Raw genomic sequence first — 72,089 nt, forward strand, 5'->3', positions numbered from 1 at the left:
TTATGTAATGGAGCTAAACTCCAGGTTTCTTGGAATATGCAAATGTGGTGATTCTCAATCAGGTCGTTCCAATCGGGCAACAACATTTTGCTATGGAGACCTGAAATATTCCACGAAATAATTTTTAACTGGGATGTTAGGATTCCATTGCTCGAATGAGTTTGTTGTGTCAAGCACAGTGGGATGGGAAGTGGAGCACAGCTGTTAGTGGCTACTGTGACACCCTGGTCCCTCAAATTACAAGCTAGGTCACCGCTATGACTATTGAAATTTAGCAGGGGTGGAGATTCATTAGAATTCCTGCCGGGGCCGGTCGACCTGCTATAGTCAGTCCACAGCCTCAAGCGGGGACCCTCTTAATGGGGATAGTAACTTCGCACTGTCGCGAGCCCTAGCTACAGTATTTGTAGGGAAACGCCTAACTTGTATAGATGAGGAATCAGGAGAGTAGGCCCTAGATTCTAGTGCAAAGAGGTTTTCCGCCAGGTCAGGGTTAGTCAGAGAAAGTTCAATGCTGTCCATGAGTTGACTGGTGAATGTACATCTCCGTGCCCTGACTATGTCTTCCCTGATCAATGAGCAGCAACCCCTGACGTGGCGTAACCAATGTATGGACTTATTTATCAGGGAGTCTTCGTTTTCATATCTGCCTCTTGAACTAATCTTAGGTTCATTGACCATAAAAACAGTCTGTGGTTGCGCTGGGGTGCAGGGAAGTTGTTTACTCTGTTGTAAGGGAACATTTCTGCCCAGGAATGAAACAGGCAAAAAATAATTTGTCCTTCTACGATTCGCAGTAACTTTAGAATACAGTTGATTTTCCAGAATATTGGGGGGGAGGATTCCAGGAGAACCTGCCAGCTTGGCTGGCAAAAGCATAGAGGCTCGTCCAGATGGAACTAAGCTAATAACTGAGCGCTATCTATCTGGTTCCTGTCGTGAGGTTGATGGTACAGGAGGAACTTCTGTATGTGATGTATTGTTAGGAGCTAGCAGTTTTACAGTGGCCACAAGCTCCTCAATCATTACCTTCAAAGACTCAACCTTCTCCCTGAGCGAATTTACGGTCTGGACGGGGGTCTGCATTAAAGAAGAACTGTTGGCATCTAACTCAATTAAGTTCTTCTCTGTGGTTGTGATGGGACATAGAGATTGGGTATCCTCACAGGAATCAGGCTTCCCGGCCAAAACTGAAAATCGATGTATACAAATAATTGAGGGCTCAATATGAGATATAGAGTCCTGGACAGGAGAAATTGACAAATGGGGTGGAGTATCAGTCATTGGCTGCGAATAAGAGACCGATTGTGCGGTCTCCAAGTTAGCTGCTGTAGCCTTGCGATAAGTTTTCTAAACATTGGCTGGACAGTGGTTGGACGCAAGAGAGTTGTTTTTCTTGCAGGTAAGAGATTAGCAGAGTCAGGGTCAAGGGCAACTGGGAAATCAGCTCCCAAATAAACCTTTGCATTCTGTGATTAGGTTGTCAATTCTATTCATAACACATTTGCTGTCTTTGTTATTTTCCTCACCTTTTTCTCTTTACCTGCCCCACCAGGAAGACCACGTGTCCGCCCTGTGCCCTCCATAGTTTTCCTTTTACCCATTATACTCAAATGGATATTTTAGAAATACAAGAGGATCACAAGTTAGGGTACTTATAAGAAATGGAAGATGGTAAACTTTAAAACCTTTATGCACTTGCGCTATCTTTATACGGCTTCAAAACTACCAAAGGGATAGAACTAACGTCAAGACAGAAGTGGTTTGTGTCCCTTAAACAGCACAGTACCTTAAGAGTCTTCGGAGTATTGTCCCAAAGGTGAAACAAAAGGGGTCTGTCCCTGCCCCTTCATGGCTAGGAAGGGCGCAGACAGGCCCGCCCTTGGCCCGGCCCTGCGGGAGCCCACAACCCGAGTTTAAGCGTCCCTGGTGCTTTCTGGTTACATGGCAATCCGTCAAGGCAGGCTGGGCAGTGAAGTCCCCCTGGACCTCCGGAAATTCAGCAGCAGCAGCTAAGAAAAAACTGGGACCCGCGATGTGGGAGCCCGCGACCCGGTTTTAAGCACCTCCTGGCGCTTTCTGGCTACATGGCAATCCAGCAAGGCAGGCTGGGCAGAGAAGTCCCCCTGGAACTCCGGAAATTCAACAGCAGCAGTGGAGCAAAAGCAGGACCCCAGCAGTATATAACATTTGCTGGTATTCTCAGGATGTTTGATATTGATGTGGTTAGAGTTACAGGAATTAAGCAGTATTGAGTATACAAGTAATCCCTCTCTTGTTGAGTTAAGCGAATGTAGGCATGCCAGCTCAGCTTGTACCCTAGACAGACATGCTTGTGTTGTATTACTTTGCTACTGTCTGCAGGTGGTGAAGCTGTACTAGACAATTCTCTCTTTTCCTATCATGGCCATGCTCTGTTAAATACCTCAATTTCACCCTGACTACAACTAGGCAGATCAATAGTTACTATGAATGATATACATCACGTGAGGTACTACTCACTTTATTCCCACTTTACTTCCTGGCCTCACCCTGCGTCATCACATTTGACATTACTTGTTCCCAACAAAACAGATTTGCTTGGTAGTAAGGAAAATATTTATTAACTTAGTCAACTGCAGGTAAGTTAGAGGGAATAGGTTGGTCCAAATTTCAGGCTCCAATACTTCTTTTTTACCTTGGGTTTTGCTTTGTGATAGTTTTTACACACCCATTCAGGTATTCTCAGGTTTGCTGCATGGGTTTTCCCCACTACCACAGCCCATGCTGAGTACTCCAAAACATCTCCAGGTAGATACAAGGATAACAGGAGATACCACTACCCTTTTGAGGCCACCAATCCCTCCCCAATCTTAGATCACCAAGGCAACTGGATGTCAGGTGGGGTGCATTTCGGAGCTCCGACGGGGAGGATACTGTAAGATAATTTACTGGGGCGGTGGAGTGGCTATCTTGCCAGGCCACAACCCGGCAGGTTTTTTTTAAATTGAAGAGGAAGGCTGCAATGAATCTCTTGTGCGAAGGACCAGCTTGCCCGGGAAGATGTTGAGGTACAGAGGCTTAGACGAAAAAGCCCGGAACTCACGGAAAGTCGAGCAGATGGTATGGCTGCTAGGATGGCCTTCCTAGAGGCCATAACATCAGCCCAGGTGGTCAATGTCTGAGCATCCTTAGAGAGTAGCTGAGCTAAATTAATGTAGGCATGCCAGCTCAGGATGTGCCCTAGACAGACATGCTCTTGTTGCATTACTTTGCTACTGTCTGCCGGTGGGGCAGCTGTATTAGACAATGATCTCTTTTCCTATCATGGCCATGTTCTGTTAAATACCTCAATTTCACCCGGACCACAACAAAGCAAATGAATAGTTACTATGAATGATATATATCATGTGAGGTACTACTCACTTTATACCCACTTTACTCCCTGGACTCACCCTCCGTCACCACATTTGACATTACTTGTTCCCAACAAAATAGATTTGCTTGGCAGTAAGGAAAATATTTATTAACTTAGTCGACTGCAGGCAAGTTAGAGGGAATAGGTCGGATAGGTAGACGTTTCACTGATCATCATCATCAAGTGCCTAAGCTTTTGCTGGTAGTGAGTCATTTGTTCGGCAATTGTTGAAAAGGAAACATTTGAACTGATGTAATACATTATGGAAGAATTAATAAAATATATCACTTGGCCAGAGGGAAGTGGCACAAGCAAGGAATGATTTTTTCAAATTTTATGGGACTGGAAGTGAAGGGAAACACAACTATTTATTTTTTGCATTGCCATGACATTGGTAAAGGGGCCTACACATTAACTGAGGCAGACTGGCTTGCACAGCCAACGATGGAGTGCCACTGATGTAACCATGCAGCCTATAGGTCACCCATGGCTGTCACTGGTGAAATGCTAAGGGTAGGGACTTGTAGGGAGGAGATTGATGTTGATGAGTGGGTACTAGGAAGGATAATTAATATATATTGCGCTTAAAAACTACTGTGAGTCAAGGGAGTAGTCTGAAATACCATCTCAACCCTTTGAATCAAAAAGCTATATACAAAAAAATTCCTTGTTTACTCTTCTTCCCAACGATTTTTCCATTCATCGTTGCATTGTTCCTCTAGTATTTTTATTCTTTACCCTTGGCTTTGCTACTCAGTCACCATTTAAATTTTACATTCTCTCCATCTAGTCTTCACCTATGAATACCATCCATTTATCTTTCTATCCAAAACATGGCTATCATTCTCAACAAAACTTTCACCAACATACATTTGACATTTAACCACCTATGCATCCTTTGAACCATCAAACCCCCTGGAGGATTCCTTTCACCCAATTACACTTCCAGGTAGGCATCCTTTCACCGTTCATCCATACTTCACCCACCCATGCATCGTATCAGCCACCTGTAGTATGTGCATCCTTTCACCCATGCATCCTTCTCTTCCAGTCATACTTCATTTCACCTGTCCTTCCTCCTTTCATTCATCTTTCCCATTTTCATCAACCCATTACATCTTTCAGGGGCTGCAAAGAGTCCAGTCTGCAGCGGCAAAACTGGTGCTGAGTTTGCCACGCCATTCGTCCTCTACTTCCGCATTGAGACAGCCTCATTGGCTACCAATTAGGGAAAGGGTCACTCTGCCAGGTGTTCAGAGCCTCACATGAGATGGGCCCAATTCCATTACAGGAAAGATTTTAATGGTACCTTCCTCAGAGACAGCTCTGGTCCTCGGGTACCGGTTTGCTGGCAGTTACAAAATTTAAACGCTCTTGGATGGGGGGGGATGGCTTTCAGCGTGGTAGGAGCACAGTTATTGAACAAGCTGCCACAGAGGATCAGACACAGTGCTTCACTAACCGAATTCAGGAAAAGCCTGAAAACTTGGCTATTTCCGAAACTCTGATCCACATGCTCCATCCTTCTGTTCACCACCAAGCTGACCAAGTGTTTTGATATCTGAAGCGCCAGGATACCCGTAGGGTGGCAGTAGCGCTATACAAGCATAGATGCAATACAATACAATACAATACAATTAAGGTCTGGCTCTTCATGAAACTTTCTCTGCTGAGTTGACGATAGAAGAGCCCATTAGTTGCTCAACTCCTGCTGGACATACTAAGTAAAGAGGGGTGTGTTCGACTGTTCACAAGTCTCAACAATACAGGGTACACACTGGCAGTGAGTATATAATTAATTGCCAATAAGCAAGCAATATGACTTACCACCATCCACCACTGCAGCTGGCTCATCCTCTAAAGCTGCCGCATCTGCTGCCTAACTGGTGCAACCGTCCCCGCTGGCCCCGGCACTGGTTGTCAGTGCGGCTAGAGAAAACATCAAATATTTTTTAGATGCCAGGTATGCCTCGCCCTATTAGTTTTTTTGTTTAGCAACATTTTTAATTTTAAATACACATCACTACAATTCGATACAGACAGTATCTTCTATCAAAAATACCAGGTTGGACATTTTGTTGGTGGCAATTTTTGAAAAGCCTTTCAAGAAGACAACCTGTATAGGACATGTAGTAGCTAGAGCTATTGATGAATATGAGTTTTTTTAAAGAAATAAGAATGGACAATTGTACATAAGGTCTTGGTTGGCAAATGCAATGGGGCTGTCCTCTTCCTCATACTTCCTTCCAGCCATGGTGCAGGGTAATCAGTTCACAATCCACAGCTTGTAATAATACTAGGCCTAGATAATAGGAAGAAGACACAACTTTGGGGTGCCCAACATGACCATGGCCACTCTCTCGTTTTACTGATCGAGCAATGACATGAGAAAGTAAAAGAAAGCCTTGTCATCTCAACAAACATGCATAAAATACCTTACATGGGCATTCAATCTGCACGGCAGAGTAGTGGGTTCTCACAGTACTACCAGTAGGCAGTCCACAAATGATATAAGGGAGAGGGAAATCAGGCTAAAAAACAGAAGAAAGGAAGCTACAGACAGACTCATACCGACAGAGGTAGTTTGAGGTAAAATAAAGACACTAGAAATATAAAATAAGTAAATAGGATAATGCAGGGAAAACAAATATTTAGAAACAGGTTGAAAAGGATTTTGGGGGAAAATTAACTTAGGAAAAGGATAGAAGTAAATTGTTCAAAATAAGGGGAAGTAAAGGTTAGGGAAATATATATTAATATTAACAAGAGGAGGACTTACTGGGACCAGCAGAGCCATCCGTCAAGGAGCGCTCTTGGGAGGCACCTTAAGCTCCTACACCCGCCACGGATGACCTCTTGCCCCTGGATGCTGATGTAAGACATAATTAAAGAGACAAAAAATGATTGGTGGTAAATAAATAATCTCTCCAAAAAGATTTTTTGACAGGAAACGGCAATTGCAATAACACTGAACTTTCCTAAATCAGCTGGACTAGTAGTAGGCTAGTATCGCGGTCATGGACCGTCCTACCTATTTATTCCACAAAAACCTACCTAGCCCGCCTATTCAAAAGACTTTGGAATTACTATTAAATTGCAATGAATGATATTTGTTTTTAATTTTCAATCTCATTCACAATCATTCTCAACCCCCCTTTGACGAACCAATTGACTAAGAGGTCCATTAGGATGGCGGACGGACAAAGTCCGTCCGCCATCCTGTCGGGGGCTGGTACCGTCCGCCACAAGGGCGGAGGAACCGTGCCCCCAATTAGGATGCATCCGCCACAGTGGCGGGTGCATCCCGCATTTTTTACATTGCGGTGGACGGTGCTTGAAGCACCGGCCGCACCAATGCACAAAATGCACGTTGCACATTTCAATGCACAACATGACAGGCACCACACGGTGCCTTTCATGGTGTACATTGAAATGCTGGGGGGTACCATTCGTACCCCCCATGTGCACCCCCACCCCCACTTCACCCTGGGGGCCCGCAACAGGCCCCCAAAGCAAAGACCGTATGCCTTTCCGTGGTGGTATTGCCGCCACGGAAAGGCATTCCTCACCGGCCATCCTAATATGGCTGGCGGTGTCTGATAGACACCACCACCATATCAAGCCTTTTAAGCCGCGGTCGCAAGCCGACCGCGGTGGAAAAGCGGGGGACGATCTTCCCCTCCACCACGGTCCCCCCCTCCATCGTAATATGGCGGGGGGAAGAAAGGTGGCAGACGGGCAGGGATGGCGGACAGATTGCCACCGCCTGCATGGCGGTGGCGATCCGTCCGCCATCCTAATGGACCCCCAAGTCTGCATTTTGTCCTTAAATACATAGATGGAAGCATGCATACATCAAATTGGTTTGTTGCTTGTCATTGTACGAGCTACAAAAAAGGTTCTAAGAACTGAAGTGAGAGGACGTGCACCATAAATCACTAATACTAACCACCACTATCTTAGTGACAGTACAGATTCCCTGTGCCTCTCACTTATTGACCCCACTCGTCATGTTCTAGCTTCTCCTGGAATGCCACTAAATCTCCACCCTGGGCCATGATGCTCCTTAGGAGCGATAGTCGCGTTTAACAAAAAATATATACAATACAATACAGTAGGAGTCTCTCTCTAGTCTCAATTATTTAAGTTCTTACATAATCAACCCAAGAGAGCACAAAGTCGCAAGCAAGTACGATTAGGTAGCACCGAGCAGCTGTCTAGAATAGCAACCACATAATACAAGATTTGTAAACGTAACCTACCTGCATGTGAGACGCATGCTTACTATTTGAAAAACAAATATTAACAATAACATAGAACACACAAGTAATAATAATATTACTAATTAGCTACTTGCCAAGCACTGCAACCTCAGCAGGTTCAGCAGGCCCTGCTCTCGGTCCAGGAAGTTAGACCACCGGTGTGTCAGCTGATTGTGGGTGCGCAGGACTTCAGAGCAGTGATACACTGCCCAGCGCACCCTCGCCCAGTGTTGCTGGCACTCCTGGCACCTGGACCCAGGCCAACCCCCTCCAACTCCGAAAACAAGGCTAAGGGCTGCACCCCATACGGATGACACCTTCCACAAGGAAGGCGGCTCTTGGTTGCTTCCTTTTTTAGGGCACGCTACTCTGCCATGATGCTGGAAGAGAGAAAATGTAGAAAGCATTTAAAAAAGAAGAAAGAAAATGTAGAAAGTATTTAAAAAACAGGAAGAAAAAGGAAGGAAGTACAAAAAAACTTAGGAAGGAAGTAGAGAAAACATAAAGTACAAAACTCAATAAAACACACAAAAAAGTAGAAAAAAACACAAAATACACACTTAAGTAGACAGAGGATAAGATAATAAATAAACATGATCAGAAAACATGTTTTAGAAATCAAGGATTGAAAGGATTAAAGACATATCAAAAAGTAGGCCCTAGCACTATAACAGAGAAAGAAACAAGATGGTCGCACCAATACGTGACCACGCGGTGCAGCTTATGTGATATTTCCGCCCGAACACGAAATCCACGTTGCCGTATGGTGGAAACGTCACACGAACGAGCGGGACAAGCAACTCCACCCACTCACGGAACTCTGCGTTGTGCGGTGGAGTTTTTTTGGGGCTTCGTGGAGTTCTGCATAGCATTCCTCACATGCTGTTTAACAAGGAAATAACCTTTTTTTTATTATTTCATGCTTGAAGTCTTTTAAGCATCCGAATTTTCCACTGAACACTACTTCATACTCTTCAAGAATTGTGTCTAAACTTTTTTCTTGGATACTGAAAATGTAAGGTGGTTGACATGGACTAATGATCATTTTTAATTTTTACTGTTTAAGCCATCCCAGTATATTCATGTTGGAATTCATCTCATTCATTTTGGTAGCAGCACATCTGTCCTTGAACCACAGATTTGCCCGGAACACTCCTTCAAGTTTTATTCATAGCCTTGGTGATGTCCCGCCTGGACTTCTCAAATTCGATCTATCACGGTCTCCCCAACTCCCTGTTATCCAGGTTACAACTCATCCAGAACCAGGCTGCCAGACTCGCGTTCAATCTTTCTAGATGGCAGTCGGCTCGACCCCTATTGTATCAACTTCACTGGCTTCCTGTCAGTGACAGAATAGCTTTCAAGGTCCACTGTCTGGTCTTCAAAGCTCTAACCGGCCCTTCTCCTGTCTTCCTTAAGTCCCTGATCACTCCCTATTGTCCCTCTCGAGCCCTAAGGTCAACCCATCTTCATCTCTTAGTTGTTCCCCGTGTCAAACTCACCAGATCCTGTGGTCGCAGCTTCTCTTATCTGGCCCCTAAGCTGTGGAACTCCCTCCCTCTCCCCCTCAAGACCTCCTGTTCCCTCTTTGCCTTTAGGAAATCCTTAAAAACTTTGCTTTTCTCCCATTGTTATTAAATTCTTCCGTTTTAGCTTCAGGATCCTTGTAGCGCCAGGAAACTCAAGGTGACAGTGCGCTTAACAAATACCACATAACATAACATAACATAACATATTCTGTGATCTCCATAGACAATTGGAATGATTTTGCTTGTTTCCAGTTGTTCTTTTTTCTTTTCGAAAATTGTCATAGATATCTTTTGAAAGACTGGTAATTCTTGACCCAATGCCAACTAAATGTCAATGTTCATTCTTTTAACTTGAGCACAACACTTGGGTTGATTCTGTTCATTTTCATTGCTGATAATGACTATAAGTAAGACCAAAGTTTCCAGCAACTCCCTTTCGTCTGAGTATTCTTCTTCCACTGCGTACACCTTCCTGTTCATTCCAGTTCTATATATTTTGAAAAACTGCCCTTTCTTCTGCATTCCTTGCTACTTTGTTCAGTACTGGGCAGCATTGTTTTGTACACAAGATGTGCAATCGATTCACAAGGGTAATATGTTGGTTTTGAGTCATTAAGTGAGGAAACTTTTGTTTTACTGACCTTGTTTACAGCACTTTTAGTCATCTCCGCTTCCTATTAATGAGATTGCGCTTTTGCTTTACTCCTTTAGTTGACTTTAATAGTTTGGATGGGAGAGATCACCTCAAGGCTAGGATTCCAATGACACAGTATTTTTTCTTGTGCCTTCACACATGTGAGCGTATTACCACTTTCCCTTGAATCATCTCGCCGAAGCTGTTGAAGAATAAGTTTTGTGTATATTGTTGTATATTTTGTGAGGCAATGGTTTCCTCTTGTGGTTAAAATTCACTCACTGCCTGATGTACCGTCTCCCTACTGTTGGCCATAGCCATTTTCAACTCTTCTCATGGTTCACTGGCAGCAGATTTCAGGGTGAATACTAAAATATAGCTCGTGGTCATTTCCTTGCCACAGTGATGATGAGTGGGCGGTGCTTTTGCCACGTCAATGGTCAAGAATGCTGCCTGGAGTGGTACAGCTTTGAAGTAGTGGCATATTGCCAAGTGTTTTTCGGAAGTATTCAGGCTTTGTTGAATCCCCTCCCCCTTGCTAGTTTTAATTCAATTGTAGTAAAGAAGAGACAATGTGAGTAACAGACAACCTTTTATATGTCCTGACTAGAACGACTGGTTGCCGCCGATGCCAGTACATAAAACAACCCCCCATTGCTCAGCATTCTATCTTGAGCAGCACACACACCAGCAAAATAGAGAAAGGGCAAGTTGGGGAGAATGATGAGCAGGGGTAAACACTAATAACTCATTTTAAATGGCCAGCCTATTACACAGTCTAGCCATCAGCAGTGGCAGTGCTCAGGCATCCCACCCAGCAACTAAGGAGGCACTTTAAATTGTTCTATGGCTCTCACCAAGCACTCTCCACCTCGTCCTATAGAAAATTGAGGTGAGGCATAAGGGACACTGTTTTTACAGTGGCACAGGGAGGCCAAAAAAAGCAAACGTCAACCGCAGACCCAGGATTGCTGGGATACCAAATGCGCCACCTTAAGGGCAAAATTAGGGCTTGTGCTCCTACTGCTCCCTCTCCTTCTTATTTATTCCTGCAGATTACTTAACCGCAAATAAACTGAAGAAGAGTGAGAGCCCACGTGAGGAGGTAAGCCAGCTGATGGGAAAGGGGGTGCACATACAGAAGCACCTGGAAACAGAGCAGCACCTGCAATACCGCAGGAAGATGAGCCACGTAGAGGTAGTTCTCATATGAGAGGATGACAGTAGAAAACCTAACAGAAGCACTTGAATAACCTGACAAGATGCAGACTCCACGGTAGAACAGTCTAGACCAAGAGTTTTTTCTTTCCCAGCTGGGCATAGAGACCCCTATGGACGACCCACCATTACTTGAGAAAGTTTATGAATGACTGTAGACTGACAGGCTATGAGCTGAATTCACAGAGAGAGGGTAGACACTCCCACTCACTCTTGCGATGCAAATGATGAGGACCCCACTTGACCCATTCCTGACACCCCGCTTCTATTAAGAGTAAGGGATTACTCTAACACTGCTTCTAATGTGCCCGATCTCGCTGACCTACTCAAATGTAATCAGATCACGCAGAACCCTTATCCTGAATTTAGGGCAGCCCAAGAGGTGCCGACTGTTCCCTGAATGCATTGATTCCTGTACGCCTGAATGCTCCCTATGTCTATTGTATGATAAATGGTAAACTCACAACTTGCCTTATTCATTCATTCATTAATACTTTATTTCGGCCTCTGACGCCATTCAAGTGCATCAATAAAACATATGGTATACACGTCTGGTTAAAAACAGTAAGTGCTGACTAGGATCCTAAAAATTGTTAAAAGCAACCGTCCCTATAGAAATAGACAAATTATAAAATTTATACTAAAAAGGGACGGTGGGATAACGATGCAAGGCGTAAGGCCAGGCTAAAAGCATACTCGCCAATCGGCGGTTCATACAGCTCTTCAACCCCCTGAAAACGACTTTAAGTAAACCCGGCGAATGTGCCACATACAATTTAAGAAGCGTGTAAACTCACAACTTGCCTTACTGATCTGAGTGCCAGCTTCTCTCCCTTGAAAACCTTTGAATTCACTTCATTCCCTCGCTCTGGGTTGTTCATAGACACAGTCAGTATTTCCAACCAAACTTCCAACCGCGTTGCTATCCCCCTTGGTCTCATTAGTGTTAAGCATTTTCTTGTGCTAAGTACTTCTGCACTAGCTCCTCTCTTGGATCGAGACATATTGTGTGAACTCAATTGCACTGTGCTGTGTACACCCAGCGTCTACATCCCTATTCCTCAAAATTTCGAGAAAGATGTGCTGGCTTTACTGAGTGAAGTAAATGGGCAGTCTGTGACAAATAGTTTCCAAATGGCTAGATATGTAAGCATTTTACTTACTTAAGTCCCCGTCATGTTGTGTTCCACAGAGACCAATGATGGAGGAACATTGCTTTTAAAGACTCTGTGAAAATAAAGAAGAACCCAATGAAGCCCCCGCCTAAAATGTATCAGTGCCCTCTAAAGCCCGAAGTTGAGGCATGGATATGTCCGGTCATTGCTGAATTAATTGAGCAAAGGATTTTGGTACCACTTGTAAGCAGAATTAATATGCCCATTCATCCTACAAAGAAGACAGGAAAACCAATGCATACACAGCTTCATGTAGGATCTGCACCCAATGAATAATGCCTTCCCTGTAGCCCTCAACACTGCTGCTATCCTTTCTTGCATCTGCCCACCACTGCATCTCTCTGAACCTGCATTATGACCCAAGCTGGAGCCTCCTGCAGCTGCTGTTAAGCAGAGCTGCTCTCTGTGTACTCCTACTTGCTTTTGCTTGATAAATATTGCCAAACGATGAATCCTTCTTTACGCTGGATCTGCATGCATTTGCCTGTTGATATCTTGGGGAATTTGCATTTGATCAGAGTGCCCCTCCATAAAAACAAAACTTGCCTTGATCTGTTCTACCATGGACACCAACTGCCGGAATGTGCCAACATCTCCCTTGACTCTTGGCAGGTCCTTAAGGATCATCCCAATCTCACTGGTTAGTATAAACCTGACATTACTCACCTTGCTTTTTATCAATGGGATAGGCCTGTGAACACTGAGAAACTACTAGCTGGAGTGTTTTTGTGAGCAAAGTGGCTGTAAGACTGTACAACACAAAGCCCCTCCCCACCATGAATATTATCTTTCCACTGACATGTCTCACACACCTTGGTGACAAAAAAGACTATGCGCATTTCATTTGCAACAATTTAGCCTACCCCTGTCTGCCTTAAAGAATGGGTGGTGGTCTTTTATGTCATTTGTGTGGTCCCTACATTCACACACTCACTCACTCTCTTCTGCAGCAGTGGTCGTGCAGTAAGGTCTCCAAGTAAACACATTATTCTTGATTCTGTTCCCTAACGGTGGTGTAGGACAGGTAAACCTAGAAACAAGACACAGTATTGAAATACTGTAAGAAGTAACCAATGTCACAGCCATTGACATACGTTTGATCAGGTAGATACCCAGAAGTCCAGGCTTCTAACAGAATAGAATAGCCTTAGAATATGTCTTTGCGGCCAAGGAGGTGCTTGCGCTATCGTAGGGTCGTACTGTTGCATTCATCTTCTGAATGCTGCACTTACAATCCACGAGAAGGTAGAGCATACTAAGGATACTTAGAAGAAATTACATAAGATGTTATAGTGGCTTAGATTTCAACCTGAATGGTACCAGGTCTTAGTTTCTGGAGATATTTCGGAATGGAGGAATTAATATTTTTGAAGTAGTAAACACCATATGTTCTGATTATATTGAGCATTTACATCATCCAACGTGCTTGTGGTAATAAAAGCACTGACCTTGCTTATCTGATTGAATATATTGAAGATAATGATGAAGGATGTACCAATGAAAAATTCAAATTTTAGATTTTATGCTACCGAGGTGTTGTAAGGGTTTCACTTCTTGGTGAAAAAGGGGGGCACATTGTTTATATTAACACCTGAGATAACATTTTTATACCTGCCTAAAGTCCGTTAAGCTCAAATAAAGTGTAGCCATTTAACCAATCAAGTGAGAACTACAGAAAGGAGTAAAGTCAGCTATATACTTGAGAAACGTGCATCAAACCTACGAGGTCTTCTCGCATTCTTCCCACAAAAAGAGCTTGGCCCCTGCTCATTAACGCCTATCTACAGTATTGGTTCATCATTTGTTCTGCCCTCCATTTGTTTGCATTATTATAAAGTGTGTAAATGTCAGGTTGAAATGTATGGATTTTAACATTGCGTGTGTCAACTGACCAGGTAGCAAAACTCTGTTCCAATGTGTGCTTCAACTGACCAGGTAGCAAAACTCTGTTCCAATGTGTGCTTCAACTGACCAGGGAGCAAAACTCTGTTCCATTGATTTGCCATTGCTTATGTTGATGGCTGTATTTGTATTAACATTAATTAGATTTCTATCCGCTATCCTGAGTCTAAGAAATTGGGTTATTTGTTCGGGGATGTGTAAGCCCTACTCCGGCAACAACCACAATTCTTATCAGGATGAACCACAAAAAGTCACTAAATTAACCTGTGCTTAACCCTTTGGTAGCTTCGCACAAAAGCAGTAAGGCTTAAGATAAAGCCAGTGTATAAGGTATTTATGCAGCACACAAACAGTAGTAAAGTAAAAACACAACACAAGAAAAATCCCAAACCAATTTAGAAAAATAGTGTAAATGTTAGTAAAACAACACAAAAATGAATTGAATCCAATCAGTTGAACCGGAGGGATGAATTTGTAACGTTTTTTGTGAAATCTAGCACCTAAAAGATCGAAGAGCCAACCATGGTTATCTGGTTGCATGAGACAGGGTCAAAGTCAAAAGCTAAGTCCAACCTCGATGGAGTGCAAGTCGAATACAAGCAGTGGATTGGGCCTGATCTCAGCTTACCTTGAGGCTAAGAAACATTTCTGAAGAAAGGTACCTGAGAAAGTAGAGTTCAGCGGCACTGCTGGGTGAGGTTGGGGTGAAGGTTTTTACCTTCAGACTCAGACAAAATTTGGAAGTCAAAATTCTCTAGTGGAATTAAACTGCAGGCTGTAGCCAAAGAGGGCACCACAAGGCTAGATACCATTGCTGGGAGCTCCTGCTGAGCAGGATTTGCTGCTGCTGAGAAGAACGTAGCGAGAACTGCATCAAAGTCAGGCAAACCGGCAATGCACCTTGAACAGATCAAATGGCAGGTAGGTCCTGGTCTTCTGTCAATTCTTCAGGAAGCTTTTGTGGAAACCTTTTTTAAGTCCCAGCTTTTGGAAAAGTGCCACCAGCACTACTACCAAGGGTCCAGGGCGTGGGAAGGGTCCAGGGTGTGGGGAGTTTCACTTGGGGGTTAGGATTCACTCCAGCAGAGACCAACAGCTGAGTTTAAGGCATTGGGAGCTTTTTATGTTCCTGTAGCTCACACAGGAGACCAGCCAACTAGCCCTTAGGGTCGCTTCTTGTGATCGTGAGCTCAAGGAAATGGGCCAGCATTCCTTCAAGCAGCAAGGCAGTCTTTCAAGCAGTACGGCAGTCCTCTGGCAGCAGGGCAGTCCTTCTGAACCGTCCACAAGTCCAAGAATCGTCAAGGCTCCAAGATGTCTGGGGTGACAAAAGAATGGTGTCAGGTTCCTATGTGTGTGCTGGAGAAAAGCCACTTTTTTTTAGTTTTATATGGCACAACCACGACCTGAAGGTATAAGAGCACTTTACATGAGTACCAGTTTAGGCACGGGGAGTTTAAGTCATTTGCCCAGAATCACAGGATGTTGGGCGTCCCTGCCAAGACTCAAACCCAGATCCCCAGCTTCAAGTTTGACCACTTTAGCCATTAGGCCACATCCTGTGGGTCACGGAACTGCTCCGCCCCTATCCATCCTGTCAACACCTTCCCCTTTGTGTCACTGTCTGGAAGGAATACACAAAGACTAACAGAAGAGCAATTCACAGTCATGCGACCCAGGAGACTGGAGTAGGCACAAATGGTTACGACAAGACAATAGCAACTAAAAGTGACATTTGAGACTTGTGACTTGAAATCCAACTTGATCATTAAAGAGGATTTTAAGTTACCACTTGAATCTCTTTTTTATAAGAGCAGGAATAGGAACAACATTACAGAATAAATAAAAAGATAGAAAGTAGAAGGTACCAAATATCAAATCATGAAAAATACATTATACAGTGTGTCGGAAAAAGACAAGGGTTATCATTCATTGCTGAACAGTTAATAAAAAACAGTTCTAAAATATATGAATAGAATACAATATATAAAATATGTTAATCATTGCCCCACATTATACCGTATTCTCATAGACTACCAAACATTTCTTTCCCGTCATAACTTAGTATTTTATTATTTCCAGCAATATGAAAAAAAGATGATTCCCCCTGGCAGCATTCAGGGCAAATCAGTTAAGTTTACTTACTAGTAGCAACTAACACCTAATAAATGTTCTGAAACCGATAAAAAAATCTACTTCTCTCTGTCATATTGGCATCAAAATTATTTAAAGTGCCTATAGAACTTGCAGCAAAGTACAGTGCAAAAATGTAATCACTAAAGACAGTGCTATTCAATTGGACTTTAATCATCTAAGTTATAAAATAAGAAGAGAAACTTGCACAGATAGCCCTAAATCATACAGTGGCTCCTACAGGCTTTGCATTGGCCTCCTCAAATCTGTATGTCCTGCACATTTTATGAACCCAATTTCCAATCGTTGGCTGTTTATTTGTTCTCCAGTTTTGCAAAATAAGTGACCTTGCGACTGCTTTAGATATTACTATAAAATACTGCTGATATGTTTTCAGACATTTTACCTCCATTGACAAACCAAATAAAACCAGCATACAGGATGGAACAATTGTTATAGACAAACAGCTAGTAATAGAAATAAAACACCCTTCCAAAATTGCTGTAAGTTAATACACTCAAAAAGTATATTCATCCAACCTTCATCCTGTTTTTTTACATCTAAAACATTGGTTCCGTTTTGTTGGAAACGTCTCACGCATCTCGGGGTGTAAGATGCCATCCATCAGGATTGAAAATTCATTCTTTTGAAATTAGCACCTCACAGCGCTTTATTACTTGTCTCACTAAGCTGCTGCCATTCTCTAGTGTTGAATTTACACCCTTTCTCAGAATGAATTTTCTGAAGCCATTTCCTAATAATCTCCTCTCTATTAGCCTTCTGATGTAACAAATGATACCAAATTCCAACACCCACCATTGTGTTCGCAATCAGCCTTGTGATCTGGCCTGCAGGTTCACTCAGCATACTATATCATGATTTTAAAATGCCCCAAGCCGATCAAAACCTAAATCTTGCCATAGCTCAGTCAGTCTTTTGGACAGCATTACACCTCATGCTGCACAATCTTGAATAGGAGTATAAGCATGGTATGCTGGAATATCTCAAGATTTTAAAAACAACTGAGTTCGCACTGATAACGCTAATATACCTTATATCTTGCACTTATGGAAAGTTTTGCTGACAGCAAAAAGCTGGCAACTTAATGGCACTTTCTTTCAACATATGAATCAAGAGGAAATTATAAAAGACCAAATGTATATCTCCTAATTGCAATAACAAGTTAATCAGAGAGGCCTGGCAGTATGTCGCAAAATATGGGAGTGCCAATCCCCCAAATGCTAAATCTAATTGTAATGTGGCTAGTTTTACCCAAGGTTGCTTATTATTCCAAACAAACGTCTGAATCATTTCATCCAATTCCTTAAAATATGAACTAGGAATTTTTATGGGGAGATTACTAAAAAGGAATAGAAACAATGAGAGCACTGACATTTTGACCATTGAGATCCGTCTTTTCAGAGATAAATGCAAGAGTCCATTTATCTAATAATGTTTTAACTTTTGCAAGCGTATTTCCATAGTTCAGTGAAAACAGTTGTGACAAAGATACTAAGGTATCAAATTGGGTGTAGTGATCGATGTTGTAAACAAACCGGGATCTCTAAAAAAACAAAATTGAATGTGAGGATTTCCGTTTTTGCTTGATTCCCTTTGTATACCCCAACATGCATAAATCTCTGGATTTTGTCCAACGCACCCTGTATATTAGATCCCCCGGCTTTTAGATATAAAATTATGTAATCTGCATATAATTTATCAATGGGAGACAAAATCCATGAATGATTAGGAATTTTTGCAGCTAGGGGTTTAATAAAGAGGAAAACAGAAGGGGGGGACAAGCGGCATCCCTGTCGAGTTCTGCGATTGATATTTACCATCCTAGCTTCTGCCCCATTAATAATAATTTTGGCCTCCGCTTGGTTATATACTTCTTCCGACTTACATATGAACTGATTTTCAAAAACCAAACTCATCCCCCCTACCCAAAAAAAGCACGCCAATCTACCAAGTCAAAAGCCTTTTCGGCATCCATCAATAGAACTGCTGCTTTGATCTTATTCGCTGAAAAATAGTCAATAGCTGGCATTAAAAAATATGTACTAGTGGCCATTAGCCATCCTGGTATGATGTCAATTCTGACTCTTCTATAACCTATATTTCCCTATAACTTTTTTGTAAATGAGTGAGAAACACAGCTGCATTTGTGTGTTTATCTTCTTCAAATTGACCAGTAATTTGATTTTTAACTTAACACATTATTTGTCCATCTTTCTGACTTTTTACGGTCCAAGCCAAAAATCTACCAATAAGCTGACTCTCTTCATAAAGTTTTTGTTGATAAGCTTCACTTCCCAAAATCTCTTCTAACAAAAAAATCCTTCAATTGTTCCTTAGCTTTTAATAATTTTTGCTGCTGTACCTTAAAAGTATGTTCCCCTGTCGTTGTTAAGTTTAGATCTTGTCTGGCTTTATTCACAGCGGCCTGTTACCCCAGAATCTTTTGCTTTCGCTATTTACTCAACCTAAATGTATAGGAAATAGTTTGCCTCCTGAAATATGCTTTAAATGCTTCCCAAACCACGAAGATTGGGGTAGTACTTTCATTAAGTTGGAAAAACTCACTAATAAAAATTCTAGTTTCCCTCAACCAAGTAATATCTTCTAATAAAGATTCATCAAACTGCCACCTTAGTTTCTTTTTGGGGTAATCCCTAAGATTAGTGTAAAAAACTATTGAATGATCTTAAAAAGAGTTGTACAGTATCTCTATCTTGCCATTAGCTACCAGTTTATCTACCCAGAAAAAGTCCAATCGAAATGCTGTTCTTTATCTACAAGAGTAACAAGTGAATTGAGAAAACCTGGATGCCATTGCCCCCATGAATCTGTTAAAGTGAAATCTGTTTTCATATTTATCATTAGCTTTGCCGTTTAAGCTTTAATTGTCATTTTGTTTTATTCAAAGTATCAAGTGTCAAATTTTGAATACAATTAAAATCAACCCATAATCAGTATGCCTTCTGCATTCACAGATGTTTCATAGATGTGTTCCAATGCTTTGGTTTCATCATCTATGGGACCATAGTAGTTCACTAAATGTATAGCTGCCTCCTCAACCTTTACCTTCACCCATAGCCATCTACCATTCCCCACTCGTAAAACCTCCTTGCCTTGACCTGCCAATCAATTGTGTTTGATAATAAAATCCCCACCTCTCGAACCGCTACATTAAAAGACGAGAAATATGCCAATGCATATTTTTGGGGCAGGGATATCTTGGAGATATCAGTCCTAAAATCACTTGAATCTCAACAGCATATCTCTACTTGCTCCTGATCCAAAGTTAGCACTTATTAACTCTAGTAAGGTAACCTGCAGTAAGGTAACCCAGTTTTAGTCTATGGTAGAGTTATGAAATGGGGTTTCTGGTTGGCTAGGGCATGCACCTACAGCAGGCAGAACCCACCACTCTAGTCAGGGCAAGGGAGTTGCACACTGAAGATAACTCCTGCTCAACCCCTTAGTAGCTTGACAAAACAGTCAGGCTTATCCCAGAGGCAATGTGTAAAGTGTTTGCGCAACACACTCACACAGCAGTGACATACAAGGCACACCACAAAGAAACTCCATGCAAGGATATATAAAATAGCCTTTGGATTATCCATAAAACACATTAGAACACCATCACATATATACACTGTGCCACCAGGCACTTGTAATGCCATCACAGGTACTACATAAATCAACAGGTCAATCGGGCCACTGTCATAATCTCATCAGGGTGACCAGTATAAAAACGTATGCAACACCATCATCAGCAGTGCACTATAACCAACACTTGTAGAGTGCACACATAACATCAGCACATCATGCCCACCTTAGGAATATGCAGATCACCATTATATAAATAGGGGGCCAACCTCATGCCCACAGTAACTGACTTCCCTTGCGTAGGCTCCACGGCTACTTGCCCGCCTACCGCAGGGAATGCGGAGCAATGCTAATGACTGGCTTCCATTGAGGTCTCCCCCTGAGCAGCCTAAAACAACAACACCCCGGAACAGCAGATAGGAGTGCAGCTGCCCGTAACCATGCTACGCAGCTGCAACAATGTCAGGAATGCGGCAATTCCATGGAGATCCTTTGTCCTGTGGGACCGGGTGCTCGCCGCATCCCAATACCAACCCCAGTATTACGGAGGTATGGGGGGGGGAAACACACTGTCCACTTTGGCGGCGTGACCTCCCTCGGCCACCCAGCTTACACGAAAAAAGTAGGCAGCCACCCACGACCATACCGGGCGGCATCCGATAAGCAAGACAAACTCAGGCCCCACTACTCACAGTGGGTCAATAGGCGGATGCGACGAGGCAGCCCCTTCTGCAACCAACGCCTTCCTTCATGTATCCTCAGGGAGGGCGGGGCCCGCAGCGCCACTGCCAGCCGCGCGGGGATTGCCTCTTCTTCTCCGGCAGCTCTCTTCTTTCCCTGGCAGTCTGGCTCCCTCGGCAAGTCTCAAATGCCGTATGCCTTGTGGGCAGCAGTACAGGGTTGCAGGGTCTAAAACGTAGTACTGTAGTCGCGAGCCTGCAAGGATCCGGTCACTTGCGGGGTCTCTTCCCCTCCTCCTAATGTCACCAGGACATCCCGGCCAGGGATTCCGTGTGGTTCTGGTGCTTCCTCACAGCCCGGGCCACGTAGCAGAACCCCAGCTGCCAATAACTTGAAGTGCAACTGGGGGCATGGCGGGAGCGGGAGAGCGCTTCCCATGACTTGGCTCTCCCCTCCATTGGTCAGACCACAAAAGAGAGGGGGGCACTGCCCACGCTGGAGGGCAAAAAGCGATCCTCTCCAATTCAGCCCCGCCTACAAGTCTGTCTGACTTCCGGCAGCTTCTCAGGGTCAGAAGGCAAGTAGAAAGCGCCCACCACGCACTCTTTTAAGTCCCAAAAAATGCTCTTCAGGCTGTTTACGGAGGCACAAGCCCACACCTGGGACAGAGGAGAGCTGGTCACAGTGCACCCCCCAAACTTCAGATCAGGGCCACGAGCCCTGATGATTAAAAGCAAACAAGTCTACCCTCCTGGGAAAGCACTGAGGATGTGGTAGCAGGGTGGAGCCAGGCAGGCCAGCACAAGGGTTCAAGGGCACAGGGGAATAGGTTAGTCCCAAGGCGGTTCTTCCTGGCAGTCCAGCAGCCTGCCGGTCGCATGTCCCAGACAGTCTCTTCCTTTTCCCAGCTCAAAAACATGGGGTCACAGCCCCAGTACTTATAGGGCATATGTCATTGTTCTCCCCTGACCCAGGGCTCTGAGCCCAGTCCAGACAAGTTCTGGGGGGCACTTAAAAATCTCCTTAAAGTGCACAACACTCCCCATTGAAAGTCTGAACCCTGGCCTCATACACACCACAGTGGGGCAGAGCCATCATTGTGGACGGGAGGCACAGCCCTATTCAGGTGCAAGTGCTACTCCTCCCACCACTCCAAATACAGACCAGCACTCTTCAGCCTAGCGCTGACTCATCCAGACTCTCCGGAGTCACTGTACCTCCCCATCTCCTGTCACTGTAAGGCCAGACAGTCAATACACAACAAGCAGCCACAAAGACACATAGCACACAGAAATGGTTACTTCTAAAGTGGCATTTGTAAAATAGTGATAATAAATCGGTGAACACCAATACGCAGCATTTATCACCACTATTTCAAACATACCAAACTTAATCACGCAACCTCTCTCATGTCAGCAATTACCACTGAAGCACATATCAGGGAATCCCCAGTGCAACCCTATGAGAGGGTAGCCTCACAGCACTGAGAAACCAAAAAAGGCTGTTTGTCACTACCATGGCATGCCACAGAGTTAAGGCAAATGTCCTACATTTACCTACACCGCACCCTGCCCATAGGGCTAGCTAGTGCCTAACTTAGGGGTGACTGAGATTTAGTAAAAGAGGAGTCACAGATATGGCAACCCTTTTATGCGCCATGTCACAGCTGCAGTAAACTGCACATGCAGGCCCTGCAATGGCAGAGACCTGAGACAGGTTTGAAAGGCTACTTTGATGGGTGGCGCAAGCAGCGCTGCAAGCCCACCAGTAGGATTTAATTTACTTGCCCTGGGTATATGGGATACCACTGTACAAGGGACCGACGGCTAAATTAAATATGCAAAACAGGTGTAGACCAATCTTTCCAAGTTTACCATAGAGTATCACTGCTGATGGTATGCACCTGTTACAACGCAACTTTTACAACGCATGACTTTTACAACGCAATTTTTACAACGCATGATCCATTACAACGAATACCATTACAACGCATTTTTTTACAACGCATATAATTTTACAACGCATACCATTACCACGTAAGTATAGGTAAGTAGGGTTTTTGGGTAAAGGGGTATTTTTAGGGTTCAGGGATAGGTTTGGGTTTTTGGGTAAAGGGGTATTTTTAGGGTTCAGGGCTAGGTTTGGGTTTTTGGGTAAAGGGGTATTTTTAGGGTTCAGGGCTAGGTTTGGGTTTTTGGGTAAAGGGGTATTTTTAGGGTTCAGGGCTAGGTATGGGTTTTTGGGTAAAGGGGTATTTTTAGGGTTCAGGGCTAGGTTTGGGTTTTTGGGTAAAGGGGTATTTTTAGGGTTCAGGGCTAGGTTTGGGTTTTTGGGTAAAGGGGTATTTTTAGGGTTCAGGGCTAGGTTTGGGGTTTTGGGTAAAGGGGTATTTTTAGGGTTCAGGGCTAGGTTTGGGTTTTTGGGTAAAGGGGTATTTTTAGGGTTCAGGGCTAGGTTTGGGTTTTTGGGTAAAGGGGTATTTTTAGGGTTCAGGGCTAGGTTTGGGTTTTTGGGTAAAGGGGTATTTTTAGGGTTCAGGGCTAGGTTTGGGTTTTTGGGTAAAGGGGTATTTTTAGGGTTCAGGGCTAGGTTTGGGTTTATGGGTAAAGGGGTATTTTTAGGGTTCAGGGCTAGGTTTGGGTTTTTGGGTAAAGGGGTATTTTTAGGGTTCAGGGCTAGGTTTGGGTTTTTGGGTAAAGGGGTATTTTTAGGGTTCAGGGCTAGGTATGGGTTTCTGGGTAAAGGGGTATTTTTAAAAATTCAATTAAATAAAAAAAATGTAAATTAAAATTAAATAATATTAAATTATATTAAAATTAGTAACTTACATTTAAAAAAAAAATTATATACTTACCTATACTTACGTTGTAATGGTATGCGTTGTAAAGGTATATGCGTTGTAAAAAATGCGTTGTAATGGTATTCGTTGTAATGGATCCTGCGTTGTAAAAGTTGCGTTGTAAAAGCATGCGTTGTAATAGTATGCGTTATAACGTCATACATCCCTGCTGATCAGTGCTAAAGTGCATGTGCTAAGTACCCAGAGTCATACAACCACCAAAAACAGGTCAGAAACAAATATAGGAGGAAGGCAAAAAGTTCTAGGATGACCCTGCAAAAAGGGCCAAGTCCAACAAAGAGATAGGCCTTAGAGTAGTGAAAACAAAAGTAGCTGTTTTTCACTACCAGGGCATGTAAAACTTAAACCCTCATGTCCAACTTTTTAATTAAAATGCACCCTTCCCTTTGGGAATTTAGGGGCATATTGCCAACAACTAGCGATAATTATCACTATGTTGGCTTAGCGGCAATATTTTTATCGCCGTGCTGCGGCGATTTTTATCGCTTAGGAACCTTGCTATTATCAAGGTTTATCTCCTAAGCGATAAAAATCGGCCGAAATGAATGAATATCGCTGAAAAGTCAGCGATATTCATGCATTACCGAGCTAATGCTCTTAGCCATGTTATCCACCTACCATTGGATAACATGGCTAAGAACTGCTCAGGGGCAGGTGTTAGCTTTTGGAGATATTCGCACTTAGCACGAATATCTCCAAAAGTTGGTAATAGGAGATAGCGATGTTAGCGACTGTTTCCAGTCGCTAACATCTTGACACACCCACTTTGCATGTCATTAGTGAAAAATTTCACTGACATGCAAAGCGGGGCCTAAGATGGTCGCTATCTCCTACTAGCTGTCGCTAACTGGTGTTAGCGACAGCTAGGTAATAGGGAGATAATTTTATCTCCGCTTTCTTGGCTTTTAAAGCCAAAAAAGTGGAGATAATCCCCCTTGATAATATGCCGCTTAGGGCCTAACTTAGTGGGTGACTTATAAGTATTAAAAAGGAAGGAATAGGCCTGGGAAAAGGTTTATTTTGCCATGTTTAAACTGGACTAGATGCTGCAACAGCTGGCCTCAGACACGTTTTAAAGTGCTACTTTACTGGGTGGTACAAAGAGTGCTGTAGGCCCGCTAATAAGATTTAATTTACAGGCCTTTGGTGCATGAAGTATCATCTACTACTGACTTACAGGTAAATGATATGTACCAATTAGGTATAGTCGAATTTTACCATGTTTGAAGGAGAGAGCACAAGCACTACATTAGTTAGCAGTGGTGAAGTGCACAGAGTCCTTAAGCCAACAAAAAAAATCTAGAAAACAGGAGGAGTGAAGGCAAGAGGTTTGGGGGAATATATCACGCAAAAAGATATCATGCCTAACACAGAGTTTCTGTTTTCTTTTACAAATGAGCAAGTGGCTAAAGCATTGCTGTTAAATGTGCAAAATAGACTCTCTAATGATCTGGCGAGGCCATACAAAGGAACACCTTGACAAACAAACAACATGTGAGGACATGGCTGAACAAAGCATATCTGATTTGGAGGACTATGAAAATGTCAACAATGAAAAAGAGTCATTAAGGCCAAAAATGAGGATTTAGAAGACAGGTTGTGATGAGATAACATACAAAATTATTGGAATTTTGCAAACAACTAATACAGGTAAGATGGCAGACTCATTGAAACGCTCCGCATTTCACTATTTAGCTGGGTCATCTCCTTAACCCAATTATTTAGAGAAAGAGCTCATTGATCCATCATCCAGAAGCCCCCATTGGTGGCACTTGTTAGGTTAAATATCACCCAACTGCTAAATGATAAAGCCCCAAGATGCTGTGATTGGGATGGAGCATTAGAAAGGGAAGTTAGCAAACAAAGGAAATAATAACTGGTTCTATCCAGACTTCACACAGGCAGTGCAGGAATCCAGAAGTGCCTTCAACTCAGTGAAGAAGAAACTACAGCAACTAAATATCACCCAAGCAATATTATATATGCGTGGCCTAAGGTTACTCTGCAAAGATGTTTTATATATTCATGAATCACCTGCTTTTGGCAGGCTGGAATGAGCTATTACTCACACATAACATGGGAAACATACATGCAGCCACGTGGCGGGAGCGCTGGGTTGTCACTGAGAATCTTAGAATAGAATGTCAAAGGTTGGACAAGTGCCATCCTATTGAACTAGACACAGTATTGAGGCAGCCATGCTACACGAGACCCAACTTACAGTGCAGAGAGACAAGCAGTTCCCCCACAAATTGCGAGGCATGCCTTTTTTGTGTACTATGCTAACTATACTTTTGGCATATGATATCTGTAGTTGATCCAGAACGTAAATATGTTATATTGCAGGGCATCCTAGGAGACACACATGACAGTGATGACTGGATGGCCCCAATCTGGGACTGCTGTACATACTTCCAAAAAGGAAAGCGGCTAGTATGAAGCTGCCCCCTCGCACAGTTGCCTGGGGAATATTATTGGCAAGTTAGAGACGTATAGATGGGATGCAGCCCCCAGGCATGAGGTAGCTGCAGAGGATCATGGAACGCAGTGCCCTAATAGATCTCTGGCAACACTGACATCCTTTAGTTCAACCTCACCTCTTCCTCCTAAGTAGATGTAGTGAGACCTGACTTGATAGGAGATGTTAACTAGTTGACTAAAGAAGGGACACATATGGAATAAACTTTACCTGATCCTGGTTACAGCTGCACATAATTCTGCAGAATCATCATCAAGCATGAATAGTTGGCGTGACCTCTCCAAGCCATTGCTTGAGGCTACTTCAGTGGAAAGGTAAGAACCGGTATACTATCTCACTTTAAAACGAATACAGGATTGGTGGGTAGTGTAGGAGTGGGGGGCTTATAAAGTAGTCGTCAGAGGGATATGCAAATTAAGGAAGCAGGAGTCCTCAAAGATGTTCAAGCCTGTCTTGGGAAATTTGAGACACTGAGAGATGAATACGGCCATCCTCCAAGGCCACCCTCAGGAGTGTCTTTTACTGTTTTTGGGTCACAAGTCCAATTAACTACTTTTCAGTAGTATTTGCTTAGTACTGCAAGGTATAGTTTTAAAATGGTATTATTTTGCATGTTTTGTTTTTCCTTTTCTTCATAATCTTGTAATTGGTGTAGTGCTTAATTTGTAAAACAAACAAGTACTGGTGCTCAAACTGTTTCTTAGGAGGCAGCCGCGACTTTTTCCAGTTAATTTACCCAGCTACATTCCTAGCACCACCCAATTGTACAATTGTCTTGCCCACCGCCTAAGTGGACAATGCGAAATCCGCCAAAATCAAAAATAAATGACTGCTTGAGAATCATGACATGGATTACAACAGTCCACTTATTTCACAACAACTGCATTCATTCAAACAAAATGCATTTGAATGATGGAAATAATCATATCTACCAAAAATTACAATGCCTGAGCAGAAACCAGTGCCTGTACTGTAAATTGAAGTCTTGTGTTTTATCAACTTTACTATGCATCAAATCTATATGGTAATCTCTATGAAGCGCCTACATACACTGAAGTTCTGCAGTGAGCGCTATGGAGAGTGGTATCCATTTATGTGTAAACATTGCGTTTGGGGTGGTAGGAGGATGAAGATGAAACGACACCTCTGAGTTCAACTAACTTTTTCTGGATAGAATCGATTGAGTGTGAACGTGTGCAATGTTTTAAGGAGGTGCTGGCAGGATGGGGAAGGCAAAGAACACCCACGCTTCACTAAAAGGGACAATATGCCAGCTCGCTTGCTGCCTGATATGTTTTCACAGCCAGGCCATCTCTGATTCTGGCATGATGCATGTGTATTGTGCATCAGTGTTACTTTTCAGGACTGTGTGCCTTTCTTGACTCTGACAGAGACCCTTCCTGTGTTGCCTGTACTGTGCAGAGATGTCAGCGCGAGTTCTGCGTTGTGCAGTCTCATAGAGCGCAGAAGGGGATCGATCGTGTGATGCTGTGGTCGAACTGCGGAAAATGTTGAGTTCGACAATGTTTCCACTTTACCGAACAGGGATAAAGGGGCATATTAGTAAGGCGGCGCTATGAAATTATTGCCGCTTTTGCATCCGTTTTCGGGCGCAAAGCGGCGATAATTTCATTGCCTTATCAGCAAAGACACGCTATTGCGTGTTTTGGTGATTTAGCGGCCCTTAAAACAACGCCCAGCTTTGCATCTCTAATGAGACGCAAAGTGGGCGTTCCGTGCCAAAATAACTGGAGAAATATCGCTAACCGACATTTCTCCAATTATCAAGCTGCACGCAAACAAGCAGAGTGATAAGAAAAGTAGCGCTGACCCGAGTTATCGCTACTTTCCTTACGCCTGCTTGTTATCTGATTTAGCTATGTAATCCAATGGGAGGTGGATTACCTGGCTAAGACCACCCTGCCCTTTCAGCAAGGTATCGCTGGTCGCAGTGTGATTATCGCTGGATATCACACTGTTTTCCAGCTAACGCATGGATTTCTATCGCTTGGGAGATAAGCGTTGCTGATAGCGCGCTATCTCCGCGATTGAATCCAGCCTTAGCCTGCGATAATTATCCTCACGCTAAAAGCGCTGAGCGATAATTATCGCAGGCCCTTGCTAATATGCCCCAAAGCAAACAATGAACTCCAGGCTTCCCAGGCCACTAAATCAAGGTCAAGTCTGCTAAAGGCACACCGCCTTCCTTTCTTGTCAAGGATGGGGTTTTGCGCTGCCTCAGACAGAGTTCTGTTTGTGTCTGTCTTTTGCCCACATCTCGTAAAGAAGTTTAGAGCTCCGGTTTGGAGGTTGTCAGGCTTTTTTTATGCAGTGCTTCATGTTGGTCATTAATGGGTTTCTATGCACTCCTTTAGCACTTGAGAGGCAAACTGATGCAGGAAGAAGAAAGAAAATGGTTATGATCACATGATAAAGGCAAGTTAGGAAACTGGGATTAGAACTCAGCTGAACACTTCACACGCTTTTTCTCCCAGCCTGTGCCCAGTGGCATTAAAGTCTGTGGTGGGCGCTGGGTGCACTCACTTGCCTTACACACTGCGCTCATGGTGACCTTAGACTGCAGGCTGCATCACTTCACCACTGGGCTAAGAATGCCTACTGCTGCACCATACCAGCATCCGCTGCGTGCTGTGGGCATTGCACTGGACCAGTACTTATTATTACTGGTTTGGGGTTAGTAGGCAAGCGCACTTATTCAAAGCCGCTACATATTCCTAGTCTAGAGCGCTGAAAGTACTGCTAGGCACATTGGACTACCCTCACAAACATATACCTCTTAAGAATTTAAACCTCCTGCACTAAAAAGCATATTCCTACTAGGTGGTATTGCACCAGGTCTACCTTGTGTATATGGTTTCCTGTGACTGTAACTTGTGCCTGGGCACTTCAGTGCTACGACTAACTTGTGCCAGGGCACTTCTGTGCTATGACTCTAACTTGTGCCAGGGCACTTCAGTGCTCGGAGGCAGCCTCCCTGGCAAGCTGCGCTTTAATAAACAAACAGACGTTTAAGGAAATTAACTAAATTCATCAACAACACTGCAATGTGTGTAGATGTAGTTTGACTATTGAGCGCACGACTGAAAAAAGATAGCAGACAAAATGTGCGCTGTAGGAGCAAAATAATAATGCCCATGCACTATACAAACACTCATAATTCACCAAACAAACAGCAAAAGCTCATAAACTCACTGCGAAATAAACAAAAAAAACTGCAGCATTGTCTGTTTAATCACCCGTGGACATTCCAGAGCCTGGTTACCTTGGATGTTTGAATGGCCAGCCTTGCATACAAAACCATAAGGTAAACTGCTTTTATGCGCTGAACTGAATGGTCAGCTTTTGTACATATAGCGCTTAATGGTCTACTCAGCTTTGTTTCTTTACACTCTACATTGCAGCAGATTATGAAGCTCGGCACATAAAAGCACTTTACCCAGGAACACACATTTTTGTAAACACAGAAAGCTGGTATTGGAAGTCGAGTTTGCTTGATTCCCTGCTAATAACATTCTCCCATGTTTTACTGCTTTATTTTGAAAAGGTATTGAGAATTGTGACCGTAGGAGAAGGGATGGTATACAACCATTACCACGCAACTTTTACAACGACCTACCATTACCACGCATTTTTTACAACGCAGATCCATTACAACGAAATACCATTACAACGCATGTATTTACAACGCAGGTACCTTTACAACGCATACCATTACAACGTAAGTATTGGTAAGTATATCATTTTATTAAAAATATAAGTTTGGGTTTTTGGGTAAAGGGGTATTTTTAGGGTTCAGGGTCAGTTTTGGGTTTTTGGGTAAAGGGGTATTTTTAGGGTTCAGGGTCAGTTTTGGGTTTTTGGGTAAAGGGGTATTTTTAGGATTTAGGGTCAGTTTTGGGTTTTTGGGTAAAGGGGTATTTTTAGGGTTTAGGGTCAGTTTTGGGTTTTTGGGTAAAGGGGTATTTTTAGGGTTTAGGGTCAGTTTTGGGTTTTTGGGTAAAGGGGTATTTTTAGGGTTTAGGGTCAGTTTTGGGTTTTTGGGTAAAGGGGTATTTTTAGGGTTTAGGGTCAGTTTGGGGTTTTTGGGTAAAGGGGTATTTTTAGGGTTCAGGGTCAGTTTTTAGTTTTTGGGTAAAGGGGTATTTTTAGGGTTCAGGGTCAGTTTTTAGTTTTTGGGTAAAGGGGTATTTTTAGGGTTCAGGGTCAGTTTTGGGTTTTTGGGTAAAGGGGTATTTTTAGGGTTCAGGGTCAGTTTTTAGTTTTTGGGTAAAGGGTATTTTTAGGGTTCAGGGTCAGTTTTTAGTTTTTGGGTAAAGGGGTATTTTTAGGGTTCAGGGTCAGTTTTGGGTTTTTGGGTAAAGGGGTATTTTTAGGGTTTAGGGTCAGTTTTGGGTTTTTGGGTAAAGGGGTATTTTTAGGGTTTAGGGTCAGTTTTGGGTTTTTGGGTAAAGGGGTATTTTTAAGATTAAGGGTCAGTTTTGGGTTTTTGGGTAAAGGAGTACAGGGTAAAAATTAAATACAATTAAATTTAAATTACATTAAAATAAAGTAATTACATTAAATTAAATTTAATTAATTAAATAAAAAAAATTAATTAAATTAAATTAAATTAAATTAAATTATATTAATTTTAATTAATGTACATTAAAAAAAATATTTTAAACTTACCAATACTTACGATGTAATTGTATGCGTTGTAAAAGTACCAGCGTTGTAAATACATGCGTTGTAATGGTACTGCGTTGTAATGGATCCTGCATTGTAAAAATTGTGTGGTAATGGTAGTCGTGGTAAAAGTATGCGTTGTAACGTCATACATCCAGAAGGGATGTATAGTCCCGGCCCTCTGAAATAGGTGCCGGTGCTGAGCACCGGAAAGAGCCGGCACAAATTAAGCAATTTGTTCATCTTTACACATGTCTATAGGGACTCACAGATTTGCCAGAAGTGAGGCTCTGGCATATTGGGAGGCACTGAAACTGTTCCAAAACTGTGCCTGCTTCCCACAATGTTATGCCCATACTCTATGCCTCATGAAATTCTTTCATATGTATATTTCAAAATTGGGTCCTCTGACCCGGACCCCATAATGACTCTGTGAACATGGCTCTCATGCCTGAACCTGTGAGGGGGGCCCATGTCTTTGGTCTTAAAGTCTGGACAATCATCCTCAGGGTTAGAAACTCTTGTGCTAGTAGTGGCTGTCACTGTTTTGTGGCTCACTACTATGCAAAAAGCACATATGTCCACAGCTGCAAATCTTGTACTACACAATATGGATTTGGGCTCGGTGCATCCTTTTACAATCCAAGCATATGTTCGCATCACACGTCACCATATGCACAGGATTTGTACCTACTGCGTGCAATTTAAATGAATAGACGATAAAACATTAACACAGCACACTCTATCACAAAGCTACACAAAGCTCTACGCAGAAAACTTACTTGGGTGATCTCCAGTCTGCATGTTGCCCGTGGAACTTTGGATGTACTCTGGGGGTCTGTTGAGGCGCGAGGACGCGCAACACCGGTCTCCCCCGCTGACGCTGCCTTTTGCGACCTAGTGCGCGGCCGTCGAGGGGGGAGACTACATCTCCCAGGGGTCCTTGCGGATGCACGCCGCCTACACGCCCATTTCACACCAGGTGGCGCCTAAAAGAACGCCGGAGCTCCCGCATCGCGGGACGCGCGAGGACTAAGCCGGGCCGTCTGTGGCCGCCAAGGTACCAAAGGAGGCCGGGCTGGGCCACCCCTCTTGACTGATCTAATAAGGTTGATAAGGGACTCATGAGTAGTGAAGCAAAATATTGGTGTAGTAATGTAGTATAGTAATATATTCATATTTTGTATCTTGGTGTTTTTAACGCGTTTGTAAGGTCTAATGAGGTCTAATAGCTTGTGATCATTAAGCTTTGATATATTAGTATTTTCATTGTTCATTCACCACATTTGGTTCCAATTGAAAAGAGAACATCACTCATAAATTAATTTGGTATAGGGATAGGTTTAGGTCAATTGTGCAATATTTTTTAATACCTAAACATGGCGAGACGCAAATTAACTAAGGGAATAAATAGTGTCTCCGAGACACCCGGTACTACTATAGACTGCTACCTAGTAAAGGCGGTCAGTGCTATCAATATGGAGATAGACAGAGCGGAACGGCGACTCTCGCTGGGATTAGGTATTGCAACCGACCCCCTAACCTTGATTGCCACCCAACCGGAGTCTAGCTCTTTGATTAATACATCCCCTTTAATTGCTCCTGATACGAACTTACCAGGCCAGGATGTCGTCTGTGATCCTGAACCCGATGAAATATTTAGTATCTCAATAAGTAATGGGCCCCTACTCCCAAAAGAAAGCAAAACTGTAGGAAGACCCAGCCAAAACAGCAAAAGAAGGGACCAGTCAAGAAGGGTTTAATGTCCCACCACTAAACCTATATTGAAAGCACAAACTATAGATGGAATTTTTGATGATGAGCAGGTTAGTAAGATTATAGCACAAGTAACTTGCTCACTGGTAACACACATTAGACCCCTAGAGGACAGAATAGATCAACTTACAGGAGAAGTCGTTAGACTTAAGGATATAATTACCATGTTAGGAAAAAATCCGATAGAGAATGTAAATAGGAAACCAGAGTACACACAAGGACAAGTATTCGCTCAAAGGAATGGGGGTATTTGTGCAAGGACTGGAAGGGTAGGGCCATCTAACAGTCCTACTTCAGGAATACAAAATGCAAGAAGCAACCTAACCAGCATGGGACAGCATAAGGAAACGCCAGGGAATAGCCGCCCCAGGAAGAATGAGGAGGTGACGTAGGTAGATATAAACAGCTTAGGCAAAGAACAGGAGGAAGAGAAGAGAAATAGATCTAGATCAATTTATTTGCCCCCAGCATGTTGTCCTTACGTAGCTGTATTGACGAATGTTCCACCACTTAGTCCGAGCGTCAGAGAAACGCATGAGTCACTTAAAAATAAGGTTGTAGACTGGTTTCATCGTAACTGTGGCTATCCTATTACTTGTGCGGACCAAATTCTCACGACAAGGAGAGTTTACTGGATTGGCCCATCAAGTAAATCTTTTCAAGGGGATTGTGCAATTGCTAATTTTAAAAATCCCCATTACGCCCGGACAGTTCTGGAAAGAGTATCTACTCGGCCTATTAATGATGAACGTATCTCACTGCTACCGCTTGGGTTTTTCTACAGACATCTAAAAGTAGATAGATTCATGATTTTAGAACAGAACCCGAGGAGATCAAACTCGCCTATTTCTACACCACAATACCCCTTTATCCCAACGTTTAACAGATTTATGCCACTCTCATCTCTAGAGGAGATAGATTGACCTAATTCCCCCGCCATAACATAGGCATGGTGGATCCGGATAGTATAAATTTACAAGGGGCCGAGGGACAGATAGGAAAACTGCTGCTTACACAGTTAGGCAGTCGCCCGGGGGCTAACACGCCAATGGAAGAGATTAGCCCTAGCAATTTACAAGGCGACCCCCTGGAAAGCTATGTGAATGTATCATCCAAGGCAGCCATTAGTATGTCTAAAGCAATTAGTGATGTCCCGTTCCCAATGAGTGAAGTAACTAGTTCCAGGGAGGGATATAATGATCCAGGGTATAGTCTAATTACATGGAATATAGCCGGGTGGAGTAAGAAGAAAGACTCATTAGGCTGGAAGGATTTTGTTAATAGTTACGATATTCTATGCTTCCAGAAAACATGGTGCACGGAACATGTTAATTTTGATGGGTTTGTCTCCTTTAATTTACCAGCATTGCAATCAACCGCCGGCAGAGCAAAAGGGGGACTTTTAATATTCTTGTCTGTTAAACTGCCAAAGTTAAAATGTATAAAATAATTGGATGTCATTCCCAAGTTTTGTGGCTACACCATAAAAACGGCCGTAATGTGTTGTTAATCAACTTTTACAATAATTTGTTTGATTCTACGAGACATAAAGTGGTTACCAAACTGGAGAATGTATTAGATAAATTGTGTACTGATGAATGTGTTAATTTTGATATTATTTGGGAGCGGGGATTTTAATATATCCACGTGTCTTCTATCCTCAACCAAGGTCTGTGGGTTTAGTAATGATTTGGGTGATGACCTTGTGCATTTCTTGCATAACACCTATGGAGAGATGTTAAATTCTGTTATGGTTAAATTTGACATGGAGGTTCTGCAGTGTGCAAGAGATGGTGAGGGTAATCCCCTACCAACATATACTGGCAGGAATGCCTGCACTACTATCAACCATGTATTGGCATCAGTAAACATTAGTGCTTACTGTACTACCCCAGAGATAATATATCTACTTACTAGTGATCATAACTGTATCACCTTATCACTAAGTATCTGGGGACATAGAGGCCAAGTAACCCAAACCATAGTAGACGACATAACCCCATGTAAACCTAAAGGTACTAGGATTAAGTGGAAAGGGGACAATTCGGATAAGGTGTTATAAATATTGTTACAGCATGCCATACCGAGATTTTTGAATGTTTGGATGACTACGCCGACCCGTTGTGTATTTTAATGCATTTTAGTACGATAAACAGAATAGTTGACAGCATCATGACCATAACCAAGAGGAAAAAACGAGTAAAGAATAAAGGGTGGTTTGACCATGCCTGCACCCAATCCCTGTCCCAGTTAAAGCAAGCTCTGACAAGCAGTAACAGGGACAGGCTGATTGTTAGTAACCTGATATTAGCCTATAAAGAACATTTAAAACGAAGAAAGAGGGAGCTTCAAGAAGAAGCCTGGGACAAATTAACAATGGCTGTGGATACATCCAACAGCAAGATGTTCTGGGAAATAGTTAACTCCCCTTTTTTAAGAAATGAGGACGCCCCTGATTTAACATTCCATGTTAGTAGCGAAGCATGGGTAGCACATTTTATTGGTATCTTTGACCCAGGGGATGTGGTTTTAACAGTCTCTAGGGATATAGATACCTGAGCAATTCTCCCTCTTAATATTACATTTGTAGAGGTTGAACATGGCATCAGGAGTAGCAAGGGCGGGAAAGCAGCCTGTCCAGATGGCGCACCAATAGACGTGTACAAAGCCATACCGGCACTCTGGGGCCCCATATTGACCAGAGTATTTAATGCTGCGGTAAAGGAAAGTGTACCACCTACGTGGGGTGAATCCATAATCATCCCCATATTTAAGAAAGGAAATAGATCCGAAGCCAAAAATTATTGACCAATTTCTCTTCTAGACTCTTCTGTCAAGATTATGAGCAGGGTCTTGTTAGTTAGGCTAGAAGAGTGGGCTGAGGATAATGGGATTTTAGCACAGTCCCAACATGGGTTTAGGAAAGGGCGGGGAACTTTGGAAAAATGCATTAATTTGGACCTTTTAATAGGGAAATACACGCATGCAAAGCAAGGGTCTCTTTTCCTCTGCTTTGTAGATCTAAGTAGTGCATTTGACCTAGTAGACCATGCCCTGCTATGGCCGATTTTATGAGATCTTATGAGATCTTGGCGCCCCAGAGTCTATTATTTGTTTCCTTGCCAGGCTTTACACTAAACTATCCACATGTGTGCGCTATGGTCAAGCGGGTGAATGTACCTCTAAATTTAAGGTCAAATTAGGTATTAGGCAAGTCTGTGTCCTTGCGCCACTCCTTTTTACTCTTTTTATTAACGCAATTGACGTTGAACTCAAAACGGTAAAGTACGATGCACCCCAGGTGGAGGGACAGGATGTACCTGTGCTGCTATATGCAGATGACGCAGTACTCCTCTCAAGGACACCACTAGGCCTACAGAGGTTAATTGATAAGTTCATAGACTTCATTAAGGGCAGAAAGTTACAGATTAATAAAACTAAAACATATGCCCTGATCTGTGGTCCAAGTTCAGGAAAATCGAAACCCTTTTATGTAGACCGACAAAAAATGTTAACTGTTGAGAAGTTCTGCTACCTGGGTATAATTTTTACTAGTAATGGGATGTGGACACAGGAGGTAATGAATATTAGGGCTAAATTGGCTAAAAGTGCTTACGGAGTTCTTAAATTTGCTGCTAAACATGGGGATCGACGAATTTGTGATATGTTGCATATATACCAATCTAGATGCACATCGATTGCACTTTATGGAACAGGGGTTTGGGGTCACTACCGTCATGTAGATTTACAAATAGAGGAAAATAGGTTTCTTAAAAAGTTACTCTGTTTACCCATGACAGCCTCCTCTCAGCTAATACATAATGAAGTGGGGCTGGAACATTTGACGGATTTAATTGGGCTGAGACCATTGTTGGTATGGAGATCAATTTGGCTGAAGGAAGAAACTATCTTTACTAGAAATATCATCAATGATTGCCTTCGCCTAGATAACTGTTTAAAGATCCCATGGCTCAAATATACAGTGTCAACATTTAAGGACATATTTAAAATAAATATTATGGAAAACCCCAGCGGTGCAAGTGTTATCCCCAAAAAGAAAATATAATATATTTTTATTTATTTTATTTATTTATTTTTATTTTTGGAGTTTTCTATAGCGCTGGCCAGACCCGAGGGTATCGGAGCGCTTTACAGTCGAGCTGGAGAGAGCGGTTGCATAATAATATATCAAGGAGAGGAGATACATGTAAGATCAAGGATTAACATTGTTAATTGGCGCCTGAGGGGCGAGTTTGAGGTAGTAGGTTCGAGGTAGTCATAGTTGCAGCGTGAGCTGCTGAGGTAGAGTTCGGGAATGCACGGTTGAGGTAGAGGGTTTTGAGGCGTCTCTTGAAATCTTGAAATGAGGTCGTAGTCCTGATGTCAACTGGGATGGAGTTCCAGATTTTTGGGGCGTTGCCGGTAAACGAGCGCGTTGCAGTTTTTTGTTTCCGGGTTTTCATGGGGATGAGTAGTAAGGTGTTCGAGCTTCTGAGGTTTCTGGACTGGCCCGCTTTCCTGAGCTTGGAGGCTAGGTATTCCGGTTTCCCGGTGTGCAAGGCTTTGTGCGTCAGACAAGCCGTTCTGAAGCTGGCGCGCATTTCCATTGGGAGCCATTTTAAGTCTTTGAGTGCTGGGGAAATGTGGTCGAATTTCTTTGCCCCTGAGACCATTCTGGCGGCTGCATTGAGGGTTGTTTTCAATGGCGTTAGGTGTGATAGGGCTTTAGAATGTCATTGAAGGAGGTGGTTTCTATGTAGATCTGTGTGTCATCTGCATAAAGATGGAAGGGGAAGTTTGCTTTCTTCAGTATGATGGTGAGGGGTACCATGTATATGTTGAACAGTTGCGGGGAGAGAACGGATCCTTGGGGAACCCCTCTGGTGACGGGGAGGGGGTCGAATGTGAAGGATTTTATTTTGACTCTTTGGAAGCGGTTCTGGAGGAAGGAGTCAAACCATTGCAGGACCATATCGTTAGCACCTACACTTTCCTTGAGGGACTTGATGAGGAGCTTGTGGTCAACCGTGTGGAATGCCGCTGACAGGTCGAGGAGAATGAGTAGGCAGCACTGGTCTGCGTCGAGGGAGTTGCGTATGTCGTCTACTATGTTCAGGATTGCTGTTTCAGTACTATATCCTTTTCTAAAACCAGATTGATTATGGTCCAGGAGGTTGATGTTATCAAGCTGGTTGTTGAGTTGGCGTAGTACACATTTTTCAAGGATTTTGGCTAGAAAAGGCAGACTTGAGACTGGTCTGAAGTTGTTGAGGTCGTTGGGGTCTAAGCCTTGTTTCTTCAGGAGGGGAGTCACCTGGCCGACTTTGAGGCAGTCCGGGATGGTGCCAGTCTTTAGGGAGCTGTTGATGATTTCACACCAAAGTGGCGCGAGAGTGCGTTTGAGGTCTTTGGCCATTTGTGAGGGGATGGGATCGAGGTTGTGGGAGGAGGGTTTGGAGGATGAGATTAGTTTGAGGATCTCGGCTTCATGGACAGGGTCTAAGGAAGACCAGGTGTTAGCGATGTGGTCAGTGGAGGTGGTTTCTGTAGTTGTTGGAATGATGCTGGTCGACAAGGGAGGGTTGGTGTCTAGTGATAGTTCGATTCTGTCTATTTTATCGTTGAAGAAGGTGACGAAGTTGTCACATAGAGTTTTGGAGGGCTGTACAAGGGCGGTTGTTGGCTTGGATGTTTGTTTTTTGATGATGTCAAAGAGTTCTCTGGGTCTATTTTTAGCCTTGTCCAGCGCATTGCAGAAGAAGTTTGTTTTTTCGTTGTTGATACGGTTTTTGTACCTTCTTCGTACTTCCCTAAGTTCCCTGCGGTGGATGGTGGAGGGGTTCTTTCTCCAGTGACGTTCTGTGGCTCTGAGCAGCCTCCTCTCCTTGTTGATGTCCTTGTTAAACCAAGTTCTTGATGGAATGTTCCTTTGTTTTTTCCGTTTAAGGGGGGCCAGTTGGTTTAGGATGTTGGACGTGGTCGTGTTGTAGTGTGAGGTGAGTTCGGTAGCTGATAGTCCTTCTGTGGAGATTGGTAGGGCGGAGGCTATTCTTTCTTCTAGTTCCGAGGTGTTGATTTGTGATAGGTTTCTTGACCATGTGGGGGGGGGGGTTCGGGGGGGGGACAAGACTGGATCCCTTGGGAAAGTTGAAATAGGATTAGGTGGTGGTCCGACCAGTCTACCGGGAGGATGTGGTCGATGGAGATTGCATCATGGGGGGCAATGATGGCGTCTAGGATCGCCCCTTTGTAGTGGGTCTCTTCTGTGCAGTGTTGGGAGAGGTTGTTGGAGTGCAGAAGATCGTTTAGGGATTTAATAGTGGCATTGTTCTTATTGTTCCAGTGTAGATTAAGATCCCCCAGCATGAGGGTGTTGGAATCTTTGAGAGAACAGTTGGCGATCAGGTTTGAAGGTTGCTCCGTGAATGTGGCGTTGTTACCTGGGGGATGATATAGCAGGTGGCATTGCGTTAAATGGTTGTCGCTGGTTTTGATGTTAGTTGTCAGGCATTCAAAGGAGTTGTAGTCAAAGGCGTTAACTTCAGTCACCGATAGGTCGTTCTTGTGGATGATTGCCACGCCTCCGCCTTTTTTTTGGTTCTTTCTATCTTTGTTGATGATGGAGTAGCCTGGTGGGACAAGCATATCTAGGGTAGGTGGTGAAGAATCATTGAGCCATGTCTCCGTGATGAATGTTATGTCTGTGTTGTGGTTGAGGATGGTCTCTGCTAGCTCTGTGGAGTGTTTGGTGGCCGATCTGCAGTTTATGAGCAGGCAGTTGGTCCCGGGGGGGGTCTTTTTTTGTAGGTTCGGTGGGAATGGTGATGAGGAAGATCGGGGGTCTTGGGGGTCTGCATGGGGGATTATCGTTTCTTAGACTGGTAATTACCTGAATAGAGGACTGGGAGGGTCGGGTGGTGAGGTTGGTGTAAGAGGTAGCCGATTCGGGCATGGGCCAGTAGGGATGTTGGTGTAAGTGGCAGCCGTTTCGAGCACCTCATCCCAGGTCATGGCTTTCTCCGCTCTGTTTGGTCTCCCGGCCATGGGCGGGGTGGGAGGTTGTGTGTTGAGGTGGAGATGTGGGTTTATTTGGTTGGGGGGTAAAGGTGTGGAGGAAGGGTATCGGTGGGGGGGTGAGGGCTGGTTCTTGGGATTTGGGATGTGTCCAATCGAGAGGTTGGTGAGCATGAAGTTTAGGCCTTGAATTATGGTGTCTATTTGGTTTTCGATGCGGGTGAGGCGGCAATGTGGGCCTTCTTGTTGCGTTTGGGGGCTGTTTTGATTGTGTTGTGTTTTAGGGTTGATCTCAGTGTCAGATAGGGCTTGCGGGATTGCTTGGCTCGTGGTTTGGGGAGTTAGAGAGTGGAGTTTGGGAGGTGGAGGGTGATTTATCTTGAGGGAGAGAAGGTGTTGGGTGTGGGAGGGCTTGGTGGTAGCCGTCTTGACCTCTGTGTCTTGCGGGGGGGTGGGCCGTCTCTGGAGTGCTTCAGGAGAGTGGACTATGGAGGTGGATGATGATGTGGCCTTGCTTATTGGGGGCTTGTGGATGGATGAGGGATGTATAGGGGAGACTGTACTCCTTGTGGGTGGTGTAGGGGTGTTGATCATCGTATAGGGGTTGTGGTCTTGGAGGGCGTCCGGCGTGACAGAGTTTGCTAGTAGGGAGGGGAATAAGCGGTCAAAGGCCTCCAGGTTGGCGTTATTGGCTTGAATCAGGACTGTAATAAACCAACCAGTCATGAAAGGATTGTACCTCTGGTGCTGTGCCTCGCCAAACCACGAAAATATCGTCTATATACCGCTTCCACAGCAACACCTGATGGAAGTATGGGTTGCTGTGGGTAAGTACGTGATTCTTTTCAAATAGATGAACATAAAGGTTCGCGAGCAGCATTTGGCTAGAGTGTCTACTGTTTCATCCACTCCGCACCATCATTGAATGGCTTGGGCGGCAGTATTGGATGTTGTAACAACTTTCCCATATGATGAGACTCCGCCAAATAAATGGGTGGTTTGATGGGAATATCTCAGCCATCTGCGACTCTATATACTTGCTATAGCCTACTCTCTCACTTGTATAGACCACTCACCTTAGACCTTTCATTCTCTTTGGTTTATTAGATATTGTTTCAGGAGATGAGATGACAGGTCTTTAAATATATCTCCACTGACCCTCTTTACAGTTTTTGTTTATTGAATCAGGACTGTGCCATTGGAGTAAATGGTTACTGAGGTGATCCCATGATTGGGTGAGAGGTTCGGGGTGTAGAGGGAGAGCTTGCAGCTATGGATCGTCTTGGTAGTTTTGGTTATTAGGCGATTTTCTCTCAGGTTTGAGATCCAATAGCCTGGTCTGACTGTGTGGAAGATGAGGTCCATCTTTTGTTGGCCTTTAGAGGGGCAGTGGTATACATCTACGAAGAGGGATTCGGGGAATTGTCTGATGAGTTTGTGTTTGAGGGATTTTCTTGCCTTGTGCGAGAGGTTTGCTGGGGGGGTGATGGAAAAGGAGTTGGGTCCATGATGTTTTATGAGGGGGGATGATAGGGGTTGGAGTTGATAGTCATGGTGTGAGGCGATGTGGGGGGCGATTGGCTGGGGAGGCCACTAGTCTCAAGGTGGCAAGGTAGGTTGTCTGTAGTCAGAGTGTGTGTTAGTGGCTGGGAGGAGGGGGGGGAAGTGAACTGTCTGGGGAGGCCACTAGTCTCTAGGTGGGGGGGTAGGAGTGTTAGTGGCTGGGGGGAGGTGAACTGGGGGCCATGTGGTGGGGAGGGAACTAGGGGCCAGAGGGCGCTGTGACTTAGTAGGGGGGGAATGATAGGGAGCACTCGGGACCTGTGGGCTCGCTCCGAGAGAGGTAGCGGTCGATAGTTCTCCAGAGGAGATGTTTCTTGCGTTTCTGAGCAAGTCCGGGGGAAGTCTCTAGGAAAAGGTCTTACCTGCGGCTTTTTACGTTGAATGGCCTCATCTGGGACTTGTGGAGCCGCTATATTTAATGTCACGTTAGGTTATTCTCCCATACGGAAGCTTCTTATAGTCCTGAGTGTCTAGATAGGGTGCAAGACCTTCTGGTGTTGTTCGCCGTCTTGGGTCGGGCAGGGGGGAGATCGGCTGGGGTTTCGTCCCAGCGGTTTCCTCAGTCTACAGATTGTGAGCAAAGGTAGGTAGTTGCCTTGATTATTCCTTATTTTTTTTGGGTCAGTGGGGGGAGGACGTAGGCATGAATCCCTTCAATCTTCCGGGCAAATCGGGCTGCTTGCGTGTAGGTTTCTGGTGCGATGTCCCAACTTAGGCGCCATCTTGGGGTCAGGCAGGATTGTGCTCGTCCGGTTCCGCGTTGGATCCTCTCCTTATTTCCTGATCTTCTCTTCCGTGAGCTGTTTCTGTTGAGTGGAGGCTCTTGCCCCTTTTATTGTGTCGTGGTGGAGAGAGTTATTGGACATTTTCTTGGTCGAGATTCCTCATGTTGCGCGCCATCTTAGGGGCAGGCAGGCGGGTGAAACAGCAGGGACCTCGTTACTGCGGGTTCTCCTGTTCGCAGACTGTGTCCCTTGGAGTGCAACCACAGTTGATGGCCCGTGGGTCCCGTGGTGGGTAAACGCCAACTTTTTCCCTCTCGTTCTCTTCTTGGCAGGTAGGGAGTTAGGGGATAGCGGGGCTGTTTCCGGTGCAGAGTCGCAACTTGGGCGCCATCTTTGGGACAGGCTGGAGGGGATTCCTTCGTGTCGGCAATTAATTCTTGTTGCTGATCTTTGAAGTGGTGCGGTCGCTTCTCTCTGTAAATCAGGCACTTCACCAGTGTGTCCGGAGGATGTCCTGACGTCGTGAGTGGTGTCTGGAGGTGCCGATCGTCTGTGAGGTCTGTCCGGTTCCGCTGGTCTCACATGTGGCTAATCTCCTCATCTACTCACGTATCAGGCTGTACCTGCCGGGGGTCCGGTAAGTGCTTTCCTTAGTTGTGTCTGTGGGCTAGGTTGCAGAGTTGCATCTCTGTTTGTGGGGTCGCCCCGTAATTGGTGGCTATTTCTCCACTTTCCGGGTGTTCCCGAGGGTCAGAGTTGTAACTTTGTGTAGCTGGGTGGTTCCAATTCCTTATTCCCTGTTGTGTGGCGGTGTAGCGGTGGCGAGATGGTAGCTTACTGGAGGTTATTTTGTCGGTATAGCCGAGCTCGGTGTTTCAGCGGCCATCTTGATTTGGAGCCTTATCCACTCCAATATACTTTTTTGAGGAAGAAAGCTCATGATCGTCAAAATATTATTGGGTAGTTAATAACTTATAAGTTTTATACATCATATGTGGATACTGACGGCTTCCAACAATACCTAAGTACGGTAACTAGAACTTCATACCGATTTGTTCCTAAGACTAGGCATTGTTCATCATTTGGTTGCATTCCCATGTATTAAAAAGTATCCTGCTGCCCCAAGTCCATGTGACGGTGTCACAAAACAGAGCACTTTGCACTTTCTCCTCATATGTTATTTGTATTTGCACCTGCGTATCGCCTTCCTTAAACCCCTGTTTAAAAAGCACTGCACTTTGACTGGGAATGCTGCTATGAGTTTGCTGTTTTTATTACAAGAGCCAGATATCTGTGTTTTTATTGCAACCTACATCCTAAGATCAATTGCTGTTAGGAAGAGTATGTTATTTTAACACTGATTTCAATGTCATGATTGTTGCCAATTAATTGTAATGAATTATTCATGTTTTAATGCTTTTATGATTCTTTTACAATAATCGAATAAAGCTTACTGAACTGAACTGCTACACAACGCCCTGGCAAGCATGCGCTCCTCAGGCTGCTTAAAACATTTGAACAATAAAATACCCACAATATATCCTGTGTGTCCGTTGTGCTAATATTTAACGTGACAGCTGCCTCGCCTTGTGCTTGGGGCATATTGTACAATGCAAACCCTGCAAACTAGGATCAGCCTTCAGGAAACAGGAAATGCCGGATGGTATATCCCGTGTTCTCTGCTGAGGAGTCAGGGGCACGAGGCGTATCTTAAGTCAAGTGGCTGGGTCATTCCGCCAAAATGGCATGTGAGCTGGCCTGCGCTCGGGCCATTGTATGCGGTTTGCTGCACTTTTCAGGACAGAACAATACAGTACACCAGTGAAATGTGTCCTGTCAAGTCATCGGCTCAGGGCTTGGCGTTGTTCTGCCAGTGCAGGATGTCACAGTGCACCGAGTCCAGGATGCTGGCGTCACGAGGGCCGTCAAACTTAAACTCAGCGTGTGATTCCCAGGATGAAGTGGGCGTGCTTGGGGTGGTGCCACTTCTAGAATCGGATGAATTTTATATCTGCAAATGTGAGTAGAATCTGACTTTGACCCCTCAAACGAGGGTCGACAAGTGCCGGTGTGCCACTGTGCTAATGTAAATTTATTCTGGTTGCTCAGTGGCAGAGCACACCCACCAGCCCCGTGTGAAATGATCCGCCGCAGTGATCCTTGCACATGAATGTATATGACATCTGTGAGTACACTGCATCTTTTTCTTACGAGGGAGAATGCACTGCTTTCAACCTGACACTCTTGTAAGGTGCGTCCGCTCATTGTAAATGCATATTCAATATATTCAAAAAGGACGAGAGTAGCCTGCAATGGTATACCCATATTGATGCATTAAAAATGAGGGCATCGGCTTCAGTGAAGGGATTAAAAAGACTTAATAGTGTATATGGAGAAGTGTCCGATAGACCGGTTTTAAAGGCCTATCGAGCAATGGTCCCTCCACAATTCTTCTATGGTGCAGAGGTACTCTATTTAAGTGGCAAAAATGGATGGGGCAAAGAGGAGTGAAATATCCTTAAAAGCTTGTTCTCGCTGCCTAGATCGTCCATGGTACAAGCAGCGAGACTAGAACTGGGAATCACCTCATGGGGTATGAGAGCCTGCATGGCTTCATTACATTTCTGGCAGCGGTTAGGATCAGGTGAGGACCAAAAAATCTCACAGTGGTGTAAAAATGAAATTGCCAACAGTGAGCTGACCTGGGCAAAAGAGACTAGAGCCTCAATTAATGAAGCGTATGGTGTGTTAGAGCTAAAGTTGTGCCCTCAGTCCCTCTATTTAAAGATAGATAAGAAAGAACGTAGGATACTGGGAATGGAAGTTTCCCAAACCCATGACCAGGAGTACCTCTTACGGAAAGCTCAGTTCCCCATATGGCCTCAGCGTGGAAAAATGATTTACATTACCCCTATATCGACAGGCTACCTAGCTGTCTGCTAAGGCATGAAGTGCTAAGACTGAGAATTGGGGTAAATCCTTGTTACGCGAATAAAGGCGTAAAAAACTCAGCGTTATACAGCAATGGGAAATGCACCTGCACTTTAGGTACTACCTGCGATATTTTACATATATTATTAGATAGCTTGAAGATTTTAGAAATACGAAGAGATATTTTATGCCCGATTTAAAAAAAATATGATATTAAAAATAGGATGCAAGCTGTAAACCTCTTAGTGGGAATGATCAATTTAGATATATCCTGTGCCATGGGGAAATATATAAAAAAAGTTAAAGAGTTCCTTAAATGTAAAGAGTACTGATGAAGTTTAGATCTTTTAAGTTACAAGGAGAATGAGTTATTAACGGATAGACGTATCGTGTGAGACATATTTGAAGGACTATGGGCCAGATGTAGGTAATTTTATTTTACCCCTTCTTAAATACCGAATCATACCGATTCGGTATTTAAGAAGTGGTAAAATAGAGGGGGGGAGATGAAGGTATTTCAGATTCGGTAAATACCGAATCGGTAATGCCCATTGATTCCTATGGGCATTGAAGCCCATAGGAATCAATGGACATTACCGAATCGGTATTTACAGATTCGGTAAATACCGATTACAGCAAGGGTGCAGGGGGTGTCACTTTGACACCCTCTAGCACCCCAAATACAGGCATGTGTGTCATGTGGCACACAGACATGCCCTAAGGGCATGTCTGTGTGTCAAATGGCACAGGTGTGCATGCACAGATGTGCATGCACACCTGAATTCGGTATTTTACCACCCAATTTGAATGGGTGGTAAAATACCGAATTCTGAAGGCCTGTAGCACTGTAAACAGTGCTACCTACATCTGGGTTTTAATCGAATCGGTAAAATTACCGATTCGGTATTTTACAGATTCGGTAAATTTACAGTTTCGGTAAATTTACCGAATCTGTAAAATATTGGCCCCTACATCTCGAAAACCAATTACCGGTCGGTAACGGCCGAAATCGTCCGTTACCGACCAGTAATTGGCGATCTACATCTGGCCCTATGTGCGTTAAAATGGAATAGTTGGTTTTAACATATTTTTAAATGTTTTTTATCTTCCATTTTAAAGATATATGAATTACAGGTCTAAGAAGGTGTACTATATATTCTATGATTCTGACTTGCTTATTTTATTGAATGATATGCTGCATATTGTATACTTTCATGGTTGTAAAAAACCGAATAAAGGCCCCCATTAGGATGACGGGCGCCCGCCATCCCATCGAAAAAAGGGACCGCCCGCCTTAAGGGCGGGGACCCCGATGGTGGCATTAGGATGCGCCCGCCACAGTGGCTGCCGCATCCCTCATTTTTAACATTGTGGCGGGCGGTGCTCTCTGCACCGCCCGCCACAATGTTAAAAATGCATGCATGCATTTGCATACACGAAGTGGTGTGCACCCCCCACCGGTCCTTCACTCTGGGGGCCCGCTGGGGGCCCCCAGAGTGAAGACCGCATGCCCGATGCCGCCACGGAAAGGCATCTCACCAAGCCAATCATAATATGGCTGGCGGTGTCTAATAGACACCGCCACCATATTAATCCTTTTTCGCCCCGGCCGCAAGGCGACTGGGGCGGAAAACGGCGGACGGTATTTCCGTCCGCCACGGTCCCCCCCGCCATACTAATATGGCGGGGGGAATTCATGTGCGGATGGCGGGCGGATTGCACCCGCCAGCCTAGCGGGGCCAATCCGCCCGCCATCCTAATGGGCCCCAGAGTTTTATTGACTGACTGCTCAAAGTAATACTGCCATTGACCAGAGAGAGATCTTGCCTTAGCGGGAGCAGAGAAGCGCAGGAGCGCCAACGTTCGTGCACGCCGCCTACACAAGCCGCCTCGGGACTACAGATCCCGGCGTCCCTTGCTGCGGCGCCCACCCTGACGCGCTTGCAGCGACAGGAGGGGCCTCAAAAGAACTGTGCCCTCAGTGGAGCGGGGGGAATGCCCTCAAAGTAATACTGCCATTGACCAGAGAGAGATCTTGCCTTAGCGGGAGCAGAGAAGCGCAGGAGCGCCAACGTTCGTGCACGCCGCCTACACCAGCCGCCTCGGGACTACAGATCCCGGCGTCCCTTGCTGCGGCGCCTACCCTGACGCGCTTGCAGCGACAGGAGGGGCCTCAAAAGAACTGTGCCCTCCGCGTCGCGGGACGCGCGCGGGCGGTCGCCGGGCGAAGCCCGGGCAAAGGGCGGGCCCTCTTAGGCCCTCAGAGGCCAGAGGAGACTGGACTGGGCCAGACCCCCTGGTCGTGGGACCCCATCCGAGTAAGTTGTCTAAATTTCCTATAGTTTGGTGTAACACTACCATTGTATTTCAATGTCTACCATTGTGCTTAGTTCGGGCACCGCTGTTTCTGATAAAGCAGGGGGCCCGATGAATGGAACCCTGGACAACTATTTTACTAAAGCTCTTTCTGTAGGTTCAAAAGACCTATCCTTAGCAGAACGGCGGGCCGACTGCCGCCGTTCTATTGAACGCATTAAGAACAGGACTCTTTCTGAGCCTATTCCTGTTGTCACTTTGGACAATGAGTTCTGCGCCGATACCACGGATGCCATTTCACCCGTGGCCAGTGTGCCCCTACTGCTCAGGGAATGCTTAGCACCTTCCATCGGCCTAACTCAAACTGAAGCAGATACCATTCCTCTTGATTCCTCTAGTACACCTAATGCATCAAAGGTTATGATTTCACCAACACCTAGGCCAGGGAAGGTAGTAAGAGGAAAAAGTTTGGGGTCTCTGCCATATAAAATTCATGGCCCTCCGCCAACTAAAAAGAGACGTAAGAGGATGGATCCAACCAAGCCAAAGCTGAGCCACTCTGACTTTGGGAAGAAGTCTAAGCCTATTAGCACCGGAGCCACGGGTACTATAGTCGTTAAGGAAGCTGCAGGAACAGCGTTAGATCCCCCAACATCCCCACCATCAGCTTCGTACTCAGTTAATGAGTTTAATACTGAACATGATCTAATGGTTGAAGGGTCTCAACTAGCCCCTACTACTAATTTACTGGATAGTATAGAACTCATTGTGAGAAGCTATACATTAGCTATAGTTGAAAGACTAAAGGGAGTGGAGCTAAGATTAGGGAAAATAGAGGCAGATTTGGCAATACATGGAAATCCTACTAGGACCCTGGAAAATAAAGAGCCAATAACAGCATTAATCCCTTCTCAAGCTTCTACATCGGTACATACTTCCCCAACAGACGCAGTTGTAGCAGTACCTTCTACTATCATCTTACATAACAACTTGAAATCAGTTATACCAGCTGCTACCAATCAATTGTCTACAAGTATAACATCTGCACTTAAACACCCCTTCAATCCTAAAACAAACCAGCCAAAAATACCAACGATAAGACCGACCACAACATTGAATCGCATTTCTGATCTTCCAGCTAATAACTCAGCAAGGGGAATGGGTAATTCATCAAATGGGTTATCAAGATTGGAGGAGGAAGAAGCTAGACATACAAGAGGGGCTCAAGGCAGGAGACCACCCACTGAACTCCCGCCGGAAGCTGTACCTTACGTGGTGGTACTCACCGGGGTACCAGAGTTGTCCGGAAACAAGCGGGAAGGTTTCTTCCAACTAAAGAATAAAATAATGCACCGGTTGACCTTATATAGACCAATAGCCAGTAATATTAACGGCGATATAGTTCATGTCCGACGTTTGCCGTGGCTAGGTGGAAGGCCAAAGGACATAGGGGGAGATGTGGTTGTAGTACATTTTAGGGATAAAAATGCAGTACAATATATTCTAAACTGGCCACATGGTAATGGGAATAACTGTATTACGCCACGTTCATTAACCTACTTCTATCCAAGATCTGTGGTATTTCCACCCCAATCGGTATCCAGTAATTCCTTTTTTGACAACCATTTTTCTAATATGGAGCTTGTTAGGAACCCTATTTTTATGTACCAACCAGCACCAGCCCCTGTTACATCTGGGTGGAACATTGTACCCCCCAGACACAATACATGTGAACACAGAAGAATGGCTCATCTAATGCCATTCACGCCACTGGAGCTATCGAATAGGTTTGATGTATTTAGTGGTCTGGACGAATGTGATTGAAGATTAATGTACAGGGAGGAAGATAATGGTGGTGCAAACATTTTTAGCTCAGATGAAGATAAGGTGGCAGAAGGGAATAGATCCCTGAGGGTAGAAAATACTATTACTGTAATCCGCACTGGGGTCAATAGTAGCATGTCCTTATCTACACTATCAAGCAACTGTGGGTCAAATGAGGGGCCCTCTCTGATAACACTAGTCTCATGGAACATAGCGGGAGTGCGTGCTAAAATATGTGACCCTGGCTGGAATATTTATATGAATACCTTTGATATCTGTGTGTTGCAGGAAACTTGGGCTACGGAACAGGTTCACAGAGTTGGATATAAAACATACCAAATAGAGGCTGTGCCTTCATCAAGAGGACGAGCCTCAGGAGGGGTATTAATATGGATCAGTGTATCTATTAACATTAGCATAACATTTTTAAATATTGATTCCCTAGACATATTTGGTCTGGAAATAACCACAGAGGATAAAAGGGTGATTAACCTCATAAATGTGTATAACAGTCCTCATTCATCCTATAAGGAGTCGCTATGCATTGAAAAACTGGAGATTTTTATGGACACTTTAGAACCAGATGCAAGCGTAATCTTATGTGGGGATATGAACTGCAATTTTGAACCGATTATGGGTATGGTTAAATTATATGAAGAAGAGGATGAAGCTAACGGGATACCTGTATTGACTAATAATGGAACAGTTGCTGGAACCACACTAGCCCTTCAGATTACAAGGTTACTCACAAGTCATGGTTTGAGGGCATGTAATGGGCGCATGCCATCTGACAGCCCGAAAGCACCTACCTTCAAGAGGCGAGATTGCGAAAGTAAACTAGATTATGTAATTGTTTCTTTTGACTTATGGCCTTATACAAATGATTTAAAGGTCAAGGAAAGATTTGACAGTGACCACTACCCACTTGAAACAAGCTTTCTGCAAAGCTTATTAAAGGGGCCAGGAGACTTTGAGGGAGGCCACAGTCAAGCACAGTAACCAACAATAGATAATATCATTCTCAGTAACAATCGATGGGCTGTCAGATTGGCATACATACTGGAAAGAGAGGACTTATTGGCTAACATTTACTGTACTTTTGTAAACACATTTGAATTATATTGTCCAGTTAGATGTGAATCTGGAGAATTCATTAAATTACATAAATCCCTTTTTAATAAATTGTTAGACCTTCTTACAAAAAGACCAAAAAAAGGGACTGGCACAGTAAATGCAAAACCAGTAGGTAAATCATGGTACAATAAGGAATGCCGTGATGCCAAAACCATTTTGATCGATGCACTCAAAAGAAAAGGTCCTATAGAAATTAAAGATAAAAGGAAATCATATAATAAGATAATGGTAAAAGCAAAATCTTCTTGGGATGAGGAACTATGGTCCAGCATACTATCTGCAGCTAAAATTAAGGATCAGAGGCGATTCTGGGAATTAGTAGCCAAGGGGAATAAACGTGAGAAAGGCTCTAGAGAGGTTTTCCTAGATGAGGCCACGCGAGTAAAACATTTTACTATGTTGTACCCAGCCCAAACCTCTGAGGAAACTCCTCAGGAAGAACACATTTCTATCCAGCCAGAGAAAGCACACCCACTGGTAGTCTTTGACCTGCAGGAAACTGAGTTAGAAATTGCTTCAGTTAAACAAGGGAAGGCGCCTGGACTTGATAAAATTCCGGGCGATCTTTTTAAGCACAATATTGATGTTTGGGCACCCTACTTAAATCATTTATTTAATGTTATTGCGGCTGGTAACAAAATCCCGGACACATGGGATGGTGCAGAAATTATCACAATTTTTAAAAAGGGGGACAGAGGCGATCCAGCCAATTATCGCCCCATCAGTCTTTTAGACATAACTCAAAAGTTATATGCCAGGCATATATTAAACCGTATTAACACTTGGTTGGATGAAAAATCAGTTTTATCAAAATATCAGGCGGGGTTCAGGGAAAAAACTGGGACCATAGATCAGGTATTAAGGTTATGCTGCTTGTATTGGAAATACGTCATCATTCGCAAGGGCCACTTGTATGTGACCTTTGTAGACCTTCGAGCAGCATTTGACCGTATTCCTCGTGACCTACTTTGGAAATCTCTGGAAAAGCAGGGACTTCCTGGAGAATTATTAAATTTGGTGATGGGCCTGCACCAGAAGAACTATGCTAAGGTTAGGTGGGGCCCAAATGGGGAACTTACAGATCCAATCCCCATAAAAAGGGGAGTACGACAGGGATGCGTACTGGCTCCCACACTTTTCTCCCTTTTTGTTAATGATATTGCAGCTTATATGGAGAATTGTGATAATGATTCGCCCCGATTGGGGGGGAACGAGTACCGCCCCTCCTCTTCGCGGACGATACGATCCTCATTTCACAAACTCCTCGGGGCCTTCAGATCCTACTAGATAGGTTCCAGCAAAATTGTACTTTAAAAGGGTTAGAAATTAATATTAAAAAAAACAAAATATATGGCACTAAACCCGCACAAAAGCTTTAAAAGAAACCTAATGTTAAATGGTCACAAACTTGATTATGAACAGAGTCTCACATACTTAGGGGTATTACTAGATTCGTCACTGGGATGGAGACCACAGCTAGAAAAATCAAAAATAGTGTTCAAACAAAACTGTCTTCCAATACTAAAAAGACACAATAAATGTGTGAACAAGGCAGTTACCCCAGCAATAGAGATTTTTAGGTATAAGGTCCAGTCAGCTGTTTTGTATGGGGCAGAATTATGGGGACCAGTATGTAGGAAGACCTTTGAAATACAGGAGAACAAGTTCATTAGGGGATTACTAAAAGTACCCAATAACACTCCATTGATACCAATATTTCTAGACTTAAACATTAAGCATACTGACCACCATGAAATGTTGAGACCATTATTATTATGGGTTAGATTATGGACAACCCCCAAACTGATTGAATACAAAAATGGGTTGAAAGAAGTATTGGACCTAGATAGTGGCAGCAAAATTTACTGGTTCAAGCACGTAAGAGCCTGGTTAATTAAACTAGGACTAACCCATTTTTGGAGTGAGCCGGAGTCTCTAAGCATGGCCTCTAAGAAAATTGTTAAATTGTCCTTTTGGTCTTACGTGAGCCATGATTCTGCATACAAAAGAGCGCACGGCCCTTTAACTGAAAAAGTTCTAATGGTTAAAAATGTGGCCCATTTCGAAATGTTTCTTGATGAGGTCCAGCCACCATTGGCCAAAACCCTGTACTTGAAATATAGATATGGAATATTGAGAACTATGGCCACTGAGAAAAGCTGGGGGAAGATAAACAGTGATCACTGCACCTTATGTATAAACAATATAAGGGTAGATGTTTTACATATATTGTTTTTTTGCCCTAGTTATGGTAAAGCAAGGAAAAAATGGATAGTGCCACTATGTCATAATATTGGTTCTATTTCCCATAAGGAAGCTGGCAGAATCTTAAATACAGATACCGTGTAAGTCCCCAAATTGATCCTGTTTGGACTGCACTAGTGTAAATTTCTTCTTTCTTTAAAAAAAAAATGTCTTCATTTTTAATTTTCAGGCAGTTGGATTTAGTCACAACACCTGCAGAATTATTTTCTTCTTCTTTTCAAATAGCCGATGAATAAATCTCTGCCATTAAACTTTTGAAGTAAGCTCACACTCCTGCTTGAGTATAAAAGCGCGCAAATAAGTTTTACTAGATAAACAACTATACCCTTCTTAAAATAACGCGCCTAACTCACGGTTGCCCGTTTCATAAAACACTACAGAAATGTGCATGAATTACATGACACTGGGAGCACCATTTTACTCTGTCCTTAAATTCTGTGCAAGACCATAGGACTAAATTTATTTTCATTAATGTTTTCAGGAAAGCTCACGTCCTGATGATGATCTAAAATTGTTTAGATCGAAACGCCGTCGACATACTCAAGGAAACTTCCCTGTCCTATTGTATATATTTCTTGTGGGGAATAACCTTGCGTGTGACATTTTGTATATAACTGTTTTTTAACAATTTTTCACTCAGTCACTATGAGCACTTTGTCACATATGTGAGCACCTGTAACATGGAATAGCTAGTTGTATAAATAGTAATAAAGTACTTTACCTATATGGTTTCTTGCAAAAGATCTTCTCCCAGGATTAATTTCATAACTCAAGCTATTCTCCTTAGGACCTATTGAGGCCACCGAAAACCATTGTTATTTTTATAAATACGCTAACCCCAGGTTTTACTAAAGGGGTACCCTTGTTCTCTTTAACTACAGGGATCACTGACAGCATATTGGAAATAAAAATATAGTGTGGAAAGAATATAATATTTAAAAATATTGAGGATCAAAATATCGAGAAGGTAAGAGCACATAGGTAAGGGTAGATTTACTGTCTTTAAGTCCACATCTATGTACCTTAAAGATATATATATTGTCAAGGTGCATATATGTGAAGTCATATATAGGCCTGGGAGGAACCTGTGGATTTTCACTACATGAAATTCCATGGAGTTGCCGAAAAACTCTGCCAAATTCCATGGGCTCTGTGAGTGGGCACAGTATTGCCACCCCTAATGAAGTCCCCTTGCCTGCTGAGCATCGTTGGGGGCTAAGAACCCCTATTGTTGTGACAAGTTAGTCCCTCACAGTGGGATTGCTGAGATGTTGGAGGCTCGCCCCTTTCTCAACCACTCTGCAAATGGTCTTCTTGGAGCACTACTGGTTGGGGATGACGTCCCCTTGTTTGCTGAGGTTCGTTGGTGCCCTAGTACCCCTATTGTAGTCACAAGTAAGTCCCCCGCTGCGGGATTGCTGAAACGTCGTCCTGGAGCACTACTGGTTGGGGGATGGGACCTTGCTGAGGGTCGTTGGAGGCGAAAACTCATATTGTTGCCACAAGAAAGTCTCCTACAGCAGGATTGCTGAGACGTCATTGGGGGCCTGCCCCCTTTCTCAAACCCTCAATAATGGGGCCCCCTAGTGCACTACTGGTTGGGGGTGGAAGTTCCCTTGGCTGTTGATGGTCATTGGGGGCCAAGAACCCCTACTGTTGCCATAAGTAAACCCCCCACAGCAGTATTGCTGAGACGTTGTTAGAGGCCTCGCCATCTTTCTCAACCACTCTTGAAAGAGGCCTCCTGGTGCGCTACAGGCTGCAGCCGCGGTCGCTCGCACTCGATCGCACTTGCCTACTGTACAAAAGAAGGGACGGGAGTCGCTAGTGCAGCCTGAAGAAGCGTTAGCGTACGCAAAATCTTACAGGTGCTCACGGGCTGCTAGCAAATCTTGTGAGCGATCACAACCTCCTGTCAAGTCTTGTTGCACCAAGTGATTTGTGCGCCAATGGAAACAAATATCACTCGGTTATAGATTCAAAGTTTATCTGCAACTGTGCGTTCTCTGTGGAATTTGGTATTGCCAAATTCCTCAAACTCAGCGAGCGAAGCAGAATTTTATGCCCAGGCCTAGTTATGTTTAGGAAAACCTTGCTTACCTATAGAAAGTTACCTTCATGATATTTTTTACCTCAAAATTCTTGACACAATATTTTGTCACACAATATTTTTGTTTCTGATATTCTGTCTTACCACCGGTGAAAAGCTCATCCTGTTCTCTAAGAATGATTGTAACTTGTACTGCAAAGAACAGAAGGACATCTGTGTAAAAGAAGTAACCCACTTGGCTATCTACATAAAATACAAATATATGATCTGCATGTCACGTGTTGTGCTTTGAAGCAGGGCCATTAACAATCAATGCTACTTCATCATGAGCCAAAATAACACTAGGCAAAACTCAGATCTCTCCAGCACATACATTAAATACCAAGGTTATCTTGGCATTATTATTGTGTGAAAATTGCTGGCCAGGTAATGAACTCTACTGCAGGTGCTGTTAACCCCATAAGATATTTTGAACTGTTCTATTCTATTCTGTCGTTCTTGTAAAGCGCATGGCTACTTGGATGCCACCCTTCACTAGAACCAAAACCGTCACAGGTGGGGAGGAGACTAATTCTTAACTTGCCAAGTCTTTAGGGCATTACGGAAAGGAAGTACATGTTTCAGTCAGTGTAACTCCATTGATCGGGTGTTCCACAGTTTGGGGGCCAAGCAGGCCATTAAGCGGCCTCCCCATCTAGATCTGATGATCTTGGGAACAATCACCAGGTGTGTTGAGGATGATCTGAGTGGCCTAACAGGAGTCTAAGCAGCTAAAGGTAAAGGTTGTTTATAGCAGTGAAGGGCCTTTGTTGTGAAGTGCTATGTGCAAGATGAACTGCACCCGTTGCTCCTTCGGGAGCCAGTCTAGTTATTTTATGTTATGCTATGTTATGTTATATTATTTTATATCATGTCATGCCATGTCGTGGCATGTTCATGTCATGCTATGTTATGTTATGTCATGCTATGTTGTGCTATGCTATGTTAAAGTAACTTTTAGAGCACGCGATTACCCAGAGGTGTCTTGGCTCTGGTTCTTTTGAAAGGGCTCAGAAAAGTAGGTATTAAAGAAAAACTACATGTTTAATTCCTTCCTAAAGTATAGCAGATTGGGTATTGCTCTAATGTGAGGGTGTAATTAGTTCCATGCTTTGGTAGTTCATGTAACAAAGCTTTTTCCATCCCAGTTAGTGTGTTTAAACCTAGGAACAACCAGGGGCCGATTCCGATCCGGTAAAATATTCCGCCGTACGAATCGCGTTCGTATCCAAATCCGTACGAATGGGAACTTTACGTCCGACCTGCGAATTCCGATCGGTTCCCGTCTATTTCCGTACGAATATCATCGAACCGTCCGAATCACAGTCAATGATCCGTACGAACATGCATCGGGAATCCTACCGTACGATTCGTAACTAGCCCGTACAAACACACAAGTACGATCCTGTACGAGAAGCCTGACAGCGATTCGGACGGAACAAAGTATTCGGACATAAACAATGATTCGTACGGCAAACATCGGGTCGCATCAAGCAGCGTCAAACCATACCACACGTGTACCCCTCGCACAAGCACAAGTACGCCACGCACACCCCCCTACGCGAACAGCCCCACCCGCCAACGGCTCATACCAGTCAACCGCACGCACAAGTACGACACGCACACCCCCCCAACCAGCCCACGCGAACAGCCCCAACCGCCAACGGCCCGTACAAGTCGTTCGCACGCACAAGTACGACACGCACACCCCCCCAACCAGCCCACGCGAACAGCCCCAACCGTCAACGGCCCGTACAAGTCGATCGCACGCACAAGTACGACACGCACACCCCCCTACGCGAACACCCCCACCCGCCAACGGCTCGTACAAGTCGATCGCACGCACAAGTACGACATGCACACCCCCCCAACCAGCCCACGCGAACAGCCCCAACCGCCAAAGGCCCGTACAAGTCGATCGGACGCACAAGTACGACACGCACACACCCCTACGCGAACACCCCCACCCGCCAACGGCTCGTACCAGTCAACTGCACGCACAAGTACGACACGCACACCCCCCCAACCAGCCCACGCGAACAGCCCCAACTGCCAACGGCCCGTACAAGTCGTTCGCACGCACAAGTACGACACGCACACCCCCCTACGCGAACACCCCCACCCGCCAACGGCTCGTACCAGTCGATCGCACGCACAAGTACGACACGCACACCCCCCTACGCGAACACCCCCACCCACCAACGGCCCGTACCAGTCAACCGCACGCACAAGTACGACACGCACACCCCCCCAACCAGCCCACGCGAACAGCCCCAACCGCCAACGGCCCGTACAAGTCGATCGCACGCACAAGTACGACACGCACACCCCCCTACGTGAACACCCCCACCCACCAACGGCTCGTACAAGTCGATCGCACGCACAAGTACGACACGTACACCCCCCCAACCAGCCCACACGAACGGCCACAACCGCCAATGGCTCGTACAAGTCGATCGCACGCACAAGTACGACACGCACACCCCCCTACGCGAACACTCCCACCCGCCAACGGCTCGTACCAGTCAACCACACGCACAAGTACGACACGCACACCCCCCCAACCATCCCACGCGAACAGCCCCAACCGCCAACGGCCTGTACAAGTCGTTCGCACACACAAGTACGACACGCACACCCCCCTACGCGAACACCCCCACCCGCCAACGGCTCGTATCAGTCAACCGCACGCACAAGTACGACACGCACACCCCCCCAACCAGCCCATGCGAACAGCCCCAACCGCCAACGGCCCGTACAAGTCGTTCGCACGCACAAGTACGACACGCACACCCCCCTACGCGAACACCCCCACCCGCCAATGGCTCGTACACGTCGATTGCATGGACAAGTACGACACGCACACCCCCCCAACCAGCCCACGCGAACAGCCCCACCCGCCAACGGCTCGTACAAGTCGATCGCACGCACAAGTACGACACGCACACCCCCCAACCAGCCCACGCGAACAGCCCCAACCGCCAACGGCCCGTACAAGTCGATCGCACGCACAAGTACGACACGCACACCCCCCTACGCGAACACCCCCACCCGCCAACGGCTCGTACAAGTCGATCGCACGCACAAGTACGACACGCACACCCCCCAACCAGCCCACGTGAACAGCCCCAACCGCCAAAGGCCCGTACAAGTCGATCGCACGCACAAGTACGACACGCACACCCCCCTACGCGAACACCCCCACCCGCCAACGGCTCTTACCAGTCAACTGCACGCACAAGTATGACACGCACACCCCCCCCAACCAGCCCACGCAAACAGCGCCAACGGCCCGTACAAGTCATTCGCACGCACAAGTACGACACGCACACCCCCCTACACGAACACCCCCACCTGCCAACAGCTCGTACCAGTCGATCGCACGCACAAGTATGACACGCACACCCCCCTACACGAACACCCCCACCCGCCAACGGCTCGTACCAGTCAACCGCACGCACAAGTACGACACGCACACCCCCCCAACCAGCCCACGCGAACACCCCCACCCGCCAACGGCTCGTACCAGTCAACCGCACGCACAAGTACGACACGCACACCCCCCCAACCAGCCCACGCGAACAGCCCCACCCGCCAACGGCCCGTACAAGTCGATCGCACGCACAAGTACGACACGTACACATAACGCCAACACCCAAAGCAGCACAAGGACTTACCAAACAGGTCGCACAACAACACTGAACATGTCTCCTGTGTACACTCCATTGAGAATCACTGTCCTGGTGTGAGAAGTTGGCCTGATGTGCAGTGTTCACTATTCTAGTGATCACTATATATCAGTCCAAACAACCCTTATTGATGATTGGTTGTAAGTCAACCTTATAGACCAGCTATCCTAGTAGCATGGATACGAGCAGTCTAAGGCTAAGACTCTAGAGGGCGTGTTAAGCCAGCTGTTTTACCATCACATTACCCCTTGAACACCCAGTGAAAGGACACCACACAAGTGTTATGAAAATAAACAGTGTATTTATTAGAATCACAACAACCCTGTACTCTTTATGAGGACAGGGTGCTAGGCACACAACAAAACTCTTACGAAAATACTTAAGTTAGCACGTTATACACAAATGCCCGAGGGGCACGAAAAACCATATACTTAAAAAGTGGAATGCGAAATTACTAGCAGGTAAGTACAGTACTAATAGGCTTTGGACTCGCTAGGACTTGACTATAGAATCGTTAGATTACTTCTAGGAGACCTAGGGGACTCGGGTGCAGAGTGTGCACTCTCACGCGGGATGCGGGACAAAGTCTATGGGAGCTAGTAAAGGCAAAGTTAGTGTTCACGGGCGAACCCGACCTGGTAGGAAGAAAACGACAGTGGATCCTGACCCTAGGATAGTGAGGCTATGCTGGGACACCGAAGTGCCGAAGTTACCTAGCCCAGGGGCTGCAGCTGCATAGGTCTGAAAAGACGTCGGGGATCTCGTTGCCGGACCAGGAGCCTGGAAGAAGGAAGTTGCTGGCAGGCGACCAGTGAAGGAAAGTTCGATGGATCCAAGCCTGGATCAAGGAAGAAGAAAACCTGAAAGCAGAGGGGACCAAGTTCTTGAATCACTAGCCAGTGATTAAGTGGGCACCAGGATGGCACCGGGCGAAGTCACCTCGACTAGGTGAGTGGGCGACGCTGGCTCTGCAGATCTCACGGACCAGGAGGCGTTGTCGGCGACCAGGATGGAGAGGCGAGCTGTCCCACGATGGATGAAGCTGTCGGCATCGAAGTTACCCAGGATTGGGCAACAAGCCTTGGCTAATTCAAGCCCACGCGGTGGACTCAAAATGGCGTCTTGAGTGGACCAGGAGGGTCCGGGGTGCTCCTCTTTTGGAAGGGAGCAAGGGCCAGCCTGGAGCAACCAGACCAGCAGCAGAAATGTCGTCGGGCTTCGTTCAGAAGGCCACAAGCCAGCGGGCTAGTAGCCAAACAACGCGGTGAGCAGCAAAAAGCAGAAGGGCCCCACGCAGATCGTGGAGATGCTGGGAGGCTGCACTTCGGTGCTGGAGCTGCTCAGGGTCGGGGCTTCTCGGACCCCAAAGCACTCACCAGGAAATTACTCGGCGGGCTTGCTGGAAAGAAGTTGTGCAGTCTTGAAGATGGCCGGTCCCTCGAGGTCTCGTCACACCCACGAATCTCAGCGTGACTGATGATGCAGGTAGAGGTCAGAGGTGCCAGGGAAGCCGGTTCTCGTCGAGCTGGGCAGTCTTGATCCGGAGGAGAGACTTGCAGCAGACCGCAGTGTTCTTAAGATGGTGCCTGCGGATGCAGGGTGACTACTCCTTAGTCACAAGGGAGAAATCTTAGGAAGAAGTCTTGAGTTCCTTTCGTGGAAAGTAGTTTCAGGATTCAAAGATGATCTGATTTGGAAGGGGGCCAGTTCCTACCTTTATCCTGTAAAAGGGGCTGGCACGCGACTAAGTCCTGCCCTAGGGGTGGGACTAGGAGGGGGGTGGTTACACCCACTTCCTTGGCGGGCTTTTCCCCAGCACAGGGTCTGGAGTGACCCTGGAACTGGTTCCAGCCAGCCTATGCACAGTGAGCACCGGGGGGCCACGTGCAGTCACCTTCCTCTAAAGCCCTGCCTACCTACAATACACAAAACCCTGTCTGGGACGGTGCTGGCACCGCCCCTGGCAGGAAACCCTTTGTCCTTATCTCCTGCTCTGGGAGGACTCCCAGCAGCAGGAGGGCAGACTTGTGTCTCGGTGGCAGCATCCATTTTGTGGAGCTGAGGCTCTGTTTGACTTTAACCGGGGTTAGGGGTTACATACATGTCGTGTCCCTCTAGAAGGGTGGAATGCTAACCCCGTCGCCAGAATTGGTGAGGGGTTAGTATTCCAATTCGTATGACACCTTACTCGACATGTTTTGATAAAGCGATACCAGAGTTGGCATTTAACCGCGAGGATTATAATGCACTTAAGAGTATATGGTATGCGATATCATGGAAACGGCCAAGGGATGGATCCCGAAAGCCGCAGACAGGCTCAGCTCATGCCAGAGCACCATCTCACACGATTCCAAGCACTCTGCCTTCAGGATTGTTAAGGCCTGCCATAGGAGTGACTGATAGGAGATCTGTGTGTCCATTTTAGGGTTAGATATAGGTATACTATATCTAAAGCAAAGGGTGAGTACACCACCTTGCCCCAGCTGTCGTGCAGCCAGTTGTGTCAGTTTAGTTAGTCAGCCCAGGGGTGGCATAATACATGCTTCAGCCCCTGGGAGACTTCTGGGTACACCTCAGCCCTGGGTACAGGGACTTGGAGAGGGCCCAGTGCCAATTCAGTACCTGAGTACAATTTGGATAGAGAGATCAGCTAGGCTGTGGGTCTGATTAGCAGGCCCACAGCCAGGGAAAGTCGTAAACCAGTGCAGCAAAAAGCAAAAATCTGGGTGATCATAGGATTGCAGACCCTACTCTCCTACACCTGGTCACAGCCAAACAGAGGTCAACACCAACACCCACCCCATATAACACACACACACCCAATTCAAATTAAGCCACACCCACTATTTGACCAATAAAAGGGTCCACACATACAACCCATCATCCTTTGCAACATACCCATTCTTGCGAGGAAACTGAGAGCACACCAACAATTGCAGCCACATACCTTCACACATACACCATCACATCTACACCCACACCACCCCCTTCACAATCACAACCACACACCCTCATCCATACACACCATCACACCCTCAATCACATACACCCCACACCATGACCACAGCCAAGAATCCAAAGTTCACTAACCCGGAGAATGAGATACTTACAGATGAAGTCATCAGAGTCGAGCCACAGCTGTTTGGCGCATTGGTCAGACAGACCAGCCTGGCAGAAAAAACACGCCTGTGGGAGAGGATCGTAGACCGGGTCAATGCTGTTGCACCCATCCGGCGCACCAGGGCGGAATGCCAGTCCAGGTGGTATGAGCTGCGGAGGATGGTCAAGAAGAAAATGGACCAGGACTATGCCTCTGCACACCACACAGGAGGCGGCGGTCCCCGCAGACCTCCTGCATACCATCCCTGGGAGGAGAGAGTCATGGCCCTGCTGCCACCGGTGGGAGTACATGGAATAGAAGGAGCCGTTGAGTCTGGTGAGTGTACAAAAAATGCATGTCACATGGGTGGACTTACAACAGTGCCCAGCAGCATGGGGTGGGTGGCCATGAGTCCTAGCAGGACACAACTAAAAGTGGTTTGTTGCAAGTGGGAGCCACAAAGGGTGGAAGGTGGAGGGTAGGAGGCTGCTCTCCTCCCATATGTCCCAGGGCCTCACTCAAGCACCATGCCCAATGTACAGGGATAGGGAAATATCACACAAGATAGTAGACCACAGCTCCTAATCAATTTCATGTTGCGGACACACCTTCCCGAGATGCGATATTTTGTGACACAGTAAGGCAGCGTAGCAAGCAAGCAAGCACAAACAACCTGTCTCCATCCCTGTCTCTCTCTCTCCCTCTGTGGCCCACTCCCACTGTCGCACTCTCCCTCTGTTGCCCTCTCCCTCTGTTGCCCTCTCCCTCTGTCGCCCTGTCGCCCTCTCCCTCTGTTGCCCTCTCCCACTGTCGCCCTCTCCCTCTGTTGCCCTCTCCCACTGTCGCCCTCTCCCTCTGTTGCCCTCTACCTCTGTCGCCCTGTCGCCCTCTCCCTCTGTTGCCCTCTCCCACTGTCGCCCTCTCCCACTGTCGCCCTGTCACCCTCTCCCACTGTCGCCCTCTCCCTCTGTTGCCCTCTCCCTCTGTCGCCCTCTCCCTCTGTTGCCCTCTCCCTCTGTCGCCCTGTCGCCCTCTCCCACTGTCGCCCTCTCCCTCTGTTGCCCTCTCCCTCTGTTGCCCTCTCCCTCTGTCGCCCTGTCGCCCTCTCCCTCTGTTGCCCTCTCCCTCTGTTGCCCTGTCACCCTCTCCCTCTGTTGCCCTCTCCCACTGTCGCCCTCTCCCACTGTCGCCCTCTCCCACTGTCGCCCACTCCCTCTGTCGCCCTCTCCCTCTGTTGCCCTCCCCCTCTGTCGCCCTGTCGCCCTCTCTCTCTGTTGCCCTCTCCCACTGTCGCCCTCTCCCTCTGTTGCCCTCTCCCTATGTCGCCCTCTTCCTCTGTTGCCCTCTCCCTCTGTCGCCCTGTCGCCCTCTCCCTCTGTTGCCCTCTCCCTCTGTTGCCCTCTCCCTCTGTCGCCCTGTCGCCCTCTCCCTCTGTTGCCCTCTCCCACTGTCGCCCTCTCCCTCTGTTGCCCTCTCCCTCTGTTGCCCTCTCCCTCTGTTGCCCTCTCCCACTGTCGCCCTCTCCCACTGTCGCCCTCTCCCACTGTCGCCCTCTCCCTCTGTTGCCCTCTCCCACTGTCGCCCTCTCCCTCTGTTGCCCTCTCCCTCTGTTGCCCTCTCCCTCTGTTGCCCTCTCCCACTGTCGGCTTCTCCCACTGTCGCCCTCTCCCTCTGTCGCCCTCTCCCACTGTCGCCCTCTCCCACTGTCGCCCTCTCCCACTGTCGCCCTCTCCCACTGTCGCCCTCTCCCTCTGTCGCCCTCTCCCTCTGTTGCCCTCTCCCTCTGTCGCCCTCCCTCCCTCTGTATCCATCCCTCAGTGTTCCTCCCTCTGTCACCTCAACGCAGCTCCCTGGGCACACACACAGTTGCACCTAAGCACTGCACAGGCCTTACAAACACCATAGAGCAGAATGTTAAGGGATGTCTCACAAGTACCAGCAGTCATCTGCTATGTGCCTGCAACACACCCACCATTTGCAGTCCACACTGTACTGTGTCAGGACACACATCTCGGAATGCTCTGTAGTACACAATGGGCACAGGTGTAGGCAGCACAAGTCCCTCCTGTGATCACTGCAAACACAAACACCAGGACAAGGTCACACATCCTGTGCACCAACACAAAAACACGATCATGCCAGCATGCTACATCAGGGGACAGCCAAATCATGAACGATGGACGCTTCCAATTCCCAAGCAAAGTAATAGCATGCCTTGTCATACACCCCCATACAGAAAGTCATCCCCTGGGGACAGGCAATGGAGTGCAACACTGTCCCAATTGTCATGTACCACAACAAAACACTCACTCATATGAATATGCATACAACTCATACATGCACATAGCAGATGCTCTAGTCCATTGTGCCTCTCAAACAATGCACGTGTCCCATCTCATGAACTTTGTGTATGCACGTAAGTACTGACATGGACATGGGTATTGACAAGGTGATGCGTGTTTGAGAAGTGCCAAGTTCAAAAGCCATGATTTATAACTGTGTTTCTACAGGTCCAGGGGTGTTGGCATTGTTTGGCCAGCACGGGACAGCAAAAGACATCCAAAGTAGTAGATGACATGCAAAATAATGATGCTCTGTCTCTTACATCAACACGCTGCATATGAACTCTGTGCATGCATGACGCAGACATAAGGATTTACACCGTATCCTGGATGTTGCGTGAAACTGAGCAATGCTTAACACGTGTGGTGCCGGCAACACAAGACACAGCAATGGCTGTGTCAGTCATTGTCAAGACAAAGGAAGAAAGTAAATACCCCAGAGTACATTTTATTTTTGTACCACTACATACACAACTTAACAATGTCAACAATGTAAAGCTTGTGGAACTGTGATGCTGATAATGGATAAGTAAACAAGATGTCACTTGATAGTGCCTTAACAGTGTCTGTCTCTCACACACACAGGGGAACGTGCGGAGCTCCCCCCCAACCAGGGGGGAGAAGGATCCCAGTCCCAGGCTCAGCAGAACCTAGACCCCACCAACAGCGCCGTCCCTCAACGCACTGTGGATAACCCCAACCAACCTGGCTCCTCTGGATCCCAAACCCCTGCAGCAACTGAACCAGCTACATCTCAGCCAACCACCGGACCCATTCCCACCACATCTCAGCAGACAGGTCAGAGCCCTGCCCATGATCCACAAGAGAGCCAGTCTGAAAATGAGGGACACCCTTTGTCGGGAGCCCCTGAGGTTGGTGACGACCTCCACCCTGCCAGCAATCGGGGGGCCCGTCGAGCGGATGTGCCCACTAGCGCAGGCCGTGCTCATGTGGGTCAGGGTGGTGGGAGTGGCGGAAGGCGGAGGCGAGAATCTGGACAGTCAGCTGCAGCACCCGGTATGCCTGAACTCACTAACATCCTGGAGGCATACCGGCGGGACACCAGGGAGGTAAGCCAGCTTGCGGAGGCCCTCAACCAGGTCAGACAACAGCAGGCAGAGCAAATAGCCAGGCAAGACCAGCATTATGGACGGGTGGAGGCACACCAGGCTCAGCTCTTGATGGTGCATCGTGACATTTGCCATATGCTACGTCAGATGGCTGCCAACATGCGGCCCCCTCCCTGTGTCACAAGGCCAGCAACATCACGGCAAAGTGCAACACCAGCCACAGGGAGGGAGGAGGAGGAACCCTCTGACGTAGCGTCCCATGCACCGTCCATGCCTGCACATGATGGTCCCCCAAGGAAGGTGAGTCGTCCACGGCGAAGACGTTGAGGGGCAGTGGACCATGGACATCTCCCAGGACACTGGACCTGGCATATTGCCCCTGGGTGCAACAGCATCCCCTATGAGACTCTCCCACATGGACTTGCTGGTCACAGTCTGCCCAATGATGCCAAGCACTGTGGCCTGGACTCTGGTGACTCAAACTGTAAGGCATCTCATCTCCAGCAGTGAACTTTGGATTCCACCCCTTCCTGTACAGCATCTATTCACGTTTCCTGCACAATATCACCCAATAAATATTCTAAACCTCATACGCATTTGGTGAGTTATCTTTGAAACAGCATAAACTGATATGTGTGTGCAAATGTATAAAATGCAAGGGTATACAACAAACTGCAGTCAGCCTCACACTTCGATCAGAATCTGAGTGAGTACACACATTGGTCATAAATTCCTATCAACTACATACATGGATGGAAAGACACACCTGCGTGGGACAGTAAATGCTGGAGGGGGGTATGGATCCCAAAAATTCTATCCCAGGCTGGCCCAGGAGAGTCACTTTGAGGTGTACATATCAGTGGCACAGCAGTAGTGGTCCACATAGGGAGTACCTACAACTGTGTCCTCAGGTATGTGAGCTATCATCAGCATGATGCAGTACTGTGGATGTGATGTGTGGCGCACAGGACAAGGCTGGCAGGACAGACTGTGGGCAATGGGCTGTAGCACTCTACACAAGCACAGCTGAATAGGTGACCTACCCCTATGTAGCTACAAGTACTATACTACTGTAATGGTAGCTACGCATACAGAACAACTACACACGTCTGACAAATACCTACACCACAACGGGGAAATCACACCACACCCAAGAGACATGGTCATGGTGTGTGTCCCATGTGGCAACTTGACTGACTGTGACTGCTATGTTGCAGTGGTGTGAGCAGGTTGTGTACAGCCACGTGACTGTAAGCAAGCAGTTTAGTGCTATAGTGGTGTTGACAAGGTAACACTGTACAAAATTGTGCCGTGGAAGGGGGGGGGGGGTGCTGGACACGGCACATGACCTGGTGGTACGTAGACCCGATGTCATGTGAATCTGCATAGTCGTGCCAGTATGTGTCGCACACACAGGCATAGCAGCAGCAATGGCTGAGTCCGAAGCATTGTGATACCAGGATGCTGATTGTCTGGTTTTGTCTGTGTGTAGGGTGGCAGGAGCATGCTCCATAAATGGATGGAAGGAGGGTCATCCTGTAGGTGTCAGTGTTCCTGGATGGTGTGCGCTGCATGGTGGCTGTGTATGCAGCAGCAGCAATGAGTGAAGACATGACGGCAGGAGGGGTGTGACAACTTGCAAAACAAGCACATACCACAACGCCATTGGCAAGGGGCAATGCATCCATGTAAACTGATTCACAGGACAGTTGTCTTAACATGTGGAACATACACTGGGCCACACCCACACCACATAGTTTCATGGTAATCAACTGGACTGGGCCACAAGCTGGAGGTGAGGATCCTGTCACAATCTAATGCACACAGTGAGGCTGCAATCCCCCACAGAGTCCGTGGTTGTGACCTCTGACACAATGTCAACCCAAGGTATTTGCAATGTTGCAGTGGCAATGTCTACACACATTGATGCATTCACCAGAGTCTCAAACTACAACAGATGACAGTCAGATGGGGTGAATATCCTGTCATGGGAGTGGGCATACATGTAATAAGTAACATAATGTAGTTGCATGTATGCATGGTCTCACTACATGCACATGAACATGTACCACACGTTTCAAAACATACCAACGCTAAACAGCCTCGTATGCGTCCTTACCCAAATTGACTTCTACACATGTCCATGCATGCTCCGTTGATTTGGCTGACGTTGCAATCATAATGAGCAATAGCAGGATGACCACGATGACCCCAACGGACAACAGGCAGGGCGAGCTGTGGATGAGAGTGGCACACAAGGGGCCAAGTTCTGTATAATGTCATTATCACAATGTCCTGTTGAATAGCTAGATGTTGTAGAACACCTGTACATTCCAAGTGCACACATAGCACATATGTGTGTTGCATTAGAAATGCACATGTGTGACACTGCACAACACACATCCAAGGGACCTTGCATACAGTCTGTTGCATACACAGCATGCTACCCATGCTACTCTAGAGTCCATCTGTTACAGAAAAGCTGCTATGACTCACCATTATGAAAAGAAGTTGCGGATGAGGTGACTCCGGATATCATCTTCATCCTCCTCGTCACTGGCATCCTGGGCAAGGCCTTCATCCTCAACGGGCGGATGTTCCAGCTCATCAGGATCAAGGTAGAGTGGCACGGCCTTCTCCACTGCCATGTTGTGTAGCACGCAGCACACGGTGAAGATGTCACACACCTTGCGTGGGCTGTATTGGAGGGCTCCGCCTGTCTTGTCCAGGCACCTGAACCGGCTCTTCAGGAGTCCAAATGTTCGCTCAATCACCCGCCTGGTCTTCCCATGGGCATTGTTGTACCGCTGGTCTGCAGCTGTCCTGGGGTTGCGTAGTGGAGTCATTAACCACGGCATGTTAGGATATCCAGCGTCTCCTGCAAATTGACATCATGTACAAGAGTGATTAATATGATGCAGATCATGAAGTTGTGACATACTGACATACAGAGCTGACAGTGTATACTCACCAACTAGACATGCCCGGTGGTTGTGCAGCTGCAGCATCATCTGTGGTACCCTGCTACGCCTCATGATGAAAGCATCGTGGCACGATCCTGGAAAACGTGCACAAACATGTGAGATAATCATGTTGGCAAGACACACCACCAGGGCATTTATCGAGTGGTAGTGTTTCCTGTTGCGATACGCTTGCTCCTGAGCCTGTGGTGGCACCAGAGTAACATGTGTACCATCAATTGCACCAATTACATGTGGCATGCGGCCCAGGGCATAGAATTCCCCCTTGACATCGATCAACTCTTCTGGAGTAGGGAATCTAATGAATTCATCTAGGTGGAGCAACATAGCTGCCAAAACATCACTCAACACCCGGCTTATCATTGTCTGAGACATCCCTCCCACATCAGCTATGGTAAATTGGAACTTACCTGTGGCAAAGAAATGGAGGGCTGCCATCACCTTTACCTTGGGTGTCAGTGCAGTTGGATACCTGTGGCGTGGTTGTAGGTGAGCCTCAAGCCTGTTCGTCAGCTCCTTGATCAACTGTCTGTTGAAGCGATACCGACTAATACAATTGCGCTCCCTCATGGCTTCCAAGTCAGGCAACGGCCTTTCCAGAGGGGGTGCCCTGCAATACACAATTTATTGGAAATGTCTTCAACTGTCTGACTAAGACTGTAACAATGTACATGGCACAAGCAAGACTGCTTCAAATGATCTAGACAATTTGGAGTGTGGCGTGCCATACACACTGAAGCAACGTGTGCCAGCTCCCAGCCACTCCTCCGTGAATAATTAAAGACCTGTGGTGTGTGGAATGGATATGACATGCATACAAACGATCTGATGGAAAGGTCTTAGTGAGCATGACAATGTATCATGTCAGTGACAAACGTCATGTGAATGTCTGTAGCAGGTTGTCTGCACAACCAGACATCTGACAGCAATAAACACACACACACACCACATGTGCCATCATTTGCACAGTTCTGCCTTAGTCATTTTGCGGTGTGTAGCATCCCTAACTATTACATATCCATCATCATACAGCATAAATGTTTTTTCTCACAAATGGTCTGTGATGCCATCACACATATGAACAGGTCATTAACACACGTGGCATGGTGTGCGTACATTAGTAACCCTGTCATCACGGCAAGGACACTACATAGATGCTCCCACAGCAGATGTACTGAACAGTAAGGACGGATTACTTACCTTTTGTAACAAAATATCAGTAAGCAACAGTAGTTAGTAGCATATTCCCGACTTTCAATACATACCAGGCTTTTGACCTATTTGCCTCCCTGGGTGCCATCACTCTGCCCAGTGAGTCGGGGCTATCCAGGCCACACCGTAAAAATGACAGTGCCGCTGATTGGCATCCTACAAGGGCGTGCCCAAGTATTGCCCGTACCTATAACGCACACTCTGCCAGCAGTTACACAACCATATCCCACGGAGAGTGTGGGTAGCGGACTAAGATACATGTAATGTTGGAAGACCTCAGTCCCAGACTCAGGGAGGATGATGACGTCTTTCCGTAGTGACAGAACAGATTTGAGATAATAGTGGGATTTCTCTTAAGTAACTACGTGAAATCTTGGGAGGGCTACCAGAATACTTGTTGCCTAAATGATGAACCCAGTTTGTTGTTTGAACACGTTTCACATTTAAATGTAATATATGGCAGTGAATTAGCTGTTTAAATGGATATGTTTTCAGCAACTATTAGATCGTAATATGATGACAGAGGTTTTTTGGCACATAGTGTTTAAAATGATGTATTTGTTTACAATTGTAGATGTCCCTGACGAAGGGAGGGCTCCTCCCGAAATGCATTGGACTATAGACAATAAATCGTGACATGGAACGAACCCCATGCGTCTGAGTGCTGTTTAAAGGAAAACATTGATTGAATAAAATGAATTGAACTTAAGAAGAAGCATGGTTTAAATGTGAGGAGATAAAGTTAAAAGAAAAGAAGATTGTAATAAACTTGATTCATTGGATTTAATCCTGAAACTTGGCTGTGCAGCTTTTGTGGAACCGAAAATGGGCCCACCGTACTTGTAGATGTAGTCTTTCCGTAGTGCTCATACCTCTTGGATACCCTCTACAGCAGAGCTAACGGGAATGTGGACTGTGATTTGGAGGCCTGGATGGCCATGCTCTCTGGGGTGGGGTGGGGTGGGAGGACAGGGAACATGGTCAGTCCAGGGCGGGGTGTGGGGGTCTGACAACGTGCCGATCTACAGCCAAACATGATGCGTGGCTGAACATGCTGCCCAATATAGATACAGTACATTCCTCAAGATAGGCCTGCAGAGGCTCAGCGTAGCCGGAGTGGAGTTTAAGGACCTCAGTGAGGAGTTGGTCCTCATGGAAGCAACGGGGAGATGAAGGGCCAAGGCTCCGGCCGCCCACGTTAACACAACACTGTACGTTGACCGCTCATCCTAAGACACGTTAGGAGTAGAGACATCACCAGTGTCTGGCTAGGTGTCCAGACCACTTGCATCCCCCAGTCCACCTGTCCTGTTGTCTTGGGACTGACACTCACGTGCCAGTGGCTCTTCATGACCCTCCCAATACTCATTGACAACCATTGTAATGAGCACTGCCCGGCTCATTGAAGTTAAACTCCCCATGCAGCATTAATGGCGGTGTTCTGCAGCACATTTCCCATGCCGGAGCCGTACAGTGTGTGGTATCGGGGACATCACCACCCGAGAACGGCGCCACGGCTGACACCTGGGGGATAGTTGCCAGTGAGGTTGGGAGTTGAACCAGCGGGGACCAGGATGAACATTCAGATCCTGTCTGTCCCAGCGGTTCTGGGACATATGCGCCGCCTGCGTCCAGGAGTAAGCGAGTGATGGCGTCAGGGGCTATTCAACAGACGCACTAGTGCCCCCAGACGGGTCCGCTGTGCCAGAAGCCAACGCGTAGGCCGTTGGTGGGGTGAGGGACATCATGGACATGAGGAAGTGCACTAACTCCTCCAGCGTCACATGCAGGGCAGGGACCGGAGGTCGTGGTGCTGGCTACGACGGCTGCAATTCTGACAGAGCCGCGTGGTCGGTGTCACCCGAATCCCATGCAGCATAGCACGTGCATTGTGGTGATTTTGATTTGCTATAAGATATATCTGACTTTTTTGGTTTACCTGACAACTTTGCCCTGGAGCACTGATGTCAAATTAAGGGGCTGTGATGTCTCAACTACAACGCCCATGCACTCGTCCTACGTCCAGCCCATGAGCTATTGTGGTGCAGTGCCAACTGCTGGAGTCTGAGTGGCTTGTGGGACCAATCACACCTGGATTCATATGTCTGGTCCCGGCAGTGGGAGCAGCTCTTGTTGTTGTGCTTGACGTGATAAGAGTGGAGACACAGACGGTGAGGGTCAGTCACCAACATGACTAGTTTGTATTCCTCACAGGCTTTGAAAATAACATCCCTATTGGCACTGTCCTGAGTCAGAGAATCCAAGATAAAAGATCTGAAGTGATTGTACTATGAATGTGGCAACAAAAGTGTGTAAGGTTACACTTATACGGGACCAGCGCTGGTGCTGTTAAAAAAGAGGACCTGACGTGTGCACGCAGTGGTGACGTATGTGTACTCTGACAACGTCATCACGGCCCACATGACGCCAACAACACATGCAGAGCCGCAGGACATGCCTACCGACACACAAGTGTACTACAGAACGGAAACTGACATATCCAGGATGACATGTGGGGATATTCTAAGGTGAGTTATACAATACTGACCTGTTCATTACATATGCAAACGGCATGCACAATGTCGCTCATGGCACTCACATGACGTGGTCACACAGGGTCATGCTGTGCGGCTATTACACCTCTGTGACAGTGGGCATGTTGCTCTCATCATGTGCCAGTTCCCTGTACTGAATGGTGAGCCATTCCAGTGTTGATGTTCCTTGCAACATGTTGCTGACGTTACTCCGGTGCAAAGTGTTGACTGCATGTGATGCACATGTGCAATATGATTGATGACATGTCTCGCAAGCTCTTCACCCATCAACTGAGGCACAAGGTCACAATCCCTGTGCTTCTTCAATGTCTGCCACACCCGGGGCATCCTGATGTATGTATGCCATGCTGATGTATGCACCACATCGTCTACATGAGTGTAGACTACATCCCTGCTATGTGATTTCCTGGTGTGACTCTCCCAATGGTGACATGAAGGTGGACAGGGACGCAGGCTACACAATCCTTCACTTGACCATGTCTGACGCACTGTACCCCAAGGTACGTGCGTGTGTACGCCTCGTTTCCCTATTGCATTTCGGCCATGCGCGAGCAAAGCGTACCCCAAGGTACGTGCGTGTGTACGCCTCGTTTCCCTATTGCATTTCGGCCATGCGCGAGCAAAGCGTACCCCAAGGTACGTGCGTGTGTACGCCTCGTTTCCCTATTGCATTTTGGCCATGCGCGAGCAAAGCGTACCCCAAGGTACGTGCGTGTGTACGCCTCGTTTCCCTATTGCATTTCGGCCATGCGCGAGCAAAGCGTACCCCAAGGTACGTGCGTGCGTACGCCTCGTTTCCCTATTGCATTTCGGCCATGCGCGAGCAAAGCGTACCCCAAGGTACGTGCGTGTGTACGCATCGTTACACCATTGACTGGGTTGCATTAGCAACGCAATGTCACCGTACTTGTGTGGGCATTTCAGAAAAATAA

This window comes from Lissotriton helveticus, chromosome 9, assembly GCF_964261635.1.
Source record: "Lissotriton helveticus chromosome 9, aLisHel1.1, whole genome shotgun sequence".
NCBI lineage: Eukaryota > Metazoa > Chordata > Amphibia > Caudata > Salamandridae > Lissotriton > Lissotriton helveticus.